This window comes from Spea bombifrons, chromosome 1 (genome assembly GCF_027358695.1).
Source record: "Spea bombifrons isolate aSpeBom1 chromosome 1, aSpeBom1.2.pri, whole genome shotgun sequence".
Lineage (NCBI taxonomy): Eukaryota > Metazoa > Chordata > Amphibia > Anura > Pelobatidae > Spea > Spea bombifrons.
In genome coordinates, this window is record NC_071087.1 from 42,644,322 (window position 1) to 42,716,410 (window position 72,089).

At 40.7% G+C, this 72,089-nt stretch overlaps 1 protein-coding gene across 1 annotated transcript; it reads left to right on the forward strand.

Annotated features, from left to right (window-relative positions):
- Window positions 1-9,376: 9,376 nt before the first annotated feature.
- Window positions 9,377-26,466, forward strand: ANXA5 (annexin A5). The gene is made up of 13 exons (XM_053461418.1): window positions 9,377-9,520; window positions 10,831-10,862; window positions 15,293-15,377; window positions 17,433-17,527; window positions 18,147-18,260; window positions 20,205-20,295; window positions 20,633-20,712; window positions 21,258-21,314; window positions 21,446-21,539; window positions 23,269-23,364; window positions 24,301-24,359; window positions 25,060-25,182; window positions 25,849-26,466. Exons 2-13 carry the CDS (start codon window positions 10,845-10,847, stop codon window positions 25,909-25,911), a joined length of 975 nt encoding a protein of 324 aa, XP_053317393.1. The 5' UTR covers window positions 9,377-9,520; window positions 10,831-10,844; the 3' UTR covers window positions 25,912-26,466.
- The last annotated feature ends 45,623 nt before the right edge of the window (window positions 26,467-72,089 follow it).

The window sequence follows — 72,089 nt, forward strand, 5'->3', positions numbered from 1 at the left end:
TTGTTCTTATCTACCTTCAAATTCTATGTTTCTTAAATTGTGAAAATAATAATCCATTATTCTTCACATAGAAGGTGTTAGTAAACAGATAAGTAGATGATATTTATAACAATTATCCACACTGCTCTGTGAGACATGGTGAAAAGAATGTGCAGTAAATACGGTGTCTACTGGAAGAGATAAAAAAAAATCATAAAAAGTTATTTTAAACATAAAGATCATAAAACATGGAGAGTGCGGGTACATAAATCTGCCTTCAGTAATAAAGTGAAAAAGTGTTGGTGCATACAAGTGTAAAATCAACACCTATCATTCAATCTTCTTGATTACCACATGGTACTTTAAATATAGAAAGAAATCATCATAGTTTAGTATATAAAATATCTTGAAAATGTTAGACTATATAGCATCACAAAAGTAGAGCTGATCACATCTAGGCTCACGATTGTAAGGAGTAAGCGAGGGCGTTCCAACTACATATTTGTATCTTAGTAGGTACACACTGAATCACAGAAATCTTTCTTGCATGCTCTTCTCCGAAGGGCGCTTACTAACTACTTCCAGTTGTACCAAAAATACTGCAAATATTATATATATATAACATGCGAGCTGCTGTTTAGTATTTTACTTTAGTTAATGCTCTAACCATAATCCTAGTGACAAAAGCTTGTCATGCTTTACATAAAGAGGAGCCTTTACAGAGTTTTTCTCAGTAACTCTACTTTTTTAGGTATGAGTAAACGTGTTTTTTTCTCATATGATGGTTCACTAAAAATTCTTTACATTTTTCTCATATATGAGATGACCCACCCAAGTAGTAGATCCTTTCATCCTCTTATCTGCATTCTTACTGTAGTTCTGCTCGCTTTACCATTATACCACAAATCTTTCGTAATACGGTACATACAAGAATAAAGTAACTGTCATTGAACAGGCGAGCACAACTGACGGAAAATAAAAACACTGTTTATTTTCCAGGCAACACAATTCAGAGATGACTTTGCTTTACTGCCTACTTACCTCTATCGACCCTTTTCCCATCTACCTGTGCCCTTTCCCTTTCATACTCCCACAGCTAACCTGGTGGTGGAATTTACATGGATACATGCATAGTAAAAAGACACTTCAGTTATACTTTTTTTTAATCTCTTTGTTTTTGCCCTGCAATGCACCTGTAACAGTCAATTTATGTATTGTGTCTTTGGGGTGCAGAAGATGCACTACAAAGCCACAGTAGCTGTGTCCAAGACTGGTGCTAGTACAGGCATCCAGTGCACATGTCTGGGTTGCTTGAATCAGGGATGTACCAGGCAATGGTGTATTCCTCCAAGGAATGTTGGTCCAAAGTGGTGGCAACCCCTTGGCTTCTTAACTAGGGGCTGATCACCCAATTCAAAACTAAAACCCTATGCTCCTTTTGTCCTTCCCTGACACCTCTCCTTTCAAAGAGTTTTCAATCTTTGCTAGTTATGAGTGTATCTACATTGGCAACAGCCCTAAAATTTACAATAATGCTTGACTAAAACATAGAAAACATGTTTATAAATGAAACTCTGTAAAAGCACAATATTTGTGAGAAAATATAATGCTATCTTAAAATAGATCCAGCTTTGTAGTGGGTGAAGTAGGTACTGTCCTTCTGGCTGCCATCTCCCTCGGTTGTTTATGCCTTTTATTCTTGGAGAAAACTAAGAAGATCTGACTCTTGTCCGGTTTTTAATCAGGGTGGAGAGGAGTAGGTGGCAGAGAGCAATTTGGGATCTGTTGTCCACTAGGGTCTGTTTTTTTACCGAGTGTTTGGAACACTATTCTTTCACAGTTTTTCATTTATTAGAGTTACACATAACACCCTTCAGTTTAACAAGTGTAGGTGTAGGTGCAAAGGTTTACCAGAGAAGAGAAAGTTGCCTGTTTTTTAGCATGAACTGAGTCAGACTTGCCAGCTACTATGCTCTGGACTGACCCCAGCATGAGCAGAAGGTGCAAAGGCCTCAGGTAAAATTCAGTGGCTGACAGCTGTTCTTAGGACTTTCCTTCTGTGCCCTTATATATTAAGCATCTATGTATTGCTCAACAGTAACTTTTAGCATGATTACAGCTTTTGGCCCCATTAAATCCATTTATTAAAAATACCATAGCTAGAAACAGTAGTCCTGAAAAAAATCAGCTATAAAGAAAGGGTAGTAGATACCTGTATATGGTTTATAAGATAAGTTATTTAAATTTATACACTGTCTGTGCTAGATTAAGACCCTCTGGGTACCATAGGTGCCTGCACACACATGCAACATGAACCCATTGCTGGTTACAGTATCCTGTGTAGTGTAGTTACTGTTACATGGCCAGTAGTAGTATAACACCAGATTATTTATTAGCACACAAAAACAAACCACTATTATATGTGGCCCCCAGAGCCTCTAAATTGTCTTAACGCTGGTATGCATAATGAGTGAAAATAAAAAAAAAGTTTACTTCACTCATGTGAAGAAAATTTAGATAACATCAAACACACATACACCAGGGCAGGCACTGCCACACTTACACCCAGACACACCAGGACAGGCTCTGCCGCACGGAAAACCAAAACGCACATACCAGGACAGGCTCTGTCACACCAACACCCAGACACACACACCAGGACAGGCTCTGCCACACGACACACATACACCAGGGCAGGCACTACCACACTGACACCCAAACACACACACACCAGGACAGGTACTGCACACACAGACACCCAAACACACACCAGGACAGGCCCTGCCACACTGACACCCAAACACACACACACACATAAGAACAGGCTTTTGCAATCACACTCCTATCATGCCCAGACAACCAGTACATGCGGGAATCTGGGTATTCCTGGGCATGATAGGAGTGTGATTGCTGTTAGCAATCATATATTAAATATAGCAATCACACTCCTATCATGCCAAGTCAGCCAGTACATGCTGGGATCTGGGTATGTCTGGGCATGATAGGAGTGTGATTGTTGTATATACCGTATTTTCTCGATTATAAGACGACCCTGATTATAAGACGACCCCCCAAAATCTGAATATTAACTTAGGAAAAAAAGAAAAAGCCTGAATATAAGACGACCCTAAAGGAAAAAAGTTTTACCAGTAAATGTTAATTCATGTAAACTATTTTTTTTTAATAAAAGCTATGATTGAGAAAAATATTTTTTTTGTTTTTATTTCCTTGTATTTTCCAACCTGCCCCCAGTTACGCACATCTGCCCCCAGGCTTGCCACACCAATATGGCACTGTGGCCCATGATATGCCTTTTAACCCTCTATATGCCACTGTGCCCCATGGTATGCCTTTTGACCCCCTATGTGCCACTCTGCCTCCAGAAATGCCTTATACCCCTGTATCCCATTCTGGCATTTAGGGGGTTAAAATGCATATTATGGGGCAGAGTGGCATATAGGGAGGTATAAGGCATTCCAGGAGGCAGAGTGGCATTAAGGGAGTTAAAAGGCATTATATAGAGCACTCTGCCTCCAGAAATGCCTTATACCCCTATATGCCACTCTGGCATTTAGGGGGTTAAAAGGCATATTATGGGGCAGAGTGGCATATAGGGAGGTATAAGGCATTTCAGGAGGCAGAGTGCTCTATTAAATGCCCCCTTAACGCCACTCTGCCTCCTGAAATGCCTTATACCTCCCTATATGCCACTCTGCCCCATAATATGCCTTTTAACCCCCTAAGTGCCAGAGTGGCATATAGGGGTGTAAGGCATTCCAGAAATGTCCTACACACACACACACACACACACACACACACACACTTACTTACCGGTGCTTCCAATTTCCTGCTGTATTGCCGGGGCAGCGGGTTGACGTCTCATTCCGCGGCAGCCGGAAGGAGGTGGAGTTGGCAGCGGGGGTTTGTATGCGTCCGTCGCAAATACCTTCCCCGGCTGTCAGCGATCAGGAACTCTGGAACTCTGATCTCTGACAGTCGGGGAAGGTATTTGCGACGGACGCATACAAACCCCCGCTGCCAACTTCACCTCCGGAAGCACCGGTAAGTGCGTGCGTGCGTGCGTGCGGGGGGGGCGACGATAGGAGGATCCAGGTCCCCTGCAGCGGTGCGGGGGATCTGGATCTTAGTCTCCTAATCAGACCTCTATTTGAGGTCTGATTAGAAGACGACCCCGATTATAAGACGAGGGGTATTTTTCAGAGCAAATACGGTATATTAAAATTGTTATTGCATTTTTTGTCCAATTTTGGTGTGTTAGCCACACTTATTAAAAGCAAGTAACACGCCAAAATTGGACAAAAAATTAAATAACAATATTAATATATATATATATATATATATATATATATATATATATATATGATTGTTAACAGCAATCACACTGCTATCATGCCAAGTCAGCCAGTACATGCTAGAACCTGGGCATTGCTCTTGGCAATCACACTCCTATCATGCCAAGTCAGCCAGTACATGCTGGATTCTGGGCAATTATGTCATTGCTGTTAACAATCATATATCGTATTTGCCTGAATATAGGCCGCACTTTTCCCCCCCACTTTAAGTCTTTAAAGTCGGGGTGCAGCCTATATTCGGGGTTTAGCCCAGGAATGCGCAATTCGCATGACAAATGCGACCTATACTCGTGTGCGGCCTATAATCGAGCCAATACAGTATATTTAATACAGCAATCACAATCCTATCATGCACAAGCAGCCAATACATGCACATCACTTACAGCCTCTCTGCGCCATGCCCGCTGTGCCATGCCCCCCACTTACACATCCATGCTATCATACACACACTCATTCATTCATTCACAGACACTAATAATTCACAGATTCACAGATTCATTCTCTCAATCATGCATACTCGTTCATACACCCTCCCAACCTCTTACCTGAACTGCAGATCTGTGTGAACAACTTCTCTCGCCCTCTCAGTGAAAGCAGGAACGGAGCGAACAATCTGCCCTGCATCCGGGCATATGTCCGGGGACATAATTTGTCCGGGGGCAGTGTCCTCAATTCGGGGACTGTCCCCGGAAACCGGGGACGTCTGGTCACCCTACCCTTAGGGGACAGTGGATAACATAAACATCATCAGGGAACTTCCTATTGGTATAGAATTTGCATAATAAACTCCATATTTACATAAACAATGATTTTAAGCATACAATGATTCTGTACATTGATTATAAATAAACATTGCAAAATACACAGACAATTGTTTACATAAATCCTTGGGTTGCCATGGTAACTCCTATGTACAGTAATAATGCATTCTTTGTACAAAAATAGGTAAAGATAATCAATTCATAATTCAATTACCTAAATTAGTCAATCTCCTTAGCATAAACAAAAGCATAAATCAAATGCCATGTACGTTCCAAATCTCCCCCAAATTATAAATATATACAATCAATAAAAATAAATGAAAATTCATATTTACAGAGGTAAATAAAGAGACAAAGTTAGATATAAATTAAAGTCTTGATTCGGAACCTGTTTTTTTCTATAAATATTCTTGAGAAACCTGTCCTGAGGATGCTAGACAGAACTGAAAATATAAATTGAATAACCAAAGTATAATCTAAATTTGTAGTATAATCTAGAAGTTTATATGAATGTCTCCTTAACCGCTAGCACCCTTCCATGTTTGATTCCCATACTGAGCGGTTGTGCTCTGGCCTACGGACATCAGTTTGATTGTATGATATATATATATATGTTATTTCTCAAATTTTGTCATTGAGATAAAAAAAGACCTCTTAGAATCTTTTGGGCAGTGCTTTTTTATGGAAATAAACAAAATAGACAGAATATTGGGGGATGTATATCTGAGTAATTGGTTCCCTTCCATGAGTCCATACATCCCCATACTGCAGGTCACCATTTTACCTGGGCTGGTCAGCAATATGTTACATGTGTTATATGTGTCCTGTAAAAAAACATGACCCTAATGCCCCCACAGCCTTGTGAATTGCCCCCAGCTAGCCCCACATTGTATATTTATCCCACCACCCAGCCTCCACCTTTAGAATTGATTTATGTGATGTCCCCAGCTGGCACCCCCTTGTGAATTAATGCCCCCACACCCTTGCATATTGCACCCCCTCTTTAGTATCATGTCAGCCCTGGCCCCAGATTGCATCCACAGGACCTGCCCAACACCCAGATTGGAAGCATAGGACTTGCCATCTTTGCCCCCAAACAGCCTGCATGTGGCACCCTAGCCTCAAACAGCCTCCCTCTGCCATGCTCCCCCCTTACACATCCATGCTATCACACACATTTATTAATTTACTAATTTATTAATTTATTCACAAACATGAATTCACTCATGCATATACTCGCTTACAGATACTCATTCATTCTCTCAATAAGGCATACTCGTTCATACACCCAACCCCACCCCCTTACCTGAACTGCAGATCTCTCTGTGCCGGTCGCAGACTTCCCTCTGTGTGCGAGCAACTTCTCTTGTACTGCCCAAGGGAAGCAGGAACGGAGCATTGAAGACTCCATTGAAGGGAATTCCAGGTAGGGGCCTGGAGCTAAAGCTCCATCAGCCCTTACGTTAATCCAGCCCTGCATCCGGGGACATGTCCGGGGACATTATTTGTCCGGGGACAGTGTCCTCGATCCGGGGTCTGTCCCCGGAAACGTTTAGTCAACCTAGTTCAGTACAGTGAGGGTAGAATCATGGGTATCTTGTGATCCTTACCCCACGTTTGAAGAATCTTACACTACACACTCTAAGGTTCATGAAAAGAGGGACTTCAGGGGAGGAAAAAGAGAATAGGGGTTTGGGACTGTTGCCTCTAAATAGGAACACTTGGAAGTAGAATTGATGTTATGTAGCATGTTTACTTTTGTAGTTTCAGTGCATGTAACGCATTTCATTATTTAATGTATGACTCAATAAATCTCCAATAAATTAAAAAGAAATATGACAAAGGCATGGTTTGTGAAACTCGTTAAATATAGCACACAGCAAATATGCAGATTCAATCTTTTCTCATCTAAGTGACATGGTTGTTGCATAAATAAAATTAAAATAAAGATGCTTTGGTGTGTGGACAATTTTACTTCTTTTTCCCTTTTGGTTTCCTCCTTCAATCTGTCTTATTTTATTCTCATCTGCAAGCTGTTGTCAACTGCAGCGTTGACTCATATTTCCTGTCCTATGTATTTTCACTCTTTCCATACCGTATTTACCCTGCCACTCTTGGGGACTGGTATGGAAAATACACTGTATAAATTCATCACCATGGCTACTCCATACCTAATAACCTTGTTTAACTTTATTATTATTACGGGTGGCTGCTGCTCCTGCCCTGGGTCAGACCTAGGGCAGTAACCAAGGTAAATACACCACTGCTTGCAATCACTCCAATTTAATATCTGGCATTTATCTACACTATATGATCAAATGTATGTGGACACCTGTATGAGCTTGTTGGACATTCAAAAACCATGGGCATTAACATAGAGTTGCCCAGCCTGCCCCTTTGTGGCTATAACCATACCTGGGATCTTTATGGCTACCCAGAGCCCTCCCTTGCGGTATGCAGTCAGGTGATCTCCCACTGATGTGATTGGACGGTTATGCTGATGTTGTGAGTGGCCCTGCTGATCTTGCAGGTGTTACCGCTGATGTCAGGGGACGGTTACACTTATGTAGCGGGACACGTTTAACTGGGAATAGGGCCAGGAGTGGGACCCAGAGTTCTCCAGTGCCAACCTGGAGAAATGGTGCTTCTCTCTGAGACTCCAGATATGGGCTGTAACAGCCTCCACTCGTCTGGAAGACTTTCCACAAGATTCTGGAGCGTGTCTGTGGGACTTGAGCATTTGTGAGTTGTGAGAAGGTTTGGCTCACAATCACATGCCACAAGGTTGAAAGCATATAATTGTCTAAAATGTATATGCTATATTCTCTGGAATTAAGGGACCCAAACCCTGAAAAACAGTCCCAGAGCATTATACTTCCTTCCTCCACTAAGCTTTAAAGTAGGCACTAGGCATTCTAGTACGTAAACTTCTCCTGGCATCTGTCAAACCCAGATTGGTCCATCAGGTTGCTAGATAGTGAAGTGTGATTCAACTATCCAGAGGACACATTTCCACTTCTCCAGAGTACTTTACGCCACTCCAGCCGACGCTTGGTATAGATGGGATCTGTCCTCCTCCAAAGTGGGACTTGTTTATACCCCTTACCCTATTAGGCATTGAGGGGGCAAGGATGACCCAAAAGGGTACTTTTTAATTTTAACCCCACCCACATCAAAAAGAGGATGGAGGCTGACGGGGGAGGCATGGCTTAGAATCCTTGGTTCTCCTAGAGTTTTTAAAATTATATTTAACTCCCTGTTAGGTTGAGGTTGGTATATACATAAAATTACCCCTCTTGCTTTACTTAGTTATCTCCAGTGCCACTGTACATGGCACGGGGAAAGAGGGCAGCAATTGTTGCCCCATTAGTTAATACAGGGTCTGGGGACCCTCATTTCTTAAAAAAAAATATTTAACATATTTAAATGTTTATGGAGCTGGATTGCGAGGTGAATTTTGTGATTCGGAGCTAAGTGCGGCTCACAGGTAACTTGGAGGTTACCATAATTAATATACAAGTTGCCTGCTTTTTTCAGCGTATGCAAGATTGTTTTTGATGGCAGAAATGTGGTAAGCATGCAAAGCACAGGCAAATCATTACGATGACTTTCTAAACAATCGCTCTGATTTCACTATGCATAATTCAGGGGCAGCTCAGCTCTTGTTGCAGGAGAAGCTCAATGGTCTGGTCTTTTATAAGCAATTATCATTACCATCAGGACTGAATTAGGGGAGAAAAAGCGGCGCAGGCTGGATACCCGCAGCCGCACATTCAACTACCTGAACGGCTGTGTGAGCGCCGATAAAAGTAGCCTGTGTCTGATATATACTTAACCTGAGCATGATGGATGGGGTTGTTTTTATCCACAGCACATATGATGTTCAAGTTCTTAAACACTCTTTTTGTAGCAGATGGATGGATAGATAGATAGATAGATAGATGAAAGATATATAGATAGGCAGACAGACAGATAGATCAATCACTTGGCAGACAGATAGAAAATACATAGATGATAGATAGGCAGACTGATAAGTAGATGGACAGATAGATATAGATAAATAGATAGACAGACTGATTGATAGATAGATGATAGATTTATACTATAAATGAATGTATAGACAGACAGCTATATGACTAGTATGGATACATGGAGCTGTGTACAGCCCCTGGCACTGAAACGGTTAGTTTTCACGAGTAAAGGAGGAGGAGGCGGGGAAACATCCGCTCGCTGAGTGGCAGGAGGTGGATGAGGGCAGTTCGGATCCAGGGTGTGTCAGGGCAGGGAGGGAGCCTCTCACTTTTTACCGTCTCTGCTATTTCTCCATTGCTTTCCACAGCCCGGGGACACAGGGAGCATCCGCCTACCTACTCTGAAGACTTTTCACTGTCTTTCATTTCAGAGTAAGTATTCTCACCAACTACAATACTTTTTGTGTGCAAAAGTCGGCCTTTATTTAAAGCTTTATTGAAATAAGTGTAAGCATAGCTGCATTGTGTAATATGAACAGGGAGGCTTGTCTAATTGTTAAATTAATGTACTGGATAAAATACTTTTATTCATAAATGATAATTTGTCTCATAAAGTAGCCTCTTAAACTTGTAGGATTGATTGAACTAATTTAGGTCATTTGCATGTCATTTTTACCTAAAGTAGGTTTGTAAATAATGGAAAAGGCCCCAGACAAAAAATAAAATAACATTTAGAATTTATACTTTTTAGCTTCTGAACATTTCTGGCAGTGAAGTATCCTTTAGCAGCAGCCATTGATACCCCATAAACCTATATGCTGGCTGGCGAACCCCCATAACTACACCTGCAGTAATCACTTGGCCCTTGATGATGGACATCCTAAGCTTTTTTTTTTTATACCATTTGATATAACTTTATTGTTTGCGCTTCTGCTTTTTGACCTTGTGACTGCCTATCCTGCATGGTTCAGGATGCATTACATATACAGGTTCATATTACCTGTAAACTGATTCTTTCCTGTGGAACTGTAGAAAGATCACCTGTGAGCCACAAACCCAGTTATCCGTTAAAAAAGTAACATAGACGCCCTTTATCAGACCCCTGGCAAGCGATGATATTTCCTGTTTATAGCTATAAAAGAACAAAAATAGTTCTTCTTTTTTAGTGGAGAACTTGTAGCCGGAAAGTTAAAAACAATGTACGTGGCCTTTGTTGAGACCTGCGCGCTACTTCTTATTCAGTCTCTGTGAACCGCTTGGCAGGGCGGCTAATGAATGATTCAATTGAATCCTCTCTTATTAGCAGTTACTCAAAATACGGTATATCTTGCTCTGACTGTTTGCAATAAAACCAAACTTCGTCGCAACAAAGATCATATTTTAGACATGGTCTACAACATAATTATTTTATACGCATATGGAGACAACTACCAGAGCTTCATTGTTATCAGCATTCCTTTTTATACCTGACCCTTTACCTACAATAAACAAAAAATCAGCAGTAACATGCTCTGTATCAATACCTGGATTGACCATCTGGCACACAGGGCAAATGCCCGGTGGGCCACTGGCCAACCGATCCACATACTGCCTTATCCAGCTGTTGGCTGTGCTAAAGTGCCAGAGTTGCCTCCTTATCCCCATCCTGCCCTGAACACTACTATGGTGAGCTCTAGATGACAGTGTATGACATCATCTGTGTACATCATACATGCATTATTACAACTTGTATATATTATTTTACAGACTCCAGAGCTACAATGGCATACAAAGGAAAGGTGAGTCAAAATACATTTAGCCATCCTTCTGTTACAATGAAATGAATTCCTTTTTATAATTTTACATATAAAAAAAGACATAATTTCTCCATAATGGTAGACTTTTGCACCCAGGGAGGCTGATGTAGTCTGCAGATCTATGGTATATAGTTCACCTCCCGCTGTCATGGTTACATATATAAAAACAAAAATCAGTGGATCACATGGATCTAGTACATACATGGTTAAATGCACATATTAAAAAAAAATAATCAGTGGAGTTGTGTGCACACATTACGTGGATCTAGTACATACACGGTTAAATTCTTGAACATACACGACTTGTGTTTGTTTTGGTGGCCTGTGTTGTATGTGCTGAATATTTTAGCATGCAGAGTGCAAGCTTTGTGTTTTGTAGAAGTATTATCAAAACCTCTCAACTTCCTTCTAAATGCTGGTTATCCCGCTGAGAACAAAATACACTATTGACGTGTACACTTTTTTTTTTTTCCACGCGTTTTTTTTTTTCTTTCTGTAATGAAACCACCCAAACCAACCAAAGGGAGGCTGAGTCAAAGCACCGTCAGCGGTCATATGAGAAGGGAACAGCCTACATCTTTCTAAGCTTCTTCCTAATTTTGGTACAATTTGTAACCCCTTCAGGGTCTGTCTGCAGAAATCATACTCAGTCTAACCTTTTGAGACACCGTCGTTGTTTTACAGAGCAAAAGCGCCTTATTAATAAATATGTTGTCTTTTAGAATTGTGAATAAAATTAGAGTGTACGTGCTAACTTGCAGAACGGGATTCTTGCCTCTGGAAGCACATCTTTAGGGTGAACAATGTCAAACCTGTATTATAATAATAAGCTAATTTATTTAAATGTTTTCTAGCACTGTATCCGCTTTTTACCGTATTGCTGCATGGGGGAGAAAAATTCTGGTTATTGAGTATCGTGTTTTACCAGGCATTGGTGTTCAGAGTGTCCGACGTTAATTATTTCAGACAAAATATGTCACCCGTGACAATAAATAAACCCAGGGCCCCATTCTTCCATTTACAGTATATGTTACCATGGGTTTTTTGTTGCCTCACCCCTCATGACAAATCAAATACATCACCTTTTTGCTTCTGTAACGCCATAACGGATTTCTCACTGGATCAACAAGTCTATTCTTCTTTGGCTAAAAAAATAATGCAGCCCATGTTTAACAGGTCAGTGAGGGTAATGTAAAATTGATTCTGGCACAATTTGATAATAGCCTCATTACGATAGCAGCCATTGGAATGGTCCAGTTGCTAAGAACATTCTGTTGGTTGCTATATTTATAAAACCATTTTATAAACGTTGCACAATATCATTTTTTTTTTTTTTTTTTTTAATACGTAAACCCCAGTGAAAAGATGATGAAAACAGGACAATGTGAAATTGGTTGAATTTATAGCAAGGAGATTGTAAATCGCAGTAACAAAACGTTGTCAAAGTACTGTGTCAGTTACATGTAGCCCGTACGATCGTCACAATGCCAAGCAGCACAATCTTTGGTGACATTTTAGATGTTTTTAATGCAGTTCAGTGATATGCCATTTTAACTTTGGGAGCAAATGTGTAGTAGATGTGTTTAAAAAAAAAAACAAACAAAAAAAAAAACCAATCATGATAATTTGTGCTTTACAAATATAGACTTGGAAATTTCTAAAATATAGTGTAGCAAAGCAAAAAAAACAAAACACCGTTAGCTATTTCTTCCAAGTTCTACCAGGGGGGAAAAAAGTGATTTCTTTACTGTAGACATCAATCTTGTTTTGCCTTCCTGGACCAATGTGGAATTGGTACCACCAAAGGGCCTCTCAGGTGTCTGTGGACCTCTACAGATCTGTCAGTTTAATTTGGCTGATTACACATTACATACAGCGTGCAGATTTTATGTTGTCCGGGTATGTGCACGTACTGGCTGTCTACCCGCCAGTGCCTTGTTACCAGACGGAGATTCTGCCTTTTCCCTTCAGCACTTGAGTGAGACTTTCCATTGTCTCTGTCATCTACAAACCCAGTGTCTCCTGAATGAAAGTCCACGCGAAAATGACTACACGTAACACCGATCACAGAGTAGTCACTGTAGCATTCACATTTCCGCAGAATTTTAAACTGGTTTTGCAGAGTGACTCATTTGCAGGAAGTGCGTTTTCTGTACTTCAGGGCTAATTTCTCATGTCAAGTCTTAAAGGCTTTTAAAAGATCCAGTTTTCCAAGGTAAATTAATTTTTAGTACCTGTAAACGCTGTATTTTTTTGCCATTTTCACCATATGTTGGTTTTTTTTCAAGATCCCACATTTTCTGTGTTTTTACCCACACATATTTTAAAGCAGCACAGACACAAAAAAATAGATCGCTGTGTTTGTTTTAGCATAGGTTTTTTATACATAACTTTTTGCAATTTGGTTTTGTATTTCTTCTTCTGTACACAGTAGGTACCTCTGCCAAATAATGACCCAATTTAGGTTGCAACATTTCATAATAACGGGAATACCCCACATACATATTTTATTATGGTCTAGAGGACCACATCCATCCCTTACATATTACCCTACACTTCACTATTTTAATACAACTGCCTGGTATATGTTTTATTTAAAATGGGATGTTGGGGTCCCCCCCCTTTTCTTTTACACTGTTATCTGCAAGTTGGTATCCATATGTGGAATCAGCTAGGAGACCATCTGCTGGCTGATCACAATCTAAGATTCCATCAGGGTAAGCATTTACACATATCGTATTAGTCTCAGAGCTGCACTATAATACTTGGATGTTATAGAAGAACATGATGCAGTGGTTAGTATCACCCTCTAGAGCTTGCAACACGTTCATCACACAAATGAGCCGCTTTCACTGTACTCCAGCTGTAGTTTACATGAAAAGCAAGATGGCCTTCCCCAGTAAAACATTCTTGCTTATTTTATGTTATACAGCAAAAAGTCCACTAGGGGGCGCTCGTGTGTTCCATTCAATGAAAAATAAAACAGAGAAAAAATATATAGTGTAGGTGTCATGATTAACTCATATAATGTAGTGGATGCATGGAAGGGTAACCCAGCAGAGATGGTTAGTTTCTTTGTTTAAGCATTCAATGAGTTAATCTGAGGTTGATTTAAATGTGTTTCTTTGTGCATGCCCTCTGTATCTGTTCTGGCTAGAGGTGTCATCTTCCCAAAGGACCCCTGTGGTGATTCATGGCCTACTAGATAAGGATCCTTAGTTATAGGAATTCCATTCCTATCTTAAGTGGGGGGTTTCCATCACCTTTACCCCACCATAACTTATTGGCACATCAAAGATGGGACCCGATTCTTGGGGATGGTGTCATATAATCGGTCATGTGGTCAGAGGGGGTTTTCTTGAAACAGAGTGTGATTTAGGGACAATGCAGCGTCCGAAAAGCAGAACTCCATGATATACTCTGATCGGAACAACATCATAAGAAACCATCTGGACTTAAGGAGTTCCCACAGGCCTACTTATTGGAGAGACTCGTGAGTGAGGCTCCTGCGTATTGGAGAAACTCGTGAGTGAGGGTCCTGTGTTTAACTCCCTTTTGTTTTTAAGAACTGTTTGCCGTTTTATTTTTCTTTTGTATGTCTTGTTTTTTGTAATTCTGGCACTGTGTAATCTTTGTCTTTTTGTTATTAAAATATTCATAATCCAAGTCTGTCTTTGGGCTCTAGTATCGATATCCACAAACCCTAAGAGAGGATAACACGTTACCGTATTGTTATTGAGTTCTACAGGATATATATATATATATATGTTGCTTGCCCGGGGTGGGTTGATATATATATATAGAGATAAATGTTCTAATTCGGATTTCTCACGAATCCGGTATCAAAATCGTGAGTGGTGGCAGACTACCTGGGGGGATACAGGCAGGATTTGGGGGTTAATTTGGTATAGCTTATGCCTTGTTAAGGGGTGAAGTTAGTAAATCCAGAGGCCTGGTGCTATTAACCCCTTCATGCCCACGCCCTCCACACAGTCACGGCTTGGCAAGTAGTCCTGACCGTGACAGTAGGAGTAAAACAGTGTGTAATGCCCTGTGTGTAATTTGCTGTATTACTTCAACACCCGGAGAGTGTTGCTTAAGGGTTGCAGCTGTGGTTCCAGATACACAAGGAAAGTCATTAAGGTTGATTAGTCCTACCATTCACTATCCTATTCCCTATACTGGTTTTTCTCACTTTTTTTACACATATTATTTTATGTTATACTTCAATCATTCTACATCTAACAGAGGGGTTCATTAACATTGATTGCCACTTATATTTTACAGACATACAATACATAATCTGTATCCCTGTTTAAATAAATTTTTGTATGTTTTAACTATAAAACAGGAGAAGTTGAATTTCCAACACACCTTTTATCTATTTATGTATTTTTTCCATCTTCTTCTAGTCCACAAGAGGAACTGTGAAGGATTTTCCAGCTTTCAAGGCCAATGAAGATGCAGAAGCACTGCGCAAGGCAATGAAAGGATTGGGTATGGTATTATTTTTCCCTCCGTTATTACATCTTTCCTTTTTTCACATCATAATTTAAAAAAAAATGTTCTTCAATAAAACATTTTATTCCGTTTTACGCTTCAATGCAATATTCTGTTTGTACCTGTTGCTAAATATAATTTTCAGCTTTAATGGTCCCTTGGCCGGAAGGTAACAGCCCATCCCCTGATAAAGTGTATATGATGTGCAAACAAGAAAATTAAAACACCCATGGTCCTTAAGGGGTTAATGAAAAGGTTTTAATTTTACATATCTGGACATAACAATGTAAAAATAGGTAAATACAACCTCAGATGAAAAACACATGGCATATTACACCGTGTCATGGTTTATTCAACAAAATAAAGCCAAAATGGAGAAGCCATGTGTGAAAAACTAAGTGCACCCTTACTGCTTTCATAGGAATGCTTCAGAATGACTGAAAAAGAAAAGACTAGACACAAACTGAAACGCTGTAGCAGGCCTTAAGAAAGCTGTGCACAAACAAATGCTGCAAACCTGAATAGGAGGGTATAAGGCATGCCTGGGTACAGATGAGCATAACTGGGGGCAGATGAGCATAACTGGGGGCAGGTTGGTAAATAAAAGGAAATTAAAAACAAAAAATAGTTTACATGAATGAATATTTACTAGTAAAACTTTTTTCCTATAGGGTCGTCTTATATTCAGGCTTTTTCTTTTTTTCCTAAAATACTATTCAGATTTTAGGGGGTCGTCTTATAATCAAGCAAATACTGGGTATATATATTTATATATATCTATATCTATATATAACATAGATCTGAATCTCCTAAAAACTAACTCCTTCAGTGTAAAATATATAGTTGTATGGTTATGTAGCACTGACAAAAGCCTGTTTTTATATCTATGTAATTTTCTTCCAATAATCTTGCCATTGTTGTGATATTTTGGGTGACTTTACCTTCTCAAACACCACACAGAGCAGATTCTTTATGGCGATGCTATTAAGTCAGTGTGTCCGGCTGATAGAGCCAGTCTGTTGTTTACTACAGGCAGGATGACAAAAAGTCAGATTGAGCTATGATGACAGAGCAGAACGAATGGCTAATATACAACTCTCTGAATATACTATAGTATACAAAAAATGTTGAAATGTTGAAAAACCGAAAAGACTATAATACTATATTTTAAAAACGGATACTAGCAAAAAAAAAATGATGAGAGTGTCTGTTTTAAGATGGCATGGGTGGGTCATGAATCGGGATATAAAGGGGAAGTTGTGTTGGGCAGAAGTGCAATATTAATTTGGTGTCACCGGCAACTTTATTAACTGAAAGAAAATGCTATGCCATGAAATTGTAGTTTTAGTCTTGCTTAATTTTCAAAATATATGTTCTCTTTTTTTTATGCAAATTCTGCTACTTTTCCTGTCTTCTCCAAAGTTTTATTTAAGGCTTTACAATAATGTTTCCTGGTACTTTACATATTCATTTCCTTTAAATATTACTCTAATTAAAACCTGCAGGTAAGGATTGGTATTTTATAGACAGGCCAACGAATTGTGTGAAAGAACTATCTCTAGCCAGATTTTTTTTTTTCTTCAATAAATTTATTACACAGTCACATAGTTCCTAGATCATCTATGTGATTTAATGAGAGAGGCATAGTCCTCCTGTTATATCCATGCTAGTAAGTAGATTTATTTCTCAATTTCTACATAGATTTCTAAAAATATGTTTATACCTTCCCATGGGAGTTCATGGTATTCAGGGCTGGTCTTAGTACCAAGTGAAACAGGCAGCTGCCCAGGGTATCTGGATCAGGGAGGTGGCTACAGTCATAGCAGAAACTGTCCCCATGTGTAGAGGTTCGTCTGGGATCTGAAATGGGTGCAGTAGAAGCCTGTACAATGTGTGGCGGGTACACACAAGATGTCTATGCATACATTAGCATTCTAAAAATATAAACAAACAACATAGAGGGACTTTTTGGACTATGACTGGTCCTGGTGGTATCAACCTGTTAAATAGAATGCCTGTTAATTTCTTCTTCTTCTTTGTTTTATTTCCCAGGTACTGATGAAGAGGCCATCTTGAAAATCCTTACATCCAGAAGCAATGCCCAACGACAAGAAATTGCGGCTGCCTTCAAGACTTTGTTTGGCAGGGTAATAACCTTGCTACTTTCTGTGTAGAAAAAAAATGTGTAGACCTGTGCGTTCAGAGTTGTACGAATCTCCATAAACAAGGAAAAAAAAAAACAACCCACAAAACAAATGAAAACAAGGCAAAATGCTCAAAATTTTTGTTCAGATTTTGTTGGGTTGTTCACTCCTGTTCTCGCTCTTATTCACTCTCACGGTCTATGAATGTCTCCTGGCCTTCATCTTCTTGTCCTTCTGTCTTATTTCTTTGTCTGGGTCTCTGCAGACATGGCCAGGTGTTCTAGGCATTCCAGCCTGTTCTGTGATGTTTTCAGTTGGCCATAGGCTGGAAAGAAGGCAAAATGAAACTTAATTGGGTACTGTCCAGTGTAAGGGCAAGGCCTAGTGACGTTGATACAATTCTGCTGTAAATTCCATTAACCTTAAAGGTGTCATTGATTTACATATAACAAGTAAGGAATAAAATCTGGCTCGGTAGTACAAGATTTGCTTAGCATTTTGTATGAAAACAAGATACCCAAATAAATTCACTTACTGTTTTGATGCAATCTATAACAAAGTTTATTGAAGCAGAATTCATGTTTTAAGATATCCTATATAACTCAAACTGTCTTATCTTCAGGATCTTGTCGATGACTTGAAATCAGAACTCACAGGCAAGTTTGAGAAACTGATTGTGGCGCTGATGACCCCAGCCTCTTTATATGATGCGTATGAACTGAGACACGCCATCAAGGTACTTTAGCCATGCATTTGTCCAAATCCATACAATTATCTAGATACGTACTTCAGTCTTGTAGGCCAAAGACATCGGGGGTCTGTACACAAGGAATTAAGCCAACTTGTGTTAGCAGGCGAGTTGCTGAGGCATACTGCCTCAAATAATTTGGCTGAAGAAGAGCAGCCGATCTATGCACTAAGATGAACTCAACTGCTAACTTGACTGCAGGTAAAATTGGCTGCCAACTCGCTGCAAGCACAAATTAAAAAGGGTATATTTCAATATTCAAATACTATATGTTTGGATAGGCAAATCAGGAGGTGTCAAGTAGAACCACAACCCTTTTAAAGTCTGTAACCTGACTGGAAATTTAGACTTGCGTTTAACTGACTGTCTTTATCCCGTGGCCCTCACACAGTGTAGATGTTTTTTCTAGCACAGCTTAATAGCATGGGTTGCTGGTTTATGTGATTTAAGGCATTAACTCTGTTCTTTTTTGTAGTAGATGAAGCAAATCCAAACATACTTTTTTTTTTTTTTTTTCTTCTCACGGAAAAAAAATAAACGCCATCATGTTATAATAATTTAACAAACATTTTATGTTAAAGTTTAATATAGCTTTTTCTTTCTAAATACATGCATTTGGGCTATAGGTCAATGATGGTCTTGCATACCACAGTCTATCCTTTATAGAGAGAGAGTCAAGATGCACGTTTGAATACATGTCTTATGTAAATAAGATGATACAAAAGAACTCAAATTTTATGCAATCTGACATCTGTATTGGTCTAGTGCTACAGTACAACAGGACAGCTGAGTTGTTCAATAAGTGAACGTGATACATATATTTTGTATGGGGGTGTTGACGCTCCAGTGTAAAGTGTTAATAAAATGGAATTTCTGAATATTTTCTAGAATTATGGTGGATGGATAGACTTTATCTAATAATCATGTAGTAGCATGAATATAGTTCACTGGATACGGGTCCAATCATAGTCTTCTGTGAGAGTGCTGTTTTTATACAAGAAAAATAAGGTTTGAGGGTTTATTCACTAAAGAGGTTCATCTCCTTGAGTTTGCTTTACATCATGAAGGACCAAACCGGATGAGACTTTGCAACTCTCCTGCCAGTCCCCTCCCAAATCCTGATTAGTGAATAAGGCCCCTTGTCTCTACAAATATGTGAAATGCATGACTAATAATCACAGATTACTCAGTCATGTTAGTAGGGGTAGGGCGTTGGTCAAATAGTGTAAAATAAATCTCTGAATAGTTCTTGCTTTATACATTTTCTTTGGCTGTGGGTAGAATACTATACTATACTATTATTATTATATTCTGTGTGCTTACACCGGTTTCTCTAGGCTAGGTCACTTACTGTTGCAAAAGAAGGGTACAAATATGTGTGAATCCCTGGGCTATGAGATCCTTTTTTAATGGACTTTACAACCAGTGATGAACCTCCACCTTCCAGCAAATACTTAGATATATAAACACGCACAGAACCTTCTCTTGCATTCATCCGTATCTTTCACCACTCTGCATGTTACTGGAAGTTGAATGAGAGACAAAACCCTGCCTCTCCATCGCGTATAGTCACCTCTACTACATCTTGCCCCACATGACATTTAACACCTGCACCTAAATACATTTTAGGATAGGGTGCTGATTGAAGCCAAAGGGTTATACTGTTATAACAATATAACTGCATTCTTAGTGGAAAGGGGAAATGTCCATTACACTACAGTCTGAAAACATGAAGTGCCTCTGCTCTGAATTTAGTAAATGCATCTGGGGATTTTTCAAATGTCTGAGTTGATGCATACTGTTCTCACTCTTTATACCCAACACAGCATTTTAAATAAGGGTCTGTGCTTAGTCTGTAAGCGTTCATATCTATCTCTCTTCAGCTAAAGCTCATCTTATCTACTGAACAAGTGTCACATATTTGTTTTCTAGGGAGCCGGTACTTGCGAGAATATATTGATTGAAATTCTTGCCTCTAGAAGTCAAGCGGAACTGAATCATATCAAGCAGGTTTACAAAAAAGGTATGTGCTCAGGAGAGTGCAAAAATACATTACGTCTTCAAATTATGTGGCAGTATCTGTGATAAATGTTCTTGGTGTGATGCTTATTCCACATCTTTATCTACCGCTCGCAGCTGGCTTTATATGTGGGCACAGCATGTTTTTTCTCTATTTTTTTGATAGGCATGATTGAGTCAGACTATTTGCATCTCTGCAGTTTGAGCCATTTGGTTCCTTACCGTTTTAGAAGATTATAACCCAAATATTGTGAATGTGCAGTATGCTTTAGCCTCTAGCTATAAACTCTTATGCTGGAAAGGTAGATGTACCTACAGTACAATACATTGGTTTGTTTCAGAATTTGGATGTGAACTGGAAGACAGCATTACTGGAGATACATCTGGATTCTTCCAGAGGATGCTGGTTGTCCTAGTCCAGGTAATTGTATTTATTTTACCTACTACTACTACTACTTATAATTTCAACACAAAAATCCTAAATCCTTCATAATGAATCATTTCACGTATAGAAATCATTAAACATAGAAAGAAAGAAACAAAAATCCCAATAATTTTTTTTTTTTTTTACTCATCACAGTGGCACTTTCGGTATTTACAATTCCAGAGCTATAGATTTTGTATTTATATTTGATGAACTGGGCATTTTACTGGCCCCCCTCCCTCAGTCCTGCCCCCCCTCAAAAATGTCATTTCAAAAAGGTTCAAAGAAAAGGATGCTATAAACAACCTGACACAAGTTTAAGTACATGTAATCTGATTGCTAAAAAGCAAGTTCCATAATGTGTATATATATAAACATTTGAATACATGTTTTTTTTTCTGTATTTATTTACTTTTGTTTCCACACTTCTAGAGCTATCTGCTATGCAGACATATGGAAAGAAAGTAGGCCATGTATAATCAGCATGTGCTTATATTGTGTTTGTCTTGTCAATCAAAGCATGTCTTGTGATTTCTTTTCAGGCTAACAGAGACCCCGACTCTAAAGTGAATGACTCGCTTGTTGAGCAAGATGCCCAGGTCAGTGACTAACAGTGGTTTTCTAAATATTGAAACCACCCCAAAGTCTTTTAATTCTGTTTTGCATAATGATATGAGTGTCTGCTCATAGATGATTTTATTTTATGATCTCTGTGCTTGAATCCTGGCAGGATTTGTTTAAAGCTGGGGAGCTGAAGTGGGGAACAGATGAAGAAAAGTTCATCACAATCTTGGGGACTCGCAGCATTGCTCATTTAAGGAAAGGTAGAGATCTGTTACACCTTTACTCAAGTTAGACATTGTAGACCAGAATTTTCGGTACCTCTTTAACACGAGGAGGCTACATGCATTTTGCCACGTTGAATCTTTTTGCTATGTTGTACGGAATTTGAGGAAATGCATCGTATCTACCTAAAGATATCACCTCTTTCTGTGCCTTCTTCATCGCAGCTGCTTAGCCCTCCTGTGCACACAGATAATTGGGGTAGCAATTCAAAGGAGAAGCTTAGTTTACAGTTAGAAATGAAGTATGAAAACCTTTGAATGATGATAATTATAGTTCAAGAATTGGATGGGTAGATTCTGGTTACCCCTGATGGAAATGCATATGCTGATATTACACGGAGTGTATACAGAGGAAGTGAGCATAACGGCAAATAATTCTTTACTACCATTTTACCATCCAAACCACAATTAATAGTTTGCATAAGGATAGGGGACCCTCCTGTTGAGTCATCTAATGTTTGGAAGATGAATACTTAGTGTCTGACTCATACAAACAGACTGGGATTTATTTTCTGTGTGTAAGATCATGGCTATTTTTGCAATCTGGTGCTCATATGCATCCCCTCCAATGAAGAATACATATTAAAGAATTTTGTAAGTACTAAAATAAACATTCTTTAGCTGTTAAAAATGAAAAAAAAAAATAACGTTTGGGTAAGCTGCAGCTTCAGAGCAGGAGCACCTGCCCTTTGTAAGAGGAAAAGCTTGGGGGTTATTTTGCTAAATCTCACCATACATTTGAAAGGCAGGTATTTGGCTATCATATGTATTTTAGTGAAAATGATGGCTGGTGTGTCCAAAAGACATTATGATAGGACATGGTAATTGCTAGACATGAAACCAGGCTGCTGTTTATATTTATATAAACTGTTTAATTAGCAGAGAACCCTTTTGAGCACAGATTTCCAGAGCAGGGAGCTCATTCTACTACTTCTGGAAAAATTTGGAAATCCTTAGTCATTTCACAGATGGAAAGGATTAAAATGTTTCAGACATGAGGTTTTCCGTTTGGCGCAATTAGACTGAAGTATTATGGTTTCTTCTTCGTATGGTTTTGTCAGCTTTCCACCATCAGAGTTCTCGGTCTTAGATTTTGAAGCTTTAGGTTTTAGCAAATGTGTAGAATGTCCAGGGTGAAAGAGTTCTAAGGGATGTTTAGGTACACGAAAGAGCCTTTCTATTTATTTTTGTTACTCGTAAGAGGGAACTGAGTTTAAAAATATTTGTATTACAGTGAGAGGTTGGAGTGCATTAGTCATTCTCCATCTGCATTCATCAACACGATAAGTCTATCTGCGTAAAATCTCATCCGGAGATTGATCAGACCTCTTTCTTTTATACGCAGTCTGCCAGCCACTTCAGACCAGGGAGCATCTCCACCGGGGAACCTCAACTATTCCTCCCTTAGCAATGAAAGAAACTGGACAGGAGCTCCCTTGGTCTCAGTAAAAGCAGGTATTTGTTATGCTTGGCGACTAAAGTAAGCAACTGGTAAATAGAACAAACTGGAGTTGATATGTACCGGTTGGTTACTTTAATCGCCAAGCATAAAAAATAAGTGCTTTTACTGAGACCAAGCAAGTTCCCTTTTAGTTTTTTGCTATTTCTTTTATTCAAAATGAAATTTTTTTGTCAGACAGAATATATGGCTGATATATGTGTTTTTTTTTTTGTTTTTTTTTTTTTCCTCCTCCTCTTCTTCTTCTAGTGTTTGATAGGTACATGACCATCTCTGGGTACCAGATTGAAGAAAGCATTGACCGCGAAACATCTGGGCACTTGGAGAAGCTACTGCTTGCTATTGGTAAAGCTCTGAGTGTCTTATATTTTCTACTGGTGACAAAAAACAATGCTAGCTAATAATAAACAGGGCATAATAAGCATACTCGTCATAAAACATCAGTGTTTTTAATGATGGCTGATAAGTATACTTGATGATTAGAAAACAAGCATTGGCAAGGACAGCGCTAGGCAAAGGCAAACCACTTGTTGAACATGCTGAACATAAATTGGTTTTGTTTTTTTGCATTGCCACTTGTTCTGTTCAAAAGCAAAATAGCACATGTTGTTACAAATAAAAAATCCTTTTTTTATTTTGGCTACATGCCCTATAAAAAGTTGACGGGAAAATTACTGCATGAAAAGGTGGTAGAATTACCTTTTTTTCTTTTGTTTAGCTGTGTACTATTTGTAATGGGTGAAAGCAGTACAAAATGTACGGTATGAATCATCTATACACATATATATTATATTTTATTTATATGTGTATGTATATGTGTATATATATATATATATATATATATATATATATATATATATATATATATATAATTATATTATCATTATATTATGACATTTAATTCATAATAAGCTTAAACTTTGCATGGTCTATGGAAAGTCTGTGATGTGTGTGTGTGTGTGTGTATATATATATATATATATATATATATATATATATTTAGGGCTTAGTTTTTTGTAGGCTGCTGATGTCTGTTGTGACACACATTACATATACATACCCATTTGTGACATTGGGGATTAGGTTTATCTGAATTTTTTTTCTTATTATTTACATGTAACCATTTTAGTAGCAAATATGAGACATTTTAGTATCTTCTGTTCAATAATACAATTTGCATACTTGAGTGTTAAGTGCCAACACTGACATTGGTCTGATTCAAAGAAAAAAAAAAAACAAAGTTCGATAAAATGAAAATGTCTGCTCTTTTTGTTTTATCAGTGAAATGTGTCCGAAGTGTTCCTGGATACTTTGCAGAAACACTATACAATGCTGTGAAGGTGAGTACATGCTTTTCATCGCTACAGTATAGTTAAGTCCTAACTGTTTGCTGATGGAATCGGTACATGTTTGCTGAGGGTGTTTAGGGTAGTAGACTTTTATTTAAAAAAAAAAAAAAAAAAGGATAAAAATGGCTTTTTAATACACCAAAATACAGTGTAGGCTTACTAATCGTACTTGATGAAAGCAGAACAGCCTTCTGAGTATGGGTAAAACTTCGATAGTGGGGGTTTTATTCACTAAGCCAGAAGGCTGTGGGAGTTTGTTGCACGTTTACATTTTCATATTTGTACAGTTTATAATGAAGGGCAAACCCCTGCAATAACAGCTTTATTGGCCTTGTATAATACAAATATAATGTGGGAAGAATTACTTAAAGCCACGGCGCAGTTTGGCCTATACGTTAAACAGTAACAGCTCCCAACCTCTTGAAGGGCTAACCTTGCTAAATTTCTCCGACATTATGATTTATATCTAGACATCAATTAAATTGTACTACATATTATATAGATCTTCTATATATACATTGATATATAAATATTGCTGTATGTAATTACTGCCTGATTATTGTTATGTTGGTCTAAGAAATATATTATCAGTACAGATAAACTTTACACGCTACCAGAGTTTTGGAAATAAATGCATTGTCTGTTTCCTAAAGCAGAAGATTTATGTTTATCTGAATTTATTCTTGCACAGGGAGCTGGCACTGATGACTGCACTCTGGTCAGAGTCATGGTCTCCAGGAGTGAAGTAGATTTACTTGACGTAAGACAAGAGTTCCGTAAGAACTTTGGGAAGTCTCTCCACCAAGCCATTAAGGTAAAAAGAAAATCTTTCATTGCTCACATTTCATTTTGGTGAATGGGCTTGGAATGGACACTGTTAAATGAATGATGAAACACAGCAAGAACTTATGGATGGTTCCTGAGGCACACACAAAAAAAAAAAACATCAACCTGGCTAAGTAATGTTTCCTTGAGCATCTATAATACTTCTAGCAACCAATGAAGCTAAGTATATGTTCAGATTAAACCCCACTTAGTTTACCAGAAACTCCTAGTTACGAGAAGCATCATCAAATTTACTTTACAAGAATGGACACTGGTCGCCTGTCTTTGTGGGCTACCAGCTTCAGGCACCAGACTTCTACCCTCCTGTGATCCATTACAGGCAGTGGCACAGTAGCATGCCATCTAGTTAAACTGGCAAAGCCAGGAAGACCTGCAGAGTGTTTCCTATACTGATTCTATACAGCTTCCAGTTCCTGATGTTTTTATTAACTGGTTAAACGTAAAGTTGTGTAAATGAGGAAAAAAACCCTCCAAACCTAATATGTAACTAGTTCAGTTTATATATCGCAGAGCAAAGTACTACTGTGAAAACCAATATAAATGGATTTTGGGAAATAGCATAATGTTCTGAGCTAGGCATCCCCGGATGATATTTTTAACTTTTGAATTCACTTTTCATGTTCTTCCCTTCTAGGGCGATACGTCCGGTGACTACAGGAATACACTCCTCTTACTCTGCTGTGGTGATGATGAGTAATGTTTCTGCTGAAAAGGAGACCTACCTTTTGGCAATACCTGTACAACTGTACTAAAGCTAATACCAGTTCTCTATACTAATGCTTCATTACCCACAATACTTCACAGCATGTTATTTGCATAGACACAACATTATGATAAGCATACAATTTTAAGAAGTTTCTTAGGACCACATTGTTGGTGCTGTTTTTGTATTTGTTATTTTTGTTTTATGCATAACCAGTAATTTAATCCTGCCAAGTAATGTGAGTTAAAAGGACCAGTGTGTTATGTTGGCACAACATGCGTTTCAGGGCATATGCTACAGCTTGTGTAAAGATCTTCAGGAACACGTACTTTCCACCCAAATGTGCATTTCAAGCTCCCTAATTCTAATGTTCACTGCCTTAACCTAAACTCTGCATTTCCTCAGTATTTGACAACATGAGTAGAAATACACGGTTTTTTCTATTTCCTTAACTATTCTGGTAACTATAGTTTCTGAACAGTGATGTCTATATGAAGAGTAGCTAAAATGTCATCATTCACTCACATGAAATAAAAGTTGTCAAGCAATTATCCGTGTTCTGCAAGTGCTTATTTCTGCAAGAGGTTATTTATAAGGAGTAATTGCAAGGCAAAGTTGATGGAAGTGCATATGCTACTGTAATGTACGAAGACCTTCTATTGAGCAGTCTGTACTCTCGCACCACCTGCTGGTCATAGGTAGTTGAATACCTAAAGGTCCTGTGGTAATAGGGACCTCTAAAGAACATGCATGTTTTTGTTGATCACATCTTAATCATTTCTGAAAATGTCAGTGCAGAACCTGTTATTGGGGGCACATGACTCCGCTAAGTTCCTGCTTTTCCTGGCCGGTACAAGAGACCCTGCTCGCACACTGTGTGACCAATGCACAAATAAGCAGCCCAGCCCCTGTGGACGATTATTTTCAGCCGTTTTTTTTTTTGTTTCGGCGTTTTGCCGATAATGCCCTTATCTGTGCATCCCTAAAGGAACGCATTGATATTTCTAAAATTTGGTTGGAAATATAAATGATGGTGTTTTGCTGTTTAGTGAACAAACCCTGATGTGATGGGTTGTCCTTATCTTGAATATATTCATAGTGCTAGTTGCTTTAACTTACCACTTTAATGAAGCTGGTAAAATGAAACCAGTAAAAAGTAATGACTTACCAAGTTAAATGATTACTTTCGATTGAAGCCCAAGCTTTACAATTTCATTAAAAGTTCAAGTTACATTGGACGATAAGATCCCAATATGAATAAGTCCTCTCACCAATTGTCAGATTTGGATTGATGAGCCCCTGGGTTCTTAAGGGTTCAGGGAGGCCACTGCTCCTTTCAAAAAAAAAAAAAAACAGTTTCCAGATGACCGAGAATTTGGCTTTACTGCTCCAGTGTTGTACAGACTGAAAATCATTCTGCAAAAAATTAGAAATGGCCTAATGTACTAATTTACTGTAAATTTTGTTTAAATATGTAAAGTGGGGGCGGGGCGTATGTGTTAGAGCCCTGCGCGGGACTGCTTTTTCAATCCCGCTCCCGCTGATTTTTTTTGCCCAATCCCACCCGCTCCCGCAATGTTGGTGTTCCAATCCCGTCCGCTCCCGCCACAAATGTGGCCAATCACTTCCTTACCTGAACTGTAGATTTCCTGCGCAGTCCTGCAAGGCTGCCCTCGTGTTGCTTTCTCACAGCGTCTCTTCTCTTGCTCTGCCCAGGAACAAGGCGGAGTCACGGGAAGTGACGTCACATCACGTGACTCAGTTTTGTTCCTGGGCGGAGCAAGACAGGAGACACTGTAAGGGAGCAGCGAGAAGGCACCGTAGGTACAGTGTCTGACCGCCCGCAACCCCAGCAAGTTTTTTGGCTGGGTCCCGCAGGACTCGCGGGACCCACCTCCCAATGCAGTCCTCTGGTGTGTGTGTGTGTGTGTGTGTGTGTGTGTGTGTGTGTGTGTGTGCGCATAATATATATAACTGTCTGAAGGGTTCATAGTGCATATGCAGACCTTATAGGTGAAGTGGTGGGCATCCAGTGGAGCATACCTAGTTGAACCTACTTAGGGCTTGAACAGCATCTTAGGCTGCAAGTAGCCATGTCCCCAGAGTGTTGCTCCTCCCATAGGCACTATACATGAGCTTCGTTAAAAGGAAATCCTGATCATACAACCTTAAAAAGGCTGCAACAATGCTTAGGTAGATGGTATGTGTCAAAGTAACATTCATATGAATGGTTTTCCTGCAGATCATTGCCCAAAGCATCACACTGCCTCTGCCAGCTTCTCTTCTTCGCATAGTGCATCCTGGAGCCATGTGTTCTCCAGGTAAGAGACGCACACACACCTGGCCAGCCATGGGATGTAAAAGAAAACCTGATTCATCGGACTAGGCCATCTTCTTCCATTGCTCTGTGGTCAAGTTCTTATGTTCACGTGCCCATTGTAGGCACTTTCGGCAGTAGACATGCATCCGACAAACTGTGATGTACTGTGTTTTCTGATACCTTTCTATCAGAACTTTTTCAGCAATTTGAGCTACAGTAGCTCGTCTGATAGATAGTGATGACTTCGGACCGGAAACCCCCCACAAGAGCTGCAGTTTTGGAGATGCTCTGACCCAGTTGTCTAGCCATCACAATTTGGCCCTTGTCAAAGTCGCTTAGATCCTTAGATGCCATTTTTTCCTGCTTATAACACATCAACTTTGAGCACAAAATTGCTGCCTAATATATCCCATCCACTGACATGATAACAAGAATATCAATGTTATTCACTTCACCTGTCAGTGGTCTGATCGGTGTATTCAGCTACAAGTGTGGCTAAATATCCCTGTGCATATTATACATTGAAACCTTGTTTCCAAAAGTCATGCAGCACCGCAAGCATTCCTCTTGCTGTCAAAATTATGTTAATAAAAGCAAGCAAAAAAGACTAATAATATGTAATTTGAATGAATAGTGCAAGGTTGAATTTCTTGTTTTGACTATTTTTTGTTTATTCCTAAGTAGCAAAGTCACCCAGAACCATCTATTTATGCATTTTGCAGTTTTGTGATTTTTCAGTTTAATGATAATATCGAGTCAACCCATGTCCTTTGTAGAATGTCCTCAGGAGAAGGTACCTTAAAGATGTACCTACCCATTTGATGGGTTCCTAGTCTTTGTGTAGTTTAGATGCCCTTAAACCACAGAGCGTGGTAAGGAACTTGTGTATGAAATGAGGTAGGATGCTGTATTGTGTTTCTTAAAATAACAAGTGTCTGGTCTTTTTTGTGTAGTGTCCTCCACACATTTACATACTACAACATCATGAACCGTTGAGGAACACAGATAAACAAACACAGGCTGCAACAGAGAGGTCACCCTGTCTGCTGGCGGTCTGTAAACCACCAGCAGAACAAAGATATTCATAAGAAAAAGCAAATGCAAGCAACGGGGTGTTTGTTATGAAATTAATGCTTACCTGTAAATCTTTCTTTTGAAAAAGCTCCATATATAGTATAAAACTAAGCATTTGCCTTTTCTTTTACATGAGTCAAATCAGTTTGAATTTATCCTCTGCAAATAGTGATATACTCTTAAATCAAAATTGAGAACCACAGGTTAAAAAATAAGCCAACATTTAACTTCAGCTTATTTTTAAAAAATCTCAAACAATTTTGTTTCTTTGGTTATAAATCCACCTCTGACGTATACATAGCTGTAAATGCATTGCATAGTGTTGCAGACCTCCTCCTTAGTAGATGAGGAATGAAGGTGATGCATTACTTATAAATTAGAATAAGGGAATAAGTTAGAATAAGTAGGCATATTTGTATTATAGAAAAGTTATGGTTGCCAAAAGCAACAATTGAGCAGCGTGTAGTGTATTTTCAAGTAGCTGTACTGTAGAGGGTGCTAATGTTACAGACGTCTACACCAGTAAACCATATCAAAAGTGTCAAAGCCCTTCCAGTTTGACAAGCTTTGGAGAATTACTCCGATAGTTTCCATTTTACAGTCTATTTCATCTTGCAGCTATTTTGCAGTAAAGGAAAATAAGCATGTCAGGATGAGGAATTGCTTTTTTGCTTTATACCATAAGTGTAGATAAAAAGATGATAGGAAGAATAAATGCACTGGGGTCAGTTCATATATGCAAACATTTGGCATTTTATGGTTTTGACATTTGGTGTATAAACTATATAACTTGTCAAAACGGTGATGTTAAAGTGAACAATTTTAAAGGCTGTTATCATTCATACTTGTTTATTGAGGTAGTTACAATAAAATGTTTAATTTGTTTACAGAAATGTAGTAAGATATGAATGTAATTCCATGGAAAGGAGTGTAATCTCACATGTGTAACTCCTTGTGTAATAATTATCTAACCAAATCTAACCATATTGACATAATTTTGTTGTAAAGTTTCAGTTGGATATTTAAGTGTCCTTTTTGACAGACTCCATGTCCAGCTGTCTCACGGTCTGGTTCACTGTGTTGAATTATTTGGCCATGGACCTTACCATGGTTGGTATAGATAAATGTAAATTAGGCCTAAGCAACTTTACTCTTCTCCTAGATAATATATCAGGCTACCTGATTAATATGTGCCAACATATACCTATTTATATATGCATGTAAGATCTTATGACCATTCATTTATATATATATATATATATATATATATATACCGTATTTTTCGCTCCATAAGACGCAGTTTTTTTCCTCCCAAAGTAGGATGAAAAATCAGCCGCGTCTTATGGAGCGAAGATGCAGGCAGGGAGGGGGGGGGCAACGATATACCGTATTTATCGGCGTATAACACGCACTTTTTTAACTAAAATCCGGAGCTTAAACCCTACCTGCGTGTTATACGCAGATAAATCCGGGGTCGCAACTGAGGCAGGCGGCGGCGGCCGCCGCCAGCAGAGGAGTCCTGGATTTCTGCCAGTCAGGGGGGCCCAAGGGGTGCCGAGCGGTTGCTGAAGACAACCGCTCGGCAACTCTCGGGCCCCCCTGCCTGACAGATATACAGGAATCCTTTGCTGGCGGCGGCCACCGCCGCCTGCCTCAGCGCTTCAACTCCTGTGTTGGAAGCGTTTGTCTCGGGTGCCGGCGCTTTACGCTGGGCGCCGGCATATGACGTCAGACGCCGGCGCTCAGCAGTGAAGCGCCGGCACCCGAGACAAACGCCTCACGCTTCCAACACAGGAGTTTAAGGTAAGTGACCGGGGCGGGGGGGGGGAGATCCTGAGAAGGGGGGGTTAGGGAGTTAGAGGGGAGATACTGAGAAGGGGGGTTAGGGAGGGAGGTCTTACTGTGTGTGTGTGTGTCTTACTGTGTTTGTGTGTGTGTGTCTTACTGTGTGTGTGTGTGTCTTACTGTGTGTGTGTGTCTTACTGTGTGTGTGTGTGTCTTACTGTGTCTGTGTGTGTCTCACTGTGTCTGTGTCTTACTGTGTCTGTGTGTGTCTTACTGTGTGTGTCTTACTGTGTTCATAGCTTATTCAGTTATTGTAATAAATATTTTAGCCCATTTTTTAGCTCAAAATATTTTTTCCTTTTTTTTCTCCTCTAAAATCTAGGTGCGTCTTATCAGCAGGTGCGTCTTATAGAGCGAAAAATACGGTATATACATTTGCAAGACTACAGGTTCTATTAACAAATCATCATAACACCTATTTGGTGGGAAAAGGAACACTTTTTTTTTTTTTTTTTTTTTACCAATTTGGTTAAATATGTGTTAACATTTGGTTACATAGATCATTGATTTCATTCTGAAACCCAGAATAAAGTGTGGGCAGATTAGTAATGGTGTAGTCATTTGAATCCTCAGCTGTGACTATGTCCGTAACAATGCTTTTTCAGCACTGATCTGTTTCTACCAATAATCAGTGGTATATTATGTCCGTAGCTGACCTTTTGGGTGATCGGTCTCCCTGTGGTGCTTGACCTTTAAACAGGGTCTGCATATAATCCATAGCTTACCTCCACCCGGCACCTTGCATTTTTAAAAGGCAGAGTGCTGGGATATGACATCATATCCCAGCACAGATGACCGCGTGGTAGTAGCAGTGGCGTTGCCCTGGATTAGGCCGAATATAAATACAGCACTGCCAGTAATTTCTGTTCATTTGCCAGCTGCATGCAGGCTCGTCATGAGTATAGCAAATCCTTTCATGCATAATTCACGCTTACATAGCTTCAGAGCTAAAGATGAAATGTGTTTTTGCTCATGAGATTTTGCTTAAGTGTGAATATATACATGATAACGTGATTATTAAATTACGAAAAATACAGAATGTTCCATATTCCTGATATGCCCTTCTCATAGAGGATATGTCGCCTACATGACACGTAAAATTTAATTAATTAAATAAACCTATCTATAAATTGTGCTTTCTATATTACTTTAAAGTAACGGACTTATTGTTACCTATGCAAAAGTGGCACATTGTAGCAAATCTTACACAACTGATTTTCTATCCTGATTTCTCTCCTTTATACCACTGTTTCTACCAAAAGAGGGGAGTAGGAGAACATAAGGGGAGGAATAATGGTAGAAAGTATGAGTCACCATTATTGGTGGTATACGCATAAGATGGGCAGAGCCGGACTTGGACTGAAAAGCAGCCCTGGAAACATTTAGAGACCGGCCCCATATAGTTTATCTCACGGTCGATCTCTTATACGCACACGCACCCCTTATACATACCCGAGTCACACTATTTGCCATACAAATAACTATAAAACATTCTTTTTATCACATTATTTGAAAGCAAAAGTGTTAAAAGGCCCTAATAAATTAAATAATAAATTAAATACATTAGACATAATGGAATCAAAACATTTGCTACTGCAAAACTTTTTAGATGAAAAAGATCAATTTTATTCAGTAGAACAAAACAGTGATCACATTATTCTTCACAATATTCTTGTAAGAAACTTGTATTTCTTTTTTAATTCATGTAAGCTATTTTTTCATATTTAATAAAAGCTATGATTGAGAAAAATATTTTTTTTGTTTTTATTTCCTTTTATTTGCCAACCTGCACATGCACATCGGCCCCCAGGCATGCCACTCTGCCCCCATAAATGCCTTATACCCCCTATATGCCACTCTGCCTCCCTGATATGCCTTATACCCCCCTATATGCCACTCTGCCCCATAATATGCCTTTTAACCCCCTATATGCAACTCTTCTTCCAGAAATGCCTTATACCCCTATATGCCACTCTGCCTCCAGAAATGCTTTATACCCTTATATGCCACTCTGGCATGTAGGAGGTTAAAAGACATATCATGGGACAGAGTGGCATATAGGGGGTTAAAGGGCATTTCTAGAGGCAGAGTGGCATATAGGGGTTAAAAGGCATATCATGGGGCACTCTGCTTCCAGAAAAGTCGTATGGCCCCATATAACATTTCCCCCGGCTTACCACTGCTTCTGACTCCCTGGTGTCTGGTGGGGGGAGCGGATGGAGGCCGGCGTTCATTAAATTAAAGTGGCCGGCGTGCACGCACCAGACCGCCCAATGGCCATGCCTCAGCTCTTCGCTCCACCCCTTTTAAGATGTGGGACAAAGTGCTGAGGCAGAGGTGGTAGAGTGATGGTCTAAGGCTGCTTTGCTGCTTCAGGACCTGGTTGTCACCCCTGACTGTTACAGATGTTGGATCTCAGAGGATGTGAAAATAGCCAAATAACCAGATATACTCATCCCTCCTTCTCGACCATCTCCATCATCGGGGTTTTCTTGCTATAAAGTCTCCTTGCAGTTCCTCTGGGCTTTGTTGATTAATTCTCTGATTTTCTGTGTATTGACCCTTGGCATGCCCCTGACCACTCTGCCCGCTCCTGACCTTGATCTTGGCTTGTTTTTGGACTTTTTTCAATTATTCTTGTCTGATTTTGGCTTTTCTGGCTATGCTGAATTTGCTTGTCTTTGTGCTGGCTCTCCATTATTGCTTCCTGCTGATTGCGTGTTCCTAAGGCCCCACACTGTGGATCCTTGTTTGTCAAGGTTACACTGGACAGCGTGCTATAATTGATGGAACCATTAATTCTGCTCTCCATCTTAAGTAGTTGGGTTATGCAGCATAACAGCATAACTATTATCTGAAGCACACAAGAAAATCCACCTCTGAATGGGTCAAAGGAATCAAAATAACGGTTTTGTAGCGGCCTAGTCAGAGCTTTTACAGAATCTCTGGGGAAATGCAAAAATTTGATATTTGGAAGACTATTAGACCATCCGATAGGGAGTACACCTACTTCTCCCATGGGTATATAACATATGCTAGATTGGAAATGATCTTGACTAAGGCGAACTCTATTAAAGACTGCAAAAGTATTTAGATTCGTACTGTAACCTGGTCAGACCATGACCTTGTTCTTCTCGAATGTAGCAATAACTATAAGGTTAGTGGTCGCTCATGGAGGCGAAATGATGCTTTATATAATCAATACAATTTAGAGCAGATTCAGCTAGCCTCAGAGCAGGTTTTTTTCAACAGTTTGGTGCGCATATAAAAGTACTACAAGAGGCACACTTATAAAAATAGCCTTCCAAGCAAAGACAAATAGAGAAAAAACCTTCCTCAATTATATAAGCTCTCAGAGTTGGAGAGGGCAAATAACAGATCTGTGAACGCTGAGCTTGTAATAGAAATAGATAGGGTTATATCCCTGATTAGAGACCAATTGACAACAAGAGCTAATAATATACTCTTAAGAATGAAACAGAAATGCTACTACATGGGAAATCGGGCAGACAAATTAATGTCCTACTAGCTTAAGATAGTAACAAAAGATAAAGTCTGTATTAGCCCAGATCATATTGGTACTGCCTTTAAGGAGTTTTACGCAAACTTGTATAAAATAGATACTCAAGATAAAGATAGGGAATCAATTAAAGAATAACTAGAAAAATCTAATCTAAAGATTTCAACAAAAACCTTTGTTTTTGAACAAAGAACTTACTGAATGCTCCAATTCAAGTAATTTTTAAATTAAAATCACCAGGGCAGGATGACTATGCAAATTTTCACAAAAAAAGGTGGGCATAATTACCGCTTATTCGACTGAAATGTTTAATGAAATAGGGGCTTCTAAATGCTTTCCATCAGAAATGTTACGCGCCGATATTAAACCAATACCCAAGCAGGGAAAGGACAAGTGTAATGTCCGTAATTATAGACCTGTTTCTCTCATAAATACAGATACAAAGATCTAGTCAGTGGTCTTTTCCAAAAGACCGAAAGCTATAATACCACAGATAATACATACTGATCAAACCGGTTTTGTGAGGGGAAGACAAGCAAGCTCTAATACTCGAAAAATTATAGATATAACAGACTATGTCAAATATCATGCAGTCCCAACGGTTGTTCTCTCTCTTGACACTGAGAAGGCATTTGACAGAGTCGATTGGCTAAACCGGAGCAGTTTCATATTTATAATGGCACGCATCAGGGATGTTAACTGGCGCCCCTATTATATATCATGACCTTGGAGTCATTGGCAGCAAGAATCTGAAACCAACATAATATAGAAGGTATTTTTGTAAGGAGATTAGAATGTAAACTCTGCATGTATGCAGATGATGTTTTACTTATAGTTTCCGATCCTGAGGCCTCTCTAAGGGCGGTAATAGATGAAATAAATGCATACTCTGATTTGTCCAATTACAAACTGAATTTAGGCAAATCTGAAGCCATGTATATTGGATTAGATAATGCATTAATAGAGAAACTAAAAAATGAATTTGAATTTCAATTGGCAGAAATATTAGAAGTATTAAGCACCTGGGAATAATGATTCCTTTCAAACTAGAGAACATAATTGATGTCATGAAATAAACACTCCAGTAGATCTTCTGTTAACTGCTTTATTCATGAAACATCTAGCATAACTCACAGGCAGAGTCTGTCATGGCTGCTGTCAGTTACTCTCTCTCTGGAGTCAGTTACCAATGTGACTCCTCCCACTCATTGTAACTTTATTAGCAGGCCTGCTCCCATGACATCTTCCTCCTTAAAGAAATAAGAACAAACACCAGCAATACATAACAATATAAAAGGTACCATCAGCAGGGAGGTAGGTAATATGCATATATTTTAAACTAAACAACAACATATTCCTGACTTGGGCATCGGGGTAGACTACCCTAGCCCCCAGTAACATAGGGATTATTCTGCCCATTCTTCATGTTACTGTACTAACTAAACATTATACAGTTTGTGTCCCTGTAACGGATTGGAGGTTTCACCACTCTGCCGCTGGAAGTTGTCTTGAAGTTATTGGAGGCAGCAGAGACCTGGGAACCTCCTGGAACAACTGTATTACGCTCTGGTTGCGAAACTGGGCATGGTCCACTATCTGCCAGTGGAGTATCAGTGCAGTGTTCCCCAGGTTGTTCTCCGCAGTCTAAATCTGGAATAGCTTGGAGATGCCTGCGGTTCCTGCGCACAGCACCTGTGTTGGTCTGTACTACATAGGAACGTGGGTCTTGAGAGTGACATATAACAGTAGCAGGGGTCTTCCAGCTTGTCTCCTGGTCTAGCTTCACCCTAACACTCTGGCCAGGGGACAATTTAGACAGAGGGCGTGCTGAATGTCTTCTGTTGTAGAAGAATTGATAAGACGTCTTCATCTTTTCGTCTCTCTCCTTCACTGCCCATGGAAGGTCATCACTTGCCGGTACACTGAGATTCCACTGAGGGACAGTGGTACGCATGTGGCGGCCCAACATGAGGTGAGCTGGACTTGTACCGGTTGCCTGCAGCGGTGTGGCCCTATAAGCCATGAGGGCTAGGTACGGATCCTGCTGTTTCAGAATATGCTTAGCAGTCTGGACGGCCCTCTCAGCAGCCCCATTGGACTGCGGGTAGTGTGGGCTAGACGTGGTGTGCCGAAAATCATATTCCTCACTGAACTTTTTGAACTCATCAGAGGCAAACTGCATGCCATTATCACTCACAAACTCCAGTGGAATGCCCCATCTAGCAAACATGCTTTTGAGATGGGAGATGACACTTCGGCTAGTCATTGCAGTGAGAGGTGCTATTTCAATGTATCTTGAGTAGTAGTCTACCACAATCAGGTATCTCCTACCCCTCATCTCACATAGGTCAGCAGCAATCCTTTGCCAGGGGCCCCCAGGCAGTGGGGATGTTACCAGGGGCTCCTTCCTCTGAGTAGGCCGATTATCACGACAGAAAGCACACCTTAAGATCAGTTCTGCTATATCCACATTGATGCCAGGCCACCAAACTGATAGCGCAGCCCTTTCTCTGCACTTTGTGATGCCCTGGTGGCCATGGTGTAGCTGTTGTAGCACCTCGCGCCTTAAGCTTGTTGGGATGACAATCCTATCCTGGAAAAGAATAAGGCCATCCACCTCAGAGAGGTGAGCCCTCTCAGTATAATACCTGCTTAGGGACACACAGGCGGATCGGCAGCTTGGCCAACCCTCCCGAATGAACCGGATAACATCCTGGAGATCAGCATCCTGCAAGGTTTCTTGTTTGATTTTTTCTAGTCTTGCTTCTGAAACTGGACGTGAAGACATAACAGAGTCCACAAACATTTGGACCTCATAGTCAGAGTCAGAGAAGTCACTGTCTTCTAAGGGAAGTCTTGACAGAGTATCAGCTACCACCATCCTCTTCCCAGGAACATGTATGGCTTTGACATTGAACCTCAGAAGGCGCATTAGTAGCCGTTGGCAGCGAATTGGGGCCTTATCCAGATCAAATGAGTTAATCAGAGGCACCAGGGGTTTATGATCTGTTTCCAGGCTGAAGAAATCCAGGCCCACTAGATATCGTTGAAATCTCTCGCAGGCCCACACACCCGCCAGACACTCTTTCTCAATTTGGGCATACCGCTTTTCAGTATCTGTTAGGGTCCGTGAACAGAAGGCCACTGGACACAATTCCCCATCATGTTCCTGTAGCAGTGCGGCGCCAAGCCCATAACAACTTGCATCTGCACTCACCACTGTTGTCCTGGTAGACTCATAGAATTTTAATACTGGTGCTGACACCAACATCTTCTTCACCTGAGCCAAAGCCTTCTCTTGGGGCTCACCCCAGTACCAGGCAACATCATTTTTTAACAGTTCGGTCACCGGGTGCAAAACTGTTGATAGATCTGGCAAGAATTTGCCCAGAAAATTAATAAGACCCAGAATCTGCCTAAGTTCTTGCACTGTCGCAGGGCTTTTCATTTCTGTGACGGCATGTACTTTGCTTTCATCGGGCCTTATGCCCTGACTGCTTACAAGATGTCCAAAATAGCGCAATTCAGATTGTTTAAAGCAACATTTATCTTTGTTCAGCTTAAGTCCAGACTGTCTGATAGTCTGTAGCACTTTTTCCAAACGGTGATCATGTTCCTCTGCTGTAGAGCCATAGACCAGAATATCATCCATGACAACTACTGCGCCTTCATGGTCCCTCAAGAGAGCACTCATCTCTCGCTGGAAGATCTCTGGAGCCGAGGAGATGCCAAAAGGGAGGCGGCGGAAGCAGAACCGCCCGACAGGGGTGATAAAAGTAGTTAATTTCTGGCTACCTGGATCTAAGGGGATCTGCCAAAATCCACTAGAGGCATCTAGTGTGGAAAAGAATCGTGCCCCCGCCAGCTTAGGTGCAATATCCTCAAGTGTAGGCAAGACATACCGTTCTCTTTTTACTGCCGCATTCAGACGTTTTAAATCCACGCAAATTCTGATTTTTCCATTTTTCTTTGTTACCGGCACCATGGGTGCACACCAGTCGGTTGCTTCCGTCACCACCTCAATTATCCCTAGAGCCTGCATACGCTTCAGTTCAGCCTCTACCTTGGGCAAAATAGGAAATGGTATCCTGCGAGGAGTAGACAAACTGTAAGGAACAGCATCGGGTCTCAGTTGAATCCGTACCGGTTCACAGTTTAATAGTCCTATGTCTCCAAACATGTCACTCTGTATTTCATTAATTCTAGAGACAAGGCCTAATCTACAAGCCACTGTGCGGCTAAGGAGGTTGTTACCACACCGACCTCTTATGACATAGATCCAGAAGGTGAAGTGCCTTGATTTATACACACTGCGTGCGAGGAATCTGCCCACACAGTCTACACGCCCTCCTGGGCTGCGGACACATGCTCTGCTAGCTTCCAAGATGGGGCATTGTGGTAATGATTTAAAGCTTTTCTCAGACATAACAGAGATATCTGCCCCTGTGTCAATCTTGAATTTGATGCATGCCCCCATCACAGGGAGTTCCACACTCCAACAGTCATCGGTGTCCAGCCACTGTGATACTGATCCAAGGAATAGTTCATCTGTACATTCAGATTCACATCCAACTTCAATTTCCTTTACCATCTCTGTTTTACATGTAACTTCAAAATGACCCATGCGATTGCATTTTCTACATCTCTTATTCTTAGCAGGGCAGGGGGTTTTCGGTCCATGAATGCGGTTACAGCGAGAGCAGCGTGATTTCAGCCCTTCTGCAGTCTGCAGCCTACTGCCCGTACTATGCTTCTCTCTAATAGAACGTGTGGTAGTCTGCATTTCATTCACCATGCATTCAGACCTCATGGTCACATTCTGTGCTTTTACCATCTCGCTTTGGCGTGCCATTCTGATAGCCACATCTAGTGTCAGTTCAGGCTCCAGCTGCAACTTCTGCGACACATCAGCATCAGCTACACCAATAACAATTCGGTCCCGGATGTGTTCCTCCTTAGCAGGACCAAATTCACAGTACTCTGCCATTTCAAATAAACTGCGTACAAAGGACTCCACAGACTCTCCTGCTAGCTGACTGCGTTTATAGAAACAGGCCCTTTCATGGATTACATTTCTCCGTGGGACAAAATGGGCACTCAGTTTGTCCATGACAATATCAAAGTTATATTCTTCCCCTTCCTGGAAAATGAATGCATTATATATGGGCTCTACATCCTTCCCCATGGCATACAAGAGTGAGTTAACCTGTACCTCTCCACTCTCCTTATCCAATTTTGAAGCGATGCGAAACCGGGAGAACCTCTGACGCCATGCTGGCCATGCTGCAGGCTGAGAGAAATCAAAGGGTTCAGGAGGCTGAAACTTGGACATGTTGGCAAACTTGCAGACTGTTAATGTAGGGTAAACAGCACTTCTGACACCATGTCATGAAATAAACACTCCAGTAGATCTTCTGTTAACTGCTTTATTCATGAAACATCTAGCATAACTCACAGGCAGAGTCTGTCATGGCTGCTGTCAGTTACTCTCTCTCTGGAGTCAGTTACCAATGTGACTCCTCCCACTCATTGTAACTTTATTAGCAGGCCTGCTCCCATGACAATTGACATAAACTATTCCACGCTAGCAAAATAATTAAATAATCAACTAACAGAGTGGAGAGGCCTGAAGATATCATGACTTGGTAGAATTAACAAAATCAAAGCATACATTCTCCCAAGAATACTTTACCTTCTCAGGATAATACCGATTCAGCTCCCCATGACGATTATTAAAATCTTCCAGGAAGCAATAGAGAAGTTTGTATAGTTGGATAAAAAGCCTAGATATCTTGGGTGATGCTATATAAGAATAAAAACAAAGGGGGGTAGACTTACCCAGTGTTTTTAACTATTCGCAGGCTAGTCAACTTACCCAGCTTCATCAGATTCAAATGATTACTTCTACCTGTCCCGCTGGGGTCCCGCGGCGTCCCTCTCGCACGTCCTCTTTGTGTACTGTCGTGCGCTTGGCACGTACACGAGGGGACGTGCGTACTGATCGGTCACGCCTCCCGGCCAGTGACAGCTCTGTTCGAGCCGCCGCAGCGTATCAGCAGCGATCGGGTAAATGATCCGCCGCTACACGCTCACAGTAGCGCGGGCAGAGAGTACTTAGTGTTGTTGCCATCGCGACTACGCTATTCTTGCGTCGGTCGCGATGACGTCATCCTACCTGTGATTGGTCTGCTCCCTGTTCTCCCGCCATTGGCTCTATTTAAACTTCCTTGTCCTATGTTCCTGTGTCCGTTCAACGAGTTCATATTACAGTACTCAGGGTGTTTCTATATCGCTTTCTGCTTGATTTCACGTGTACCAGACCTCGGCTTTCGTTCTTCTGACATTGATCCTGCCCCGAGCTCAGCTGTTGTTTCCTGACATTGATCCTGCGCTGCCTGCCCCAACCTCAGCTGTTGTTTCCTGACATTGATCCTGCGCTGCCTGTCCCGACCTTGGCTGTTGTTTCCTGACATTGCTCCTGTGCTGCCTGCCCCGATCCTGGCTTGTTTGTGGTCCTCTGTCTCTGGCCCTGATTTGTCCTTTCGCTCAGCTGGCTCATACTGTTCCTTGGCGAGCTCACACCATTCCTGCATAGTGGGTCATTTACCTGTGGTGCCTGAGCCGACGTAACAATTACCTTCAGAAATGATGACTGGTATGCGATAGAATCTGATTCAGTGAGTCTTGATAACTTAGAGTATGCATTGTGGTTAAATCAAAAGGTGATACATAAAATAAAAATCTCCTACTCATCAATTCTGAAAAATATCATACCTGTGTGGCTAACAGTTAAAAAGCATCTGTCAATGAAGGACAAGATAATAGGGTCCTCACCTTTATTTGTATTAGAACACAACGTTCAAGACCTTAGACTTCAAAGGTGGGGTGTTGTTTTAAGGTAGCATATAGCAAGAGATGTAAATTTATACCTAAAGTACATTGTGTGTGAAAAAAACACAAAAAAATAGTACACAAATTTTGACAAAGGCTGGTGGTAGAATTAGAGTTAAAATACCAGCATTTAAAATACCTTGGGGTGACTACTTTCCAAAAATATATGGTTTGATGGGGTAAATTGAATTGGCCAGCTTTAAAGATATCCCAAATAGGACATGGGACAGAATGACCAGATGTCAAAATTCCAAGTTGGCTATTCCTTTAGGAGACATTAAGAGCTTTTAACTTCAGAAACAGACTGTCATGGCCCTCTATACTATGCCTTCTGCTAGAGTAGTTGGACAGGGGATTTGCTCGGAGTGGTTTCATATTTATAATGAGCCTTTGAGCCCCTAAACACCTGACAAACCCATGCAAAGATGGTATTAATGTACTTGAGGGATGCTACGATACATATATATATATATATATACACATTATATATATATATATATAGTATCTCCCAAAAGAGAGTACACCCCTCACATTTTTGTAAATATTTTATTGTATCTTTTCATGTGACAATACTGAAGAAGTGACACTATGCTACAATGTAGTAGTGAATGTACAGCCTGTATAGCAGTGTAAACAGTGTAAATGTGCTGTTCCCTTAAAAATAACTCAACACACAACCATTAATGTCTAAACCTTGGCAACAAAAGTGAGTACACCCCTAAGTGGAAATGTCCAAATTGGGCCCAATTAGCCATTTTCCCTCCCCAGTGTCATGTGACTCATTAGTATTACAAGGTCTCAGGTGTGAATGTGGAGCAGGTGTGTTAAATTTGGTGTTATTGCTCTCACAGTCTCTCATACTGGTCACTGGAAGTTAAACATGGCACCTTATGGCAGAGAACTCTCTGAGGATCTGAAAAAAAGAATTGTTGCTCTACATAAAGATGGCATAGGCTATAAGAAGTTGAGTGCACATGCTCAGCATTATATCCAGAGGTTGTCTTTGTGAAATAGACGTATGAGTTCTGCCAGTATTGCTGCAGAGGTTGAAGGGGTGGGAGGGTCAGCCTGTCAGTGCTCAGACCGTATGCCGCACACTGCATCAAATTGGTCATCCCAGATGAAAGCCTCTTCTAAAGATACATCATCACAAGAAGGCCTGCAGACAGTTTGCTGAAGACAAGCAAACGAATGACATGGATTACTGGAACCATGTCCTGTGGTCCGATGAGACCAAGATAAACTTATCTGGTTCAGATGGTGTCAAACGTGTGTGATGGCAACCAGGTGAGGCGTGTGTCTTGCCTACAGTCAAGCATGGTGGTGGGAGTGTCATGGTCTGGGCCTGCATGAGTGCTGCCGGCACTAGGGAGCTACAGTTCATTGAGGGAACCATGAATGCCAACATGTAATGTGACATACTGAAGCAGAGCATGATCCTCCCCTTCCGAGACTGGGCCGCAGGGCAGTATTCCAACATGATAACGACCCCAAACACACCTCCAAGACATAGTAACATAGTAACATAGTAACATAGTTCATAAGGTTGAAAAAAGACCAAAGTCCATCAAGTTCAACCTATATACATATTGTGTCCCTACTGTGTTGATCCAGAGGAAGGCAAAAAACCCTTATGAAGCAGATGCCAATTGCCCCATACCAGGGGGAAAATTCCTTCCCGACTCCAAATATGGCAATCAGAATAAATCCCTGGATCAACGTTCTGTCCCTATTAATCTAATATCCATAACTTGTAATATTATTGCTTTCAAGAAACACGTCCAGACAGCGAACGTGCGGATTTCCGCTTCCGTCCACTCCCGCGATGCCGCGTAGATAAGGTAGGCTAGATGGGTAAGGGACCAGGGAGATTAGTAGACGAAGACGATCACGAAGATTCTTCGTGTGTGTGTCTTTGTCTTCGCCTACGTTTTACCGCCGCTCTCTTCTCTTCTTCATGTCTTCGGAACGAACACGAAAACGTACTCATCGTGTTCGTTTTCATGTTCGCCCGAAGGCGAATGCACAAGTCTAGTACTTCCTGTTGGTGATATGATAATAATGAGATAAAATAGGCAAGCCAACATTCTATAACATACACAAAATTCTAGCTCTATTACTTATTGTAGGACCACATCCACAATATGAATTTAAAGAGATATCCTAAATTTTATCTCTGATCCTACTTTCTTTCAGCTCACACCAAAATGTATCATTCAAAATGAGATTATATCATCACAATAGTTATTCAAGATATTATTTATTGTGAAAACTCAATCTACATAATATCTATATGATCTGTGCAGTACAAAAGATAATACAGAAACATTTTCTTCCAGAGCATGTAAAAATAAAGCATAACATAAAATACAGCGTATTATTGATTATCAGGTATGAATCACTGGCTTATGGATCCAACACATACAAGAATGCAATGGGTGAAACAGCACATTGCATAGACATCTCAGATTTATTATATTTATATCACCTTATATGTACAGCATGAGTTAATTTCCAGCCCACTCAGCAACTGCAAATAAAAGAAAAGGGCAATAATTAGAGTGGTAACAAAAAGATCTATATATCTCACTATATTAGTCTGTAGCAATGATACTACCAATGCAACAATTGAAAAAGATAGATACTCGGATATTTATGTACTTATAACGTCTATTACGATGATTACGATTATTAGTGAGATTTTTAATAGATGCAAATAATGTCAAATTTCAGAAAAATAAACTTAATTACAGGTAAAAATACCTTTTACATCATTGTCATTATTACGGGTTATAAGCTGCAGTCTCATGAGCCATCATATACAATAATGAAATATATCATTTCCCCAAAGAAGGGATAAACTCTTCTATATTGAAACAGACAAAATTCACCTCTATTCAGAAAAATAAAACACCATTATATTTAGCACCACTTGTTGCTGTGGTCTGTTGATCTATGAGAAATTCAAATTTAAACAAAGGGTGGATATTCTTGGAATAAATAAATAATTAATATAAATTCAATATTTATTAGGTAAATACTGTAAAAATCCAATGAGTAGATAAAATAATTCCTACATTAATTAAACTTAATCAAATTTTAATTCAAGAACCAACATGCCAGCATTAATCAGCATATGAAATCCATATAGAACATATCCTGGCAAGGGAGCCTGGGAGAAAAGCTTATTTTTCAATTCTTTTGTAGGTATATACATAAGGATACATGGTGTATCCATCCATCTTGTGAGGTTTTTGTGCGATCTGTTTAATAAATAAAGAGAGAGCCCCATTTTGTGAGGGCCCCCAAAATCTTCCATATCCCACATAATGTGATATTTTGTAAAACTAGAATGGACATTTAAATTTATAACTTAATATTATTTTTCTTTGGTTTGTGTTTAAGTTTGTGGATTGTCCAAAGCAGTTGTGAAAAAAGGATTATTGACCACAGGAGAAGCTTTATCCAGGCAATACTGTAGTTACTTTTTATGTATTTAGTCTATGTTTATTGTATGCCACACGTTGGTCTCCTACTTCAAATGCAGCTTTGTTTGTGGCAAACAATATTTGGTTTTCCGATAAAAACCCCAAAGGAATTAAGTCTGACGTTGTGTATAGACATGAATTATGACTCAGAATTTTAATTGTGTATATAGTCGGAATGTGTTTTTACATTTTTTCAGTTATTATAGTAGATAGACTGCATAAAGAAAAAACAGGTAAAACCATGGAATTCAAAAAGGGAGTACTTTCTTTTTCACACACACACACATATATATATATTCACATATACATATAATTAAAATATAATTTTAAGAAAAATACAAAATCAATATGGGGATTCCAATACAAATGTGTGTGAGGGAAAGCATGTGTTTATGGGCAGTGTATGTGTGTGTAAGGGAAATGTATTGTATTTTGACAGTATATTCGTATGATTGCTGTGTAGGGCCTAAAGGGGGAGACTGATTCCCTGTAACACGCGTGTAAGCCGAGGGCTCTGCTTAGTATTGTTTTTTTGTAATATTTAATACATTATATTATCTAGTGATATGCTAGGATTTAATGATCTAGTAAAGCCCTTGATCTATTTCTAGGTTATTGTGGATCTGCTCTCCATGCCAACTTATGTTATATGCTTCAGTTATTGTCAATTTTATTTGTATGTATATATGATAAGGCAACATATATGTTTGTTCTCTGGCTTATCAGAAAGTATTATTTAATGTTTTGGCATTTGTTAATATAGGTATTGGGTCTCTCTATATAATGTATTTGTATATATATATATATTTTATTGCAAGGGAGCTGACCAGGATTTGGTCGTTAAGCAAAAATTATTTTAACAGAGCTGTTGTAAAAAAAGAGTCTTTTTTGGCCTGAGCCCTCCCCGTGACGGCACATGATCTAGGCACCTGCTATTTAGGTCGGCCCCCATTATCCAAATAAATAACATACACCAACAAAATAGGCCACAGCATTTATTTACCAAATGCCACACCGTCATTTATTATGAAAACATACATTTAAATTTCTCAACTCTTAACCAACCATTCTAACTCTGCATCTACCAACGATGCTCCAGCCCTACCAAATGCCACCGGTCTTTCTGAACTCCTGACACGCTGGTTTGGGACAAAACATGAAGAACACTCTTTGAAAAAGTAAAACACATGGGCATACCTCTAACATCTATCACCTAACTATCTTCAATCCGCATGCCCATACCCACCGCCATTTTAGGCAAACATCTAAATTCAAAATTAAAACTAAACCATCTGTGCCACTCTGTTCTTCTGTCACTGGAGTCTTGTTGGATCTAGGATTGAGGGGCTGCCTAAAAGTGCTGGGAGTTGAAGGGTCTACTGGATATTATTGCATAAAGGGGGAGCAGGGGCAACCAAATAGTATTTTGTGTGATGGAGTGTGTGGAGGGGCTGTTATCTCAAAGGAGAGAGAGTGTAGCAGCCTTCCTACATGATTCTAGCCTATCTTCTGCTATTTGAGTCCATTCATCAAGTGGTGTGAGAAATCAATACCAGTTTATGGGAAGCAACACAAAGTATAAATCAAAGGTGGCATACCTAGCCAGTGAACTGGGGACTATGAACAATATACAAATACAGAAAAATAAAATATTTCTGCAACTGAAAGTTTTTATTGATTACAATAAATTTATCAGACACTGATTATCTACTCTTATGAAAAAAATATCAATGCCATATGGATCATAAATTCAGTTTACTATATGTTTAATAATATGTATATATCCTACAATGCAAAACTGCTTTTGTAAGACAAATCTAAAGGTTTTGAAATCAACCAAAGAAATTGCAGACACTTATGTTTGTTTTAATTGTGTATATCTATACAGTGTATATATATATATACTGTATATATATACAGTATATATATATACAGTATATATACTGTATATATATATATATATATATATATATATATATATACACAGTATATATATATATATATATTATTATCTTGTATTTATATAGCGCCAACAGTTTACGCAGCGCTTAATACAATACATAAATTCAAGGGGTATGACAAGACAAGAATTGACAGACTAAGACAAACCGATACATTTGGTGGAGAGAGCCCTGCTCGCAAGCTTATATATATATATATATACATATATATATATATACACACACACACACACCCAGATGATACTAATTATTTTATATGTAAACATTATGTTTTAGCCAGCAAAAGACAATTTGCTATTTTTGGATGCTGTGCAGCTGGGACTTGCATATTCCAAAAGGTGCAGTACCATGAGATAAAAGAATGGAACATACTGTTCCCTGGTATGGTGTCCTGATTAGATAAAAAGGGTCTCAGGTCAAACAGGTTTGACCTGTAACCCACACCACTGGAAGCAACATGTTAATTTGATATTTTACTGTAGAGGCTTTTATTGTAACATTTGGTGTTTTATACAACCACTGAACATTGAACAGTAAATAAAAAACATGCCCCACATTGCTCCACCCACACCCAATCGTTCAAGTGGATTATTGGCCCCATACTGTTCAAGATAACTGTCCTATATTCCTTATAACGCAAATAAAAAACCAAAAAACCACGTGTGAATATAAATAACAATGAATGAAAATACTTCCCACAATGAGAGCAGCTAGCAAACAACACTTTTCCTCAAAGTGTATACAGAAGCAAACCAGGAATGATGGAGCGCATATACATAGGGGAAGAAAACAAAAACAAATACAATAGTGTAATATTGTTAAAGAGGTGTATATTTATAATGTGTAAGTTTCACTCACAAAAGGACTGGACAAAGCAGGCTCATCAAATGTCAGGCTTCTAAAACTGTATGTAGTATTAATTGGGATGTAGCACAACTCAATGAGTATTGTGCAAAAGCAAGTAGAAATCAGACATCCGGTATATGATAAGAATCTTTTCAATTTATTCTCTCAACGCGTTTCGCCGATGGGTCGTCGGCTTCATCAGGAGAAAAATAAATAAATAAAAATGCAGTAGAAATCCAACGGCAGCATAAACCATATACTATATGGTTTATGCTGCCGTTTGATTTCTACTGCATTTTCTTCCCCTATGTATATGCGCTCCATCATTCCTGGGTTGCTTCTATATTCCTTATAGGAAGATTGAGGTTGCCAAAAATAACCTACTTCAGCCAACTTTGTCCAACTGGCATAAGTAACTCAACTCATCTGTCAAATTGACTGAGCTTGATGCTTAGTAAACAGATGCTAAAATATTTCTGGCCAACGAAACACAAAGATGGCCCATTTAATAACTGAATGGGAAAAGGGTTGTTGGTAGTTCTTTGGGATACTTGTTTTTTTTTAACACGAAGTTTATTGGTTTTTCAAACAAGAAAAATACAGAAATACGAATAAATCAGGGTATGGGAGAGAACAGTCCAATATGAGTCACAATGCATGTCAACATACAGAAATAAAAATAAGGAACAAAGAGAGACACACGCACCAGGACACTAGAAGAAGAAGGACAAAGACACCAAGGTAAGGACAAGACGAAGAGAGACTGGAAAAGGGGGGACAACAAAGGTGAAAAAGCAAGGGCCGCATCAACGCCAGATGCACGGAGCTTAGAAGGCCGCAGTGGCCTTTATAAACCATGGTGTACGTAGAGATCCCAACATAAAGCCTGAAGGGGTATGGCCAAACTGACTTCGATAAAACTGGATCCAACAGTCCCAGGTCTCCTCAAAAATATGCGACGTAGTGGTTGCAAAATGGGCCGCTCTCTCATACTGACATGTCGTAGCAAGGGAGTAGAGGACGTCATGAATAGTAGGTGAAGATGAAGACTTCCACTTTCTGGCAATACAAATCTTCGCTGCAATGAGTACGTGAGCCAGCAGTTTACGTTGAGCGCCAGAGAGGTCGTCGGGAAACATATCGAATAGGGCAATTTCAATAGATCTTGGAATCGGAATAGAGAGAAGGTGTGTACTGAGAGCACATACGTCGCTCCAAAAGCTACACAACTCAGGGCAGTCCCACCAGATATGCGTCATCGTGCCCCGAGCACCACAGTTACGCCAGCACAGAGAGGAAACATTCGGATATATGGACGCCAGCTTAGACGGGACGTAATACCAACGGAACAATATCTTCCTATTAGTTTCAAAATGAGTCACGTTCTTTGAAACACCCTGAATCGTGGAGAGAGCCCGAAACCACTCGGAAACATCGAAAACACGCCCCACTTCACGCTCCCAAGCAACCATGTAGGGGAGCTTAGCTTCTATAGTAGGGTTCAGCAGAGCCAGATAGCACACGGAAATAGCCTTAGGAACAATCGGAGCCCGTAGGCACATCTGGATAACCGGAGCAGGCGGGTCAGCAGATACGAAATTCTGAAGAGCAGAGCGGAGCTGGAGGTATTTGAAAAAATCTTGTCGAGGAAGAAGAAATTCGGCACATAGTTCCTGGAACGAACGCATATGAGAACGTGTAAAAAGCTGCGATAGCGACTGAATACCACTGCGGATCCAATTATCCAAGGAAACGTGAGGCAGAAGAGGCTTCATGACAGAGAGTGGGGCGAGCCGAGGTACTAAAGTTGGAAAACGTAGAGCGGATCTATATTTGTCCCAGACAACAAGAGACTGTTTTGTAAAGCGTCAGGCAGAGATGGAAGAAGCAACTTAGGGAGCCATAGTAGATCGCCAATCCGGTACGGTTGCGTAAACAAGGCTTCCTGATCGACCCACGCCACCTGTGAGGCACCAGAAAAAAGCAGTAGCGCCTGAGCAAGAGTCGCCGCCAAGTAATATAAGTGAACATTCAGGACTCCCAGACCTCCCAAGAGTTTGGGCCGCTGCAGAAGCTTCGCCGACAGCCGTGGGCGTTTATTAGACCAAATAAACTTAATCAGACGGGACCGAACAGATCGAAAAAAGGTAGCCGGAAGCACAACAGGAATCGTACGAAAAAAATATAAGAGTTTAGGGAGAGAGTTCATTTTAAATGCAGCGATACGCCCCAGCCAGGAGACCTCCAACTTCGACCATCGATTGAGGTCTTCCTGAATCCGACCCCATAGTGGAAGGAAGTTATGCTTGAACAAAGTAGAGGCGGACCTGGTAACACGAATCCCTAGGTATGGAAGGAAGTCAGATCTCCAGTCGTAAGGGAAGGAAGACGAAAGCGTATTCACCAACGAGGAAGGGTAACCAATATTCAGGGCCTGTGATTTGCTCCAATTTATCTTGTAGTAGGAGACAGCACTAAAAGAGTCCAGCAATGCATGTAGTCGTGGTAAAGATGTCAGAGGTTCAGTGATCGTCAGGAGCACGTCGTCCGCATACAAGCTAATTTTGAACTCCGTAGCATGTGTGGAAAACCCTTTAATCTCAGGGTCTTCACGGATCGCAATCACCAGGGGTTCCATAGCCAAGGCGAACAGAAGCGGAGACAGCGGGCACCCCTGGCGTGTGCCATTGTGTATGAGGAATGGCTTAGAGAGGAAACCAGAGGAGCACACCCTGGCGAAGGGGCCGCTATAGAGGAGGAGGACAGCGTTAATAAATTCTTCTGGAAGGTTAAACGCCTGCAAGGTAGCCTTCAGGTAGCCCCAGTGTAGACGGTCGAACGCCTTCTCCGCATCCAAGGACAGGAGAAGGCACGGTGAGTTAGTAGTATTGGCCAAATGAACCACGTTGATGATCTTGCGAGTGTTATCAGACGGCTGACGCCCCAGGACAAAGCCCACTTGGTCATTTGAAATCAGCGATGGGAGAAGACCATTCAGACGAAGGGCTAGAAATCGTGAATAGAGCTTCGTATCCATGTTCAACAGTGAAATTGGTCGATAATTAGCACAGACGGTGGGGGATTTGCCAGGTTTAGGAATCGTAACAATTTGCGCTTCTGCCATTTCCCCCGGCATGGACGATGCGGACATAAGGTAGGAAAATAAAGAGCAGATGTGCGGAGCCAGAATTGATTTACATTTCTGATAATAAGAATTCGGCAAGCCATCCGGACCAGGTGCTTTGTGAGGTTTGAGCCCCTGAAGCACCGCCTCTACTTCTTCGATCGTCGGCGGAGAAATGAGAGAGTCCCACTGTGCTTGCGGCAGAGAAGGAATAGGAAGCGAGCCCAAAAAAGAAGAAATGGAGGCTTGTGACGGATGGTGAGTATGAGGGTGGGAGTGTAGATTATAAAGAGAGTCATAGTAGTCCGCAAATTTGTCACCAATATCCTTAGGGTTGTAGAGCCGCCGACCATCAGGATCTTGAAGGCAGTGGGCTTTATGCTGTACTGTATGTTGAGCGAGTTTTTTGGCAAGTAAAGAGTCCGCTTTGTTACCTTTGGCATAATATGTTTGTTGAAGTCTGCGGAGCATGTATTCTGTGCGTTGAAGTTGAATTTGAAGTATTTCAGACTTGACGCCGGCCAGCTGACGATACGTATCTGCAGACCAAGAGGCCTTGTTAGACAGTTCCAGGGCCGCAAGACGCTGAGTCAGGTCCGATAAGGAGCGCACCGAGGCTTGTTTCCTGCGAGAGGCCAATTTAATAAAGCAGCCTCGAACCACCGCCTTGTGAGCGAGCCATAAAGTTGAAGGGGAGACGTCCGGAGTGTCATTAAGTTGAAAATATTCCGAAAGAGAATCAGACACCTCAGTGGAAACATCTAGATTTTGTAGTAAGCTCTCATTCAGTCTCCATCTGGAGGAGGTAGTGCGCTGTGGAGAGAGAGAGAACGTAGTCCAGACTGGAGCATGATCGGACCACGTGATAGACCCGATCTCCGCTTAAGTAACCGATTGTAGGGTAAGTTTATCCACAAGGATCATATCAATCCTGGAGTAACTAGCGTGTGCTGTCGAGTAAAACGAGTAATCCCTGTCAAGCGGGTGGGTGATCCTCCAAGTATCAAATAACATATGTTGGTGCAATAAGTCTTGAAAGCGGGTACCTTGAGTGGTCAGAGATTTCAAATATTTAGAGGACATTTTGGCTGAAGAATCCATAGATGGGATCGGAAGCAGATTAAAGTCCCCTCCAACAAAAATCCGTCCCGCAGCGGCTTTCCGGAGTTTAGCGAGGACACGGTCAAGGAAGGAGATTTGATTGCAATTAGGAGAGTACACATTGAGAAACGTGCAAACAGAGCCATTGAGAGTGCCATGAAGGATGATATAGCGACCGTTAGGATCACAAACCTTAGAGAGGAGCTGGAACTGTACGTCTCTGTGGAAGAGAATGGCCACACCAAGTTTCTTACTGGTAGAAGAAGCATGGAAGTCCATTGGGTAGTATTTAGAGGTCAGACGAGGTTGTTTCGTTTTCAGAAGGTGGGTTTCTTGGACCATGACAACAGAGGCATTGCAGGATCTCGCTTCTTGTAGAAGCATATGAAGTTTATGGATAGTATTAAGGCCTTTGGCGTTAATCGACAGCAGCGTGATAGAAGACATGAGCTGCAGCGGAAGAAAAAACAAAGAAGAACAAAAAGAAAAAAAGAAGCACAAAGACACTCACAAGAGGGAAAACACACAAGACTAAAGACAAGAAAGAGAGAGAAGAAAAAAGACAAAAACTATACAATCGAGTTTAAGGCTAAAGTCGGAACCAATCGAGACCTAAGCCACAATATAATCCCCCAGACACACAGTGGTGTGTGGGAAGATAGGTAGAGAGGGCGAGGAAAAACCCAGCCAGTAGCAGTATGAAAAAACCAAACAAAAAAAAAAAACACATATATATATATATATATATATATATATATATAGATATATATATAGAACATACACAATAAACAGTAATACCAATAATAGGTGGCGAACATATGTAAATGTGTGTGCGGATAAAGTCAGCAACTAATCTTGGGTGGTATACTAACGGCCTGGCACGCAGGTAGAGGAGAAGTGTACATGAGTATAGACGGGAGCAGGCAACAGGAGCATGCCCATGGATAACAGTGCAAGCATCGTGTGTGTGTGTGGGAATGTAAATAGGCAGCAGGAACTAAGCTGTCTAATGTAGGTGGGAAACACGTGCCCATCAAAAAGAGATACCCTGCAGGCATGTAGGCAATACAGGAGCGTACACATGGAGTACAGGCGGACACATGAGTAACAGAGTATTAGCAGTAGTAAAAAAAAAAAAAAAAAAAAATAATATTCTGTGAGCATGGAGCAGTGTGTGTGTGCGGGTGATGGCAGCAACCAATCTTAGGGTGGTAGAAATCGGCCGGGTCAGCGCGATGGGGGAGCGGAAAAATGTAGAGGTATAGAAACAAAATGAGGAATAACGCCCATGCATGTATGTATTGAAAAAGTGTACATGAGTATAGGCACATATGCAAATATGTAGTAGAAATGCACCGGTACATATATGTCTGTGTGGGTGCAGAGTCAGCATGAAAATAAACAAGCAAACAACCTCTATGGGAAAAAAAGAACAACTAAGCCCAGAGGTACTAAAGCCAGTCAGGGCATGGTCCCTAAACTGAAAAAAAACACATAAATAAGGATAAGCCAAACATTACCAAAACCTAACAGGCAATAAAGGCATTAAGTTCAGGTGGTTGGAGGAGGCGCAGTAGATTGTGATGAAGAGGAGCCACGAGCTAAGCGCCGGCGATCTTTTCGTTTATCGGCAGCTACCTGTACCCACTCAGTCGGGATCCCACGGGCTGGAAGAGGCTCTGGAGAGACATCAGCGTCGGACGAACCATCAACCACAACGCCCCAGATGTGAAGCAGTCGAAGGCCATCAGCTGGAGAAAGAACGACGGAGTGTACACCGTTCCTGGTCACAAGGAGCTTGACCGGAACACCCCATCGGTATGGTATATTATTAGCTCGTAGTGCCGCCGTGACCGGAGCAAAGGATCGTCGCTTAGCCAGGGTAGCCGCGGAGAGATCGGCAAAGAGGTGAAGGCTGGCATAAGGTTCCGGCAAGGTAGGCAAAGCTCGGGCGCATCTCAGGAGGGCATCTTTGGCGTGAAAATAATGGAGGCGTATAATAACATCTCGAGGGATATGTGATGGTAGAGATTTCGGCTTGGGGATACGGTGAATGCGATCGAGGAGGAAGTCCGAGGAAGGGACGTCCGGGAGCAGAGAACAAAAAAAAGTAGAAACATATACAGGTAGGGTCGCCATAGTCACCTCTTCCGGGATCCCCCGTATCCGAAGATTGTTCCTGCGGGAACGGTCCTCTAGATCAGTGACTTTATCTTGCAGCGAGTGAACCTGATCTTCTAGCGTATTATTATGGCGATCCACCAACTCGTTGAAAGTGGAGGCAAATTCATCAAATATGCAATTAAGCTGTGTTTTGCTGGGGTTTCAACGGAGCTCTAGCAGCACGCGTCCATGCAGTTAGGCAGTCAGGCCACGCCCCTCGGGATACTTGTTTTAGCTGGAAAAACAATTCAATATGTGTCATGTTGCTCCAAATCTTTATGTTAAGGGTACAAACAGGTTTGAGAGTAAAGAGTACTTTTCTCAGAGAAATATGGTAATTGTGAATCTGACCATGGAGGGAATGTAAGATGTACAGAAAAATCAATATTTCATAAGATGTCAGCAAGTGGTATCTACATTTTCATATTCACACATATAAAATATTATATCTATATATGACATACTGTGTAAGAAATTGTTAGTGGTGCATAAGAAACTGATTTGTAATAATTGTATGAAAAATGTATGATATATATGAAATGTTCTCTTTGATCCCTTTATAATTTCCTTATGCGTTTACTGTGCTGAAGGGGTTATCTTCATTGCAGATTATTGGAGGTAGCAGAGACATGCTTCTCTGGCACACATGTCTAAAACATGTTTCCATATGTGTCTGCGTGTGAAAAGCCACTCAATCTTATTTTGTTCAGTGTAGCAGAAACAAAAAATTGATATTGCCACCCTAATAGATTATCTGAGCTATGGTCACATAGAACTGTAAGGCCCTAGCATTCTGAGGAGAAAAAAGGAAGAAAAAAAAAACAGGTTGCTGAAGGCATGAAAGCCAGAAAAGGGGCCCTTCTTATATAATTGCTCAAGGCCAAAAACTTCTTAATCTGTGTGACACGGCTCTATAAATATCCCTATTTAGAAAATTAAATCTCCCCAGATCATATCTATTCCGGAATATGATAAATGTACCTGTGACAAATGGGTAAAATCCCTCTTTTTAGGATGGTACACCCTCTACATATCAAACATTTGTTGATTGCATTATTTAATGTCTTTGCCTGCTTAATTAGACTTTTAGCAATGTCCTTTTCATTCTATAGCCTTTCATCCATTTTGGGGTCTATTTCCTCCGTAAATTCCAGGATCTTATTTAGAAGACTTATTGGGGCAATATTAGGCAAATAAATGTTTACTAAGGGATAGGTTGCTTAATTTAGCTTACAAATAATTATATTTCTGCCATCATGGTCTAGATATTGATGTAAGGCACCGACTACTGAATTTAAAAATACTATAGCCACCCCACATTGTTTCCAACCTTCAGCAATGAATGATGTTAAAATTAAATGGAGAGGTAGAACATTTTCTATCATTTCTCCTCCAAAGGGTCTTTCGTAAAACAAATGTCTTTTTTTCCCCATAAAATCGAGTACAGTAGGCCTTTTTATAGGAAGAATTACACCTCCTGTGCGTTAACAGAAATTATTCTAACCATAGTGTCTTATTGTCTTTGGTGTTCTCCCTGGCAAAGACATAGACACAAAACAATCAGCACAATTCAGCAACATCACAAAGGTAGATCTTGAAGATCTTCCAACCACTATACATATATTTGGATGGTCTCAGAACCACCCAAACAGATCCTCCAATTCATGTCAACCCCTTATCAACACAAAAAGTGTGTCTCAACTTAAGACACACAGTGGTTGAGAAGAACTTGCCAAGCTGTTGTTACTATATTACTTGTTGCCTGAGGAGAAGAAAAAAAGTATAAAATATTCTTTTAATTTACAACAGTCACCTAACCTCATTCGCATAATTTTATTTTTCTGGATAAGTGTGTATTGAGAACTGGATTGAATAGTTTCCAAGAATAAAAGCAGAATTTAAACTATTCTCAGATGTCGGAAGTACTGTACTGAGCAGATAATGTAACAAGCCACAGGGCCTAACTTACGTAGCAGGGCACAAATGACTGCATAATATCATATATGAATATAAAAAGCAGGATGAATCACTTTCTGTGGAAAATGGTTTAACTCTTTCAATACACGATTACTATTATGACGAAGTTCTATCATGTTCAAATGATCCGCTACTGAAAAGTTGTCGATTTTGTGGGCTTGGATTCCCATCACCATAACCCCCAACCAAGTAAACACATGAACATAAACTGTTGGGTAAAAATTGGTCACAGATTTATGGGCAACAAATCCAACAACAAATTGCTAACATGATAAAGCCATTGTCAGAATTGCCACCAAAGGTAATACAATACATACATTCCCCCATTTATTTATTTCCAATCACCCCCTGTCAATGACATCCCACTTCCCATAAATATAACACAACAATCAATCTTAAATCAATTAAATTATTATGTCACCAGCCTTTGCATTCAAAATAGCATCATTTTTTCTAGGTACACTCGCACACCAGGGCCGTAGGAAGGGTGAAGCGAGAGAGGTGCAGTTTGCGAGGGGGCACACAGCCCTCCGATCAGCAGCTGCAGCCTGCAGGACTGGTTGGGGAGATCACAAACCCCCTCTAACCAGCCAACATTATGGAGCGTGAGGTCTGTCGCTTCAGACTTCGGCTTCCGTGCTTCCTAATCACAATGCACCAGCAAATCATGCTGAGTGCTGGTATATGATGTTGTACGCGCTCTACATCAATAGCCGATGCATAGTTATTAGGGAGCACTAAAGCAGAGGTCTGAAATGACAGACCTCGCACTCCCACAAAAGGATGTAAGATGTAAGATGAGAAAGGTAATTGAGCTTCCATTGACAATGAGGGGAATTAGAAGGAGGGTTTTCTTTTTTCATCTTCAATTGCAGTGCCTTCACTTTTTGTTCTAGCTGAGAAAGGTGGAATCTACTCATTGAGAGATGGTCTCTTCAACAATGATATAATAATACACATACAAGTTATTGTAACCGGGGTATAAGATGTATTAGAATGGCTATATAGCATATGAGATGGTATTATAACATAAGGACGTAGCTGTTCCAGCTAAGAAGTTCAGCTTAAGCAGCGGGCACACAGGCTTAAAGTATATAAATTAAATTCAGTACACTGTTGGGGCCCTCAACACACACACAAACCCATGCACACATACATACACATGCACAAACACCCTAACATACAAACGCTTTTGAAACACAGACACATTATTTATCTCCTCTTTCTCTCCATCACTCCTCTTTCTCATAATTTCTCCCCTATATCATTATCTCTCCTCTTTCTATTCATTGCTCCCCATTCTCTTTGATCACTCATTTCTCATTATCTCTGCTTTTTATCCCTCCTTGCCTTTTAACTTTAACACTCCTATTTATCTTTCACATTACTTCTTACATCTCCTCTTTCTCTTTATCTCTTCTCTACCCTTTTTCATATCTCCCCTTTCTCTCATCTCTCCTTTCTCTTTCACACTTTTATTTCTCTTTATCTCTCTATTCTGTCACCATTCTCATGTTTCTCATTTTCACCGTATCTCTTCTTACTCTTTATCTCATTCTTTCTCTTCCCCGTTTCTCACTCTCTGTCTCTCCCCTTTCTCTGCATTGCTTACCTTTTTCCCTATTCTTTCTTTACATAGTGTGGAGTTCATATGGGCTGAGTAAAGAGAGATCAACGATCTCCCCAAACAACCCTGCCACTCCAGTGGTGGGAAATCCAGTCCCCCGGAGGAGAGAGCAAGCAGGGTGGCTCCACAAATTGTGGTACAGACACCTTGCCAAACCTTGTGTCCAATGTACCGTATTTGCTCGATTATCGAAGACAACCCCCAATATTTTAATATTAATTTAGGAAAAAAAGAAAAAGTCTGAATATAAGACTACCCTATAAGAAAAATGTTTTACTAGTAAATATTAACCCCTTAATGACAAAGCCCGTACATGTACAGGCTCAAAATGCATTGTTTTCAATGGGTTTAGGGACCACCCATTGTCCTTAAGGGGTTAATTCACATGTAAACTATTTTTCATATTTAATAATAAACTATGATTGAGGCTTCCATGGATGCTGCAAAGCTGTTTAACAGCAGCCCGTACATGTACAGGCTTTGTTGTTTTCACATTGCACTGCCTCCCTTACCTCCAGCTCTCTTTATGGCTGCCAGCACATGGTGCAGCTTTGTTCCTGATTCCTCCAGCTGGACTAAAATCCCTATAAAAAAATTAGTGTTAAAACATTGTGAACCAGGGGCGTAACTAGACGCCTCAGGGCCCGGGGGCGAGAATCTGTTAAGGGCCCCCCCACCCCCTCACCCCCCACCCCCTCACCCCCCCAAAAAAACATGATTTTTACCCAACAATTTTTTTTTCAACAAATTCAACAAATTCAATTTACATATTGAATCATATCTGTAAAAAATCAAAGAAAAAGGGGCGCATGTACAAAGGGCATAAGTGTTTTCTGCAGTGGGCCACTTCATCAGAATTGTATACGTGCGCGGGCCGCACTCATTTTTCACTGTGACAAAAAATATGGCCTTTAATAAAATATGCAGATTAAAATAAAGTAAAATGACACAAAACCTTTACTCTTCCTCTCACTGATTTCTGGGCCTAGAAAGTTTTGCGACTACAAATTCAGGATTCCCTAGATTTATTCTAGGGATGAACTAAAATGAAAATTCTGGACCAAAACATTCAGGGTTCACTTAGCCAAAACCGAAAATGACCCCCACCTTTAAAAATAATAATAAAAACTCACATTTTTAATAAAAGTAGGTAACACACAATTGGACAAAATTAGCAATATGACTTGGCATGATAGGAGTGTGATTGCTAACAGTAGTCACAGTCCCATCATGCCTAGGTTCCAGCACTTACACATCCATCCAGTAAATGCTGGAACCTAGGCATGATGGGACTGTGACTGCTGTTAGCAATCACACTCCTATCATGCCAAGTCAGCCAATACACGCTGGTACAGGGTGGCTGTAAGTGATGTGCAGACCCCATACTGCTGGCAGCCTCAATACACAAGGGGGGCAGCTAGCCAGGTTTCAGCATGTACTGGCTGACTTGGCATGATAGGAGTGTGATTGCTAACAGCAATCACAGTCCCATCATGCCTAGGTTCCAGCACTTACACATCCATCCAGTAAATGCTGGAACCTAGGCATTATGGGACTGTGATTGCTGTTAGCAATCACACTCCTATCATGCAAAGTCAGCCAGTACATGCTGGTACAAGGTGGCTGTAAGTGATGTGCAGACTCCATACTGCTGGCAGCATCACTACACAAGAGGGGCAGCTGGCCAGGTTTCAGCATGTACTGGCTGACTTTGCATGATAGGAGTGTGATTGCTAACAGCAATCACAGTCCCATCATGCCTAGGTTCCAGCACTTACACATCCATGCTATCACACAGACACTCATTTACCGTATTTGCTCGATTATAAGACGAGGTTTTTTCCAGAGCAAATGCTCTGAAAAATACCCCTCGTCTTATAATCAGGGTCGTCTTATAATCAGACCTCAAATAGGTCTGATTATGAGACTAAGATCCAGATCCCCCGCAGCGATGCAGGGGACCTGGATCCTCCTGTGTTATGCCCCCCCAATTTACCGGTGCTTCTGAGTCCTCGGTGCTTAGTCCGGGCTGCGTGTAGAGCTCTACGCGATTGTATCGCGTAGAGCTCTACACGATACAATCGCGTAGAGCTCTACACGCTTCCCGGACTAAGCACTGGGGACTCAGATGCAGGGGACATGGATCCTCCTGTGTTATAGAGCGGTTTTAAGAAGTGTCAGAGCCCGGAGGAGACATGAAGACTGCGTAAGTATCTGGGTCTTTCCATTGGAAACCCTCGGTGCAATCCGGTACTCGTGGGGGCTCTACACGCTTCCCGGACTAAGCACCGGGGACCCAGATGCAGGGGACCTGGATCCTCCTGTGTTATCCCCCCCAACTTACCGGTGCTTCTGAGTCCCTGGTGCTTAGTCCGGGCTGCGTGTAGAGCTCTACGCGATTGTATCGCGTAGAGCTCTACACGATACAATCGCGTAGAGCTCTACACGCTTCCCGGACTAAGCACTGGGGACTCAGATGCAGGGGACATGGATCCTCCTGTGTTATAGAGCGGTTTTAAGAAGTGTCAGAGCCCGGAGGAGACATGAAGACTGCGTAAGTATCTGGGTCTTTCCATTGGAAACCCTCGGTGCAATCCGGTACTCGTGTACGTTGGGAGAACCCGATTCACGGCTTTGGGGCTGCCTCGGGATTTATATTATTCCTCTAGCCCGGTCACTAAGTATTTGAATGAATCGTATTGTGGCCCAAACGTGCGCTACCTTCGTGTTGTCCGTTTAAATTCCGGGTGTCCCGCCTGTCAAATAGCTTTGGTGGTCAAAACACGATATAAACGGGATACTGTACTATCTCAGGGTAAGTTTGGGGGAGGGAGTGTTAAATGGGGGGTGTAAGGCATTTCTGGAGGCAGAGTGCTCTGTGAAATGCCCTTTAACCCCTTTAATGCCACTCTGCCCCATAATATGCCTTTTAACCCCCTAAATGCCAGAGTGGCATATAGGGGTATAAGGCATTTCTGGAGGCAGAGTGGCACATAGGGGGTCAAAAGGCATATCATGGGGCACAGTGGCATATAGAGGGTTAAAAGGTGTATCATGGACACAGTGGCATTTAGAGGGTTAAAAGGCATATCATGGGGCACAGTGGCATATATGGGGTATAAGGCATTTCTGGGGCAGAGTGGCAAGTCTGGGGGCAGATGTGCATAACTGGGGGGGGGGCAGGTTGAAAAAAAAAAGGAAATAAAAACAAAATATTTTTCTCAATCATAGCTTTTATTAACAAACAATTGTTCACATAGTTTACATGAATTAACATTTACTGGTAAAACTTTTTTCCTATAGGGTCGTCTTATATTCAGGCTTTTTCTTTTTTTCATAAGTTAATATTCAGATTTTGGGGGGTCTTCTTATAATCAGGGTCGTCTTATAATCGAGCAAATACGGTATTCATATAATCATTCATTCACAGATTCATTCCCTCAATCACACACACTCATTCAAACACCCTCCCCACCCCCTTACCTGCACTGCAGCTCCTCGTGCCGCTCACAGACTTCAGCAGGGGGCGCGGCCTCCCTCTGCCTTCTCTGCTAAAGCACAGAGGAAGTAGGATGTCACGTGAACTCCGCTTCCTCTGTGCAGTCCATAAGACCCTCCCACAAGTAAGTAGTAGGGCTTGAGGTGCGGCTCGCGTAAGATCGGTTGCCCTGGCTGCCGATCTTACGCGGGCCGCACCTCGAGGTCTCGCGGGCCGCATTTGGCCCGCGGGCCGCATGTTGGACGCCCCTGCCCGATTTCGGGCGGCCCCTTGGCTTGGGCCCCCTGCCGCTGGGGCCCGGTCGCAGTCGCGACCCCTGCGACCCCGGTAGTTCCGCCACTGTTGTGAACATAGAATGCCCACAATGAACAACTTAGAATCCACAAATGTTGCTCCTCCTTTTCTCCAGAGAGAACAGACACATGTGGAGTTGCATAAGTGGAATTACAAACTTAAATATCTGAAGCCATGCAAAACATTTAAATGTACAAATAACCCATTTTTGTAACTAATATTGTATTGCAATCAGGTATGCAGAAATTTCACAGTATTTTGTCTGATGCATGCATATAGCCTTGTTATTCTTTGGTGACTTCTCTTATCTTGTAAGAACCTCATATTTTTCTTTTGTCTGAATGTAAACATGTGTCCTACTTTCATTCTTATAATAAGGTAATTACATTTCAAAGATTGCCTGCTTTCTCCTTCTGTCATATTTTATACACAATTGAGTGCCCTATTATTAAACCCATTATACTGGCATCCTTGCTTTGTATTGTGTACCTGTATTGTGCTTTTTGACAACCTGTAATGCAAAATATGACATTTTTTTTATAACCCTACAATTGCATTTGGTCTTTTAAAAGGAAAATGAAAAAGAAAATGCATAAGCTAGTATTTTAAAAATCCATTCATGTGCAATGAAAGGGTACAAGCAATATAAACTTGTAGGAAAACAAGGGATTTATAAATGTACAAAGTAGACAAATTTCGAACATGTGGTAAGCTTCTGTGTATATGATTGGGTTTCTATTGTTTCATTATTCTGTTATGAAGAAGACTTGTGATATTCACTAACACGCGCATTTAATCAATAACATTAATTTTACTTACAAATACACATGCTGTGATGTGATGAAACAATAAAAGTTTATATGATAAGGAACATTCCATTTCTTGCTATAGTAGTTAGACAATTTAAGAATTAGAATCTTAAAAAAAAAAAAACCAAACAAAAAACTAGTGACTGCAGAATGACTACTGCCTAATCAGTAAATCTGAGCATGCATAAGTAACACCGAACATAAAATATCTAGACCAACTTTGGCTCAAAAATGAACAATAATTCCAGAAGAACATTTGGATAGTAGGTTGACATTTGGTGTATGTGTTGATGTGAAGTTACTGATGTCAACTATCAAATAATATAATTATCTGCATATTTTGGAGAAATAAAAAACCTATTAACCACGCAGATGTCTCTATAACAGACGGTATGACTAAAGGATGTGTACCACGCTGATGATATCTATGAGTACTTAAAGATCCTTCCAGAAACTGAGCTATCAATTCTAGGCAGTCTATGTAATTGTTTACATGGATTTGTTTACATGCAAGAAAGACATTGACTGGTTATATTCCTGCCAACATCATGTATCATTAGATGTCTCATGCATCACCTAGTTCTTTCTTGCAGAACGCCATGACTTACTTGATTGTTTTATTAATAAAATATTAAAATAAAACAATATTAATGTGTCTGTTATGATTTAAATTCACATTTAAGAATTGTGACTAGAAATATATAGAAATTGTTTTCCTTATATGGTAGCAACTTTAACACAGAACTTTCCTATAAATAAAAAATGAAATCGCTGCCCAATAATAGAATGCAACAATAAGTAGACACAGCTGGAAAGAACAAAATGTGTTGCATTATTCCCTAATTACTTTCTATTATTGACCTAACCAAGAGACATAAGTTTATTTTTAAGAAGTGAAATGTAGGAGGATGCCTGAAAAATATTGAAAGTTCTGATAATGTCATATTTGGTTCATATATAACAATATATTTAATGTAAACTTTTAGTTCAAATATCATCTGCTATGTTGAACATAGTTCTTTTCTTTGCTCTATTACAACTATCCCTCCCACTAGCCTTACTTCCTCTGACTTTGTCACCTACTTCAGTGATGATATTGAATTAATCAAACTTATATTATTTTTAGTGGCGGTTTCTTTTAAGATAATTAGATATTTTTTTTCATGGATATTGGCAGTAAAGCTTGTACTTATTTGAATAAAACATGTCTGTCCTGTATCCTCCATTTCAATAAAAATTCCAGTAAGTGAGTTGTTATTGTGCATAAAAATCGATTCTGGTACAAAGTGAATTTATCCTCATTTAATCCAACGGAATGGTCTTGCTAATTAGGCATTCTGCTTGTTGATGAGATGAGAAGACTACTGGACCAAAACAAGGTGGACACCTGACCATCACACTTATATAAGCTTGTTGAAAAAACATGGGCATTAATATGGAGTTGCCACCTCTCCACTCTTCTGGGAATGCTTTACTGGAACTAAGGGGCCCGGTGCCCAAACCCTGAAAAACAGTGTCAGACTATTATCCTTCCTCCACCAAAGCATTCTCCTGGCATCCGTCAAACCCAGTTTTGTCCCTCAGACTTCCAGATAGTGAAGCTTGATTCATCACTCCAAAGAACAGCTTTCTACTGTTCCAGCGTCGGTGTGGTTTACATCACTCCTGGCAAAACGTGGCATTGTGCGTACTGATTTTTTGTGATGCAACAGGACAGATTATTTTTATGTGCTTTCTGCTTCAGCACTCAGCATACCTTGTGAGTGTGCATGGTCTACATACCTGGGAACTTCTGAGCTTCGGCTGCTCGGAGCCTTCCCTTGCAGGACGCAGCCCAGCCTGCCCACTGTCGTCAGTGGGTGGTACTGATGATGTCGGTGGGCGGCCCTGCCGATGGTGGGTGGTCCTGACATTGGGGGCGTTCCTGCTGACATCAGCCGGAAACACCTCCATTAAAAGGGAAAATGGGTGGGGAGCGGGGCGTGTCAAACCCGGAGAGTTCCCAGGTATGGTGGTCTATCTGAGCTGAATGGCTGACTCTTCCACTTCACAATAATTGTACTTACAGTGGACTGGGGCACATTTAGCAGGGCAGATGTTTTATGAACTGACTTGTTGCAAGGGGGACATCCTATGATTCAACATTTAAAGCCACATGAACTCTTCAATACAACCCTTTCTACTGCCAGTATTGGTCTGTGGCATTCCTATATGTCTGATTGTATGCACTACTTAGGGGTGTGGCTAAATTATCATGGTCAGGTAATGTTGAATGAATTGCTCTTATGTTCTGTAATTTTATTTTTGTCCTTAATGCATCTTGTCATTTAAAAACTGTTTAAAAGTTTATTGTTATACTACAGCTGCCTATAAACAGGGTCCTGTCATTCCTCCAAATCCACCCTCAATCTATTACTTCATCTCATTCTGAGCACCCGTTCTGATACTCCCACCTGTCATTTCATGTTCCTGCATGTGAAACAGCAAAACTCTAGAGATCATAATACGCAGTGATGGCCCTTGATGAGGAGAGAGTTATCTGAGATAGATGTGATTGAGTGAGGTTTTGTGTGTAATAGGTGTTAGGGAGTGAGGTGTTTTGTGTGATGGGCGTAAGGGACTTAGTGAGCGCCCTGAGGTTTACAGCCAGAGCAGAGCAGACAGACAAGGTAAAGGGGCCCTGCTGAAATGTTTTCAACAGGAAAACATAGCACAATGTCATATTATTTAAAAAAGGAATATGTTTATTGATGTATACTATAAAACATAATAATATAAGAATTTAGGAAAGTTTGGGAAAAACAACAGCACCTTTAATACACTGCACCATATTAATTGGGCTATAGAAAAACTAATTTAAATTACCACATTTTTTGAAAAGTGGTCCTTCATTGCAGCTCCAAGAACCCTTTTAGAGCTTTTCACCAAAATCACTTTTTGAATTACTATTTAATGCATAATGCCTTGTGTATTTAATGACATTTTTACAAATTTGCAAGGAACAAAATAGAAGGCTTTGTAATAAATAAACCTGTTTTTTTTTGCCGGTTAGGAGCTATGAGTGGACAAACCCAGGACTGGTTTAACAATGTTTGCATCAAGAATCTTTTTTTTCCACTCAGTAACAGAAAATACAAAAGCATCTAGTTATAGAAAAAGCTACAACCATGCATTCTGTGTGTATCATGCTGTTATGAAAAATCATTCATTGAGCTAGAAAGGAACGGTTTCATTCACTTACACCACCTGCAATTACTGTGTTCCACAGTACCACAGAAGGAGGGCAGTATGATTAAAACTTCAGCTATCCTAACATTATATGCAAGGGGATGTGAAAAGAAAATTGCTGCAATTGTAGGATAAAAGTAATGTGTAAATTGCCATATTTTAGGCAAAAGTATACAAGTAAAAACAGCTGGAAAAAGGTAAGCATTTCACAGTCACTAGGAGGTGAGGAGGTGGATGAACTAAATTTGAAATCTTAACTTTAATGATCAAGCTAACATGGTTAAGATAGAATGAATGACACCTGCCCTGGTCTCAAGCATGGAGCAAGAATAGGAGCCCATAATCACTTCAAAGAAACACTAGGGATGTAAATTATATTTCTTCTAATGCCACAGTAATAAAAAAATGATTTCCACGAAACACCTTATATATATCCCACAATTATAAGTAATCTAGTACAGACTCCAAAAACATAGTGCTGAGCAACCAGGGCCGGACTGGGACTGAAAAGCAGCCCTGGAAAAATTTGGAGACCAGCCCCATATAGTTTATCTCACGGTGAAGCTCTTATACCCACACGCACCCCTTATACACACCCGAGTCACACTATGTGCCATTCTTTTTATCTCATTATTTGTATTAAAATGCCAGAAAGCAAAAGTGTTAAAAGGCCCTAATAAATGAAATACATTACACAGAATGGGATCAAAACATTTACTACTGCAAACATTTTTAGATGAAAGAGTTCCATTTTATTCAGTGGAACAAAACACTGATCACATTATTCTTCACGATATTCTGGTAAGAAACTTTTATTTCTTTATTAATTCATGTAGACTATTTTTTTCCATATTTAATAAAAGCTATGATTGAGACATGTTTGGTTTTTATTTCCTTTCATTTGACAACCTACCCCCGAGTTATGCACCTCTGCCCCCAGGCTTGCCACTCTGCCCCCTGATATGCCTTCTAACCCCCTATATGCCACTCTGCCTCCAGAAATGCCTTATACCCCCTATATGCCACTCTGTCCCATGATATGCCTTCTAACCCCCTATATGCCACTCTGCCATATAGGGGGTTAAAAGGCATATCATGGGACAGAGTGGCATATAGTGGGTATAAGGCATTCATGGAGGCAGAGTGGCATGAAGGGGGTTAAAAGGCATATCATGGGGCACTCTGCCTCCAGAAAAGCCTTATGCCCCCTATATGCCACTCTGCCTCCCTGATATGCTTTATACCCTCCTATATGCCACTCTGCCCCATAATATGCCTTTTAATCCCCTATATGCCACTCTGCCTCCAGAAATGCCTTTTACTCCCTATGTCACTCTGCCTCCAGAAATGCCTTATACCCCCCATATGCCACTCTGCCTCCCTGATATGCCTCAACCCTCCTATATGCCCCTCTGCCCCGTGATATGCCTTTTAACCCCCTTTTTGCCACTCCACCTCCAGATATGCCTTTTGACCCCCTATATGTCACTCTGCATCCAGAAATGCCTTATACCCTATATGCCACTCTGTCCCATGATATGCCTTCTAACCTCCTATATGCCACTCTGCCATATAGGGGGTTAAAAGGCATATCATGGGACAGAGTGGCATATAGGGGGGTATAAGGCATTTCTGGAGGCAGAGTGGCATAAAGGGGGTTAAAAGGCATATCATGGGGCACTCTGCCTCCAGAAAAGCCTTATGCCCCCTATATGCCACTCTGCCTCCCCAATATGCTTTATACCCTCCTATATGCCCCTCTGCCCCATGACATCCCTTTTAACTCCCTTTATGCCACTCTGCCTCCAGATATGCCGTTGACCCCCTATATGTCACTCTGCATCCAGAAATGCCTTATACCCTATATGCCACTCTGTCCCATGATATGCCTTCTAACCTCCTATATGCCACTCTGGCATATAGGGGGTTAAAAGGCATATCATGGGACAGAGTGGCATATAGGGGGGGTATAAGGCATTTCTGGAGGCAGAGTGGCATAAAGGGGGTGAAAAGGCATATCATGGGGCACTCTGCCTCCAGAAAAGCCTTATACCCCCCTATATGCCACTCTGCCTCCCTGATATGCCTCAACCCTCCTATATGCCACTCTGTCCCATGATATGCCTTCTAACCCCCTATATGCCACTCTGCCATATAGGAGGTTAAAAGGCATATCATGGGACAGAGTGGCATTTAGGGGGTATAAGGCATTTCTGGAGGCAGAGTGGCATGAAGGGGGTTAAAAGGCATATCATGGGGCACTCTGCCTCCAGAAAAGCCTTATGCCCCCTATATGCCACTCTGCCTCCCCGATATGCTTTATACCCTCCTATATGCTCCTCTGCCCCATGATATACCTTTTAACCCCCTTTATGCCACTCTGCCTCCAGATATGCCTTTTGACCCCCTATATGTCACTCTGCATCCAGAAATGCCTTATACCCCTATATGCAACTCTGGCATATAGGGGGTTAAAAGGCATATCATGGGACAGAGTGGCATATAGGGGGATATAAGGCATTTCTGGAGGCAGAGTGGCATATAGGGGGACACACTTACATACACACACATGCCGATTTTTTTGTTTTTAACAAATACAAAAAACATACAGTACAAAAAATACATTATTTTACTCACCTTCTACTTCTCTTGACTTCCTGGTAGCTGCACACTGTTCTCCTCTATGCTGACAGCCAGGATGCCACTGACCTGACATCCGGTGCTGCAGCAGTCTGAGCGCGAGGGGGCGGAGCTTCCACCTCACGCTGCTCCCATCACTATGCAGCCATCAGACTGCTGGGAATGTAATCTAAACGGCCGGTGCGTGCTGATGCCGCCGGCCGGAGCTACTTTAACACTTTTTTTTTATTATTTATATGGTAAGCTGGATCGGCTTGCCATATAAAGTAAAAAAAAAGTATTAAAGCAGAGGCGGCCGGCGGCATCAGCACGCACTGGCCGTTTAGATTACATTCCCAGCAATCTGACGGCCGCATAGTGATGGGAGCAGCGTGAGGGGTGAAAGGTCAGTGCGAGGGGGCGGAGCTTTCACCCCTCACACTGCTCCCATCACTAGACGGCCATCGCACACGGCTGCTGGGTGCTGATGCCGGCTGGTCGCCGGCCGCATCAGCACCCAGCGGCCGCTTTGCTTAAATTTCGGGCAGCCTGGGGGGCAGCTCAGCGGCTGTCTTCATGGCCGCCCAGCCCACGGACCTTCCGGCCCACCGGGAAATTTCCCGGTATCCCGGTGGGCCAGTCCGGCCCTGTGAGCAACACTAGTATCCAGAAAAATAAACACTTGACTAAGAAAGCGTTTCAAACCAACTGAACAGCCAAGTTAAAATATGAGTCACATGTATATATTGGTTTGTAACAGTATATCATCAAAGCAATCATTGAAGAATTCATTGTACCAGCTTCATAAACAGTTGTAAAAATAGATTAAAAAACACCATCAATCGTCACTTACCTTTGAACTCTATCAAAAAGTTTAGTTAACAACCTGGACACTTTATCCCCTGATGATTAGCCTACACATGTTTTTGCAATATATCTGTTATTTTGATTATTTATGTTTCAGCCGCGCCCGACTGTACTCTAATCTGCACTACTGTGTTAAATCGCTCCTCCACTCCTTACGGGTTATCCATGCGGGAGGGGATGAGCTCTTCATTGATGTACTTCCCACTTGCACCATCTCCTGCTTCTTCACACACTACACATTGTGTGGCTCCCGCCATATAGCCTGCACGGACCTTCACCTTCTCTGCAATTATGTCGGTCCTACACCTCACATTATTATATGCCGTTTTTTGTTCATGTTCTCTCATTTTTTTTTCTATTATTTCAACATGAATATTACCCTGATATGCGTCATTTTGCACCTCTTAAGTTTTTGTTTGCCACACTGGCACTTACTTTGCGATTCTCGGAAAAAAAACTAAAACAAGACTTCACACGGATTCACTAACTTTCCATGCCTGCTGAATGCTTCCGGGTTCTTGTGTGACGTCTCACAGGATCTCCGGAGGTTGAAAAAAAACAGGTGCTGATGAAGCTGTGATAGAAGGCGAAACGCGTAGTGCTACTGGTTTTTTTAACCTCCGGAGATCCTGTGAGACGTCACACAAGAACCTGGAAGCAATCACCGCGCTATAGAAGATAGACGCCAGCGGACTTTCTTAGGTTTCCTACCTTCCGTTTGGGACTTCTATGCTGGCTGTATACATTGGTCCTGTAAGCATATTGTATTTATTTTGTAGCCGGAATTAAACCTACATATAGAAGTTTATTCTGCGGGACCCTGACTGATCTTATCTACTCTTTATGATCCACGCATATAGCACTTTATTAGTGGTGTTGTAAAGTGTGAGTTTCATACTGCACAATTTTTCGATCTTATTCATCTTGTAATTAGAGGTTGCGCTATGTATTATTTGTTTTTTTATGTTTCATGTTACGAGTTCTAAATATTCGGACTGAAGATCCTTCCACATTCGGATGTAAGTATATGTATCTATTTTTTATATTAATTTTTGATATCACAGGGTGTGAACGACATATTAATTTATATTGATTTAGTGATTTATTATCCACAGCTCACCTACTCTAAGTTTCTTTTTTCACTTTATTGTTTTTGGGTGTGTTCAAGGGAGACCACCTTGAGTATTTGGTTTGGAGCTTTTCTTGCTGTTTTGCTAGCGCTGTATTTCACTTCCTGTTTAGTTTTTTACAAGTTTTGTAATGCCTTCATTTAGATCAGTTGGTCCCGTTAAGATACTTTAGGACCATCAAACTTAGCCACTTGTGACTTGGATTCACCAGGTTTGGTAGAGACCACAAAACCCTTAAATCTACTGATCACTATACTTCTTAGTAAATGGAACCCATTATATTCACTCACTTTACATTTTGTTAAATTATCAAAATAAACTATTAACATGTCTATTTTTAAAGCTTTCTTACTTTACAGCATTTTCATACCAGCCTAAAACTTTTGAACAGTACTGCAAATGCAGATGATCAAATCTACCAGTCTTCTCCTGATCTGTCTCCTTCTCTCATGTCTCGTATTACCAACTGCTTGTCTGCTTTTTCTTTCAGGATTTCACACTACATGAAACCTAATCTGTCTCCTAATTCTGTGAAGCCCCCACTGGCTACCTAGTAGTTTAAGAATTAAATGTAAAATCCTACTACTAACATATAAAGCCCTCCATAACACTGCTTTCCGATACATGTCTGCCCTCACAACAAATGATTCACCTACTTGATCTTTCCATTCTTCCCATGGGCTAAGGCTTTCCTTGCTTTTCATCTCTTCCTTTTTTCGCTTAAAGACACTCATACTGCCCCATGCAACTGGAATTCACTTCCACCTAACCTCCAGCTTTCGCCCTTCCTCTCAATATTAAAAAAACATAATCTCAAAACATAATTACCGTATTTATCGGCATATAACACGCACTGGTGTATAACACGCACCCCCATTTTAACAAGGAAATTTGAGTAAGAAAAAATAATTTTAACTTGGAAGCTATGAACTTAATGTTGGAATAATATTTATTACATTATAACATTTATCATAACATTTATACCACTTATAAGGCAAATATGAAAGAAAAAGCACCTCTTTGAATCTGCTATCTGGGAAACCACACACACACACACACACACAGTAAGACACACACAGTAAGACACACACACACTCAGACACACACACACTAAGACACACTCACACTCAGACACACACACTAAGACACACACTAAGACACACACACACACTAAGACACACACTAAGACACACACTAAGACACACACACAGACACACACTAAGACACACACTAAGACACACACTAAGACAAACACTTAGACACAGACACAGACTCAGAGACACACACAAACACACTCAGACACACACACTCAGACACACACTCCCTAACCCCCCTTCTCAGGATCTCCTCTCTCATTCCCTAACCCCCTTCTCAGGATCTCCCCTCTCCCTCCCTAACCCCCCTTCTCAGGATCTCCTCTCTCATTCCCTAACCCCCCTTCTCAGGATCTCCCCTCTCCCTCCCTAACCCCCCTTCTCAGGATCTCCCCTCTCTCTCCCTAACCCCCCCGGTCACTTACCTTCAACTCCTGTGTTGGAAGCGTGAGGCGTTTGTCTCGGGTGCCGGCGCTTCACTGCTGAGCGCCGGCGTCTGACGTCATATGCCGGCGCCCAGCGTGAAGCACCGGCACCCGAGACAAACGCCTCACGCTTCCAACACAGGAGTTGAAGCGCTGAGGTAGAGCAGAGGAGTCCTGGATTTCTGTCAGTCAGGGGGGCCCAAGAGTTGCCGAGCGGTCCTCTTCAGCAACCGCTCGGCACCCCTTGGGCCCCCCTGACTGGCAGAACTC

Bases quoted from the DNA above. Each gene is read 5' to 3' on its own strand.
- ANXA5 (XM_053461418.1), top strand. The intron at 21,315-21,445 runs GTCAGTGACTAA...GAATCCTGGCAG, and splicing joins TTGTTGAGCAAGATGCCCAG to GATTTGTTTAAAGCTGGGGA. The intron at 23,365-24,300 runs GTAAAGCTCTGA...TTGTTTTATCAG, and splicing joins GAAGCTACTGCTTGCTATTG to TGAAATGTGTCCGAAGTGTT.